This window comes from Lolium rigidum, chromosome 1, assembly GCF_022539505.1.
Source record: "Lolium rigidum isolate FL_2022 chromosome 1, APGP_CSIRO_Lrig_0.1, whole genome shotgun sequence".
NCBI lineage: Eukaryota > Viridiplantae > Streptophyta > Magnoliopsida > Poales > Poaceae > Lolium > Lolium rigidum.
The window spans coordinates 108,367,916-108,431,364 of NC_061508.1; the positions used below are offsets into that span (position 1 = coordinate 108,367,916).

A 63,449-nucleotide genomic window follows, 5' to 3' on the forward strand; every position below is an offset into this window, starting at 1 on the left:
TTCCACGAAGCTTCCAGAACACCGGAGAGAGACCAGAGGGGAGCCAGGGGGCCCCACACGCCAGGGCGGCGCGGCCAAGGGGTGGGGCGCGCCCCCCTATTGTGAGGGGGCCCCGTGGCCCTTCCAACTCCGCCTCTTCGCCTATTTAAGTCGTCCTGTCCTAAATCTTCGACACAGATTGACGAAACACCAGAAAACCTTCCAGAGTCGCCGCCATCGCGAAACTCCAATTCGGGGGACAGAAGTCTCTGTTCCGGCACCCCGCCGGGACGGGGAAGTGCCCCCGGAAGGCATCTCCACCGCCTTCTTCACCGCCATCGCTGTCTCCATGATGAGGAGGGAGTAATTCTCCCCCGAGGCTGAGGGCTCTACCGTAGCTATGTGGTTCATCTCTCTCTTTGTGATCTAGTTGAATATCATCTATGTGTTACTCTGGTGATGTTATTAAAGTAGTCTATTCCTCCTCCATGACGTAATGTTGACAGTGTGTGCATCATGAAGTACTTGGTGTAGGTTATGATTGTGAGCTCTTGTAGATTATGAAGTTAACTATTACTATGATGGTATTGATGTGATCTATTCCCCCTTTCATAGCTGATGTTGACAGTGTGCATGCTATGTTAGTACTCGGTATAATTGCGTTGGTCTATCATGCACTCTAAGGTTATTTAAATATGAACATCGAATGTTGTGGAGCTTGTTAACTCCGGCATTGAGGTGCTCTTGTAGCCCTACACAATTAATGGTGTTTGTCATCCAACAAGAGAGTGTAGAGTGGTTTTATTATGTGATCAATGTTGAGAGTGTCCACTAGTGAAAGTATGATCCCTAGGCCTTGTTTCCAAACATCGAATCTCCATTTATTTACTGTTTTGTTGCATGTTTACTCGCTGCCATATTTTATTCAGATTGCTATTACCACTCATATACATCCATATTACTTGTATTTCACTATCTCTTCGCCAAACTAGTGCACCTATACACACTACAACAAAACCCCTCCTACAGCAACGCAATTATCTGTATCTAAATGTTAATTTAGGCGTTGCTAGGGCATATACCAACGGATAAAAATGCGTTGCGTTTTTGGGTGTTGCAAGGGTATAAGGCAACGCCTATAGGTCCGTTGGTAACCAATGAGACAAGCGTTGCAAAGTAGCTACGGTGTATGAACAACAGTCGTACGCGTTGCTAGAGACATCTCACACATATGCGAATTTTGGTATATTGAAAAAATATTATTTTCTAGCTTAGATAGTTTGATCACTCTAAATGGTGGTAGGTTTATTTTTCTCGCAAGGGATCACAACTTATATAAGACAAAGAAAACACATGAAGGTATTGCACGACAAAGAATTAAATATTTATTATTGGAACCACCATCTCATACATAGAATTTTTCTGACAACTAGAAACTTTACAATCTTGCATCAAAATATGACATTCTACCAAGTCCATTATATTGTTTCTAATATTTTCCAAGAATGTTAAGAGCTGATATCCAAATATAGTAAGTCTTGCTGACATATGGGACCTTGTATGGCACCTGCACCTGCAAATACAAATTTTCGTTTTCAGTATAAAAAGCGGCAAAAAACAGTGTTACCTGTAGTAAATTCTACTAAGTAGTTGATTGAATAAATTTAGGTAAACTCACCTTGGATGGATAACAAAGTTAAGTAAGCATGCAAGATCGGTTTTGCTACCCTTTGCAATTGAAATAGCTCCAGACACGCACGTCATAGTGGTTACCACATAGATGGAAATACAGGATGAAATCTGGTTAAGAAATAACAACCATGGTATCTAAATGAACCCATCTAATAGAAAACAAAATATATTTTTAAACTGATCGACAGAGCATACATAATTTGGGATCTCGCCAGAAAGTCCTACCTTTTTTCTGTGCAGTATTTGGGGTAAACATACAGACATCTTTGCATGGCCACAAGCCCCTCACAGATGACCTTAGTATCTTTGCCTCCTCCCCGTAAGAAAAGGGAGTACTTGGGAATTAACTAAATCTATTAAAAATGAATTTAAAAACAGGTTTTCAATTTGATGATATTTTATATCCATCAGACATTCAGACTGCAAAGACTTTGAACAACAAGGACAGGCAGGTTATCGCCTAAATCATGCAGTGCCTTAAACTGACAGCCGTAGCTCCTACTAGCTACTGACCCTACTGTATAATATTACCTTAACCATCAGAACACACTGATTATTGAATGATCTCACGTTCCAAGGAACGAGAACGTATGGCCTGCAATACTTGTTTGGTTCGCCGTTGACAGCATGAGACATAACATGGGGATATCGCTGCAGCAATAATAACGATTACAACCTTAACTTTTTCAACCAAGACAAATTCTTGCACTAAAATCGGAGACCCTCCCAGCTCTGACGTGAATGAGTAACTCACCTGCAGTTACGGGAATAGAAGTCCTGAACCACTTCACCTCCACGTCGTCCCCATCCCGGAATTGTGTGCATGGACATTCATCCCCATCACGGAATTGTCGTACTGAGATTATTCCATGCGAGAGACTGATCTGGGAGATTTCGGCCTGATTTGCGTCCCCATCCCGTGGAGAGCCTGCACGCCGCCACCGCGGCAATAGGAGACCGAACAAGGTTCTCCGCCAACAGGACTTCCTTGCTGCAATCCGGCTACCACGGATCACCGGCGAGGGATGCATCGTGAATGGCTGTGAGGTGCCCAAGAGAATTAGAAGGAGGCGGCTAGGTTTCGGGAGACGAGGAGGAAACTACGAGGTTGCGGTCATGCTTTAATCCTGGGTTCATGGCCGGTGGCTTAAAGAACTAATAGATCGTGCTAAGTGGGCTGGGCTTTTAGGGTTTGTTTTCCACTGTTGCAATCCCTTAGGTGGACAACAAATGTGGCTGCAACACATACATCTGTATCTACGATAGAATTTTACAACGAATATTTGAAGGGTTGCCAAGTATGCGTTGCTTTAGATGGGTTATTCTTGTAGTGACATCTGACAAGTGTATTAGGTGTGTTGGGGACACAAGAGACTTCTTGTATCGTAATTGCAGGGTTGCTTGAGAGGAATATCTTTGACCTCTACCTCCCTGAGTTCGATAAACCTTGGGTGATTCACTTAAGGGAAACTTGATGCTGTTCTACAAACCTCTGGTCTTGGAGGCCCAACACTGTCTACAGGAATAGAAGCGTGCGTAGACATCAAGCTATTTTCTGGCGCCGTTGCCGGGGAGGTAAGGTAAAAGGTATTCACATCCTCCGACTATTAAGCTATTTCCTAGCACTGTTGCCGGTGTGTGAGTGCTCGAAGATATTTCCATTAGATACTGCAATTATATCTTTTTTGTTTCTTGTTTTCACTAGTTAGGCTTAATGGAAAACAACAACAAAATGAGAGATCTTTATGAACTTTATCTTGAATTAGGACATGATGTGTTTGAAGAGAGAATTAAAAAACCCATGGAACTTTATATGCATGCTAATGGGAATGTTATTAGTATGAATGCTTTGAACACCATTGTTGCTAATGCTATGGAAAATTCTAAGCTTGGGGAAGCTGATTTTGATGAGCATGATATTTTTAGTCCCCCGAGTTTTGAGGAGAAAATTTTCTTTGATGATACTTTACCTCCTATTTATGATGATTATAATGATAGTGGTATTTTGGTGCCACCTACTATGGAGGATAAAGTTTATTATGATTATACCATGCCTGCAATTTATGATGATTACAATGATGGTTATGGTAGTTTTACTCCCACTATTACTAATAAAATTGATTATGCTTATGTGGAGAGTAAAGATACTTTTATGCATGTGAATAAGAATGTTTTATGTGATACTTATATTGTTGAGTTTGTTCATGATGCCACTGAAAGTTATTATGAGAGAGAGAAACATGGTTATATGCATCTTAATAATATTAAGTTTCCCCTCTTTGTGTTGAGAATCTTGAAGTTTCGCTTGTATTGCCTTCCTATGCTTGTTGCATTATGCTTACATGACTTGTTTATTTACAAGATTCCTTTTCATAGGAAGTGGGTTAGGCTTAAATGTGTTTTGAATTTGCTTCTTGATGCTCTCTTTTGCTTCAACTCTTATTTCTTGCGCGAGCATCATTAAAATTACTGAGCCCATCTTAATGGCTATAAAGAAAGCACTTCTTGGGAGATAACCCATGTGTTTATTTTGCTACTGTTTTGTTGTGTCTTGGAAGTTGTTGCTACTGTAGCAACCTCTCCTTATCTTTACTTTATTGCATTGTTGTGCCAAGTAAAGTCTTTGCTAGTAGGGTTGATACTAGATTTGGATTACTGCGCAGAAACAGATTTCTTACTGTCACGAAATTGAGCAGCCCCGTCTGTAGGTAACTCAGAGAATTCTGCCAATTTACGTGCGTGATCCTCAGATATGTACGCAACTTTCATTCAATTTGAGCTTTTTCATATGAGCAAGTTAAGTGCCCCAGAAAAATTCATCTTTACGGACTGTTCTGTTTTGACAGATTCTGCCTTTTATTTCACATTGCCTCTTTTGCTATGTTGGATGGATTTCTTTGTTCCATTAACTTTCAGTAGCTTTGTGCAATATCCAGAAGTGTTAAGAATGATTGTGTTACCTCTGAACATGTGAATTTTTGATTATGCACTAACCCTCTAATGAGTTTGTTTTGAGTTTGGTGTGGAGGAAGTTTTCAAGGGTCAAGAGAGGAGGATGATATACTATGATCAAGAAGAGTGAAAAGTCTAAGCTTGGGGATGCCCCCGTGGTTCATCCCTTCATATTTCAAGAATACTCAAGCATCTAAGCTTGGGGATGCCCAAGGCATCCCCTTCTTCATCAACAACTTATCAGGTCACTTCTAGTGAAACTATATTTTTATTCCGTCACATTTTATGTACTTTACTTGGAGCGTCTATGTGCTTTTATTTTCATTTTGTTATCTTAGTTCTCTGAATAAATTCATGTTTGTGTGGGAGAGATACATGCTCCGCTCGTTCATATGAACACATGTGTTCTTAGCTTTACTTTTAATGTTCATGGCGAAGGCTGAAACTGCTTCGTTCATTGTTATATGGTTGGAAACAGAAAATGTTGCATGTGGTAATTGGTATAATGTCTTAAATAATTTGATACTTGGCAATTGTTGTGCTCATATAGATCATGTTTAAGCTCTTGCATCATGTACTTTGCACCTATTAATGAAGAACTACATAGAGCTTGTTAAAATTTGGTTTGCATGATTGGTCTCTCTAAGTCTAGATATTTTCTGGTTAAGGTGTTCGAACAACAAGGAAGACAGTGTAGAGTCTTATAATGCTTGCAATATGTTCTTATGTAAGTTTTGTTGTACCGGTTCATACTTGTGTTTGCTTCAAACAACCTTGCTAGCCAAAGCCTTGTACTGAGAGGAAATACTTCTCGTGCATCCAAAACCTTGAGCCAAAACCTATGCCATTTGTGTCCACCATACCTACCTACTACATGGTATTTCTCTGCCATTCCAAAGTAAATTACTTGAGTGCTACCTTCAAAATTTCATTCCTTGTCTTTGCAATACATAGCTCATGGGAAAATAGCCTTAAAAACTAATGTGGTATTGAATATGTTGCTATGTGTCTTATTTCTTATAAGTTGCTTGTTGAGCGGTAACCATGTTTCTAGGGACGCCATCAACTATTACACCTTTGTTTAATATCATGTGAGTTGATATGCATGTTCGTCTTGTCTGAAGTAAGGGAGATTTTCATGATCAAATGGTTTGAGTATGCATATTGTAAGAGAAGAACATTGGGCCTCTAACTAAAGCCATGAATCATGGTAGAAGTTTCAGTTTGGACACAAATCCTCAATCTCTTATGAGAATATTATTTGTTGTTAAATGCTTAAGCATTAAAAAGAGGAGTCCATTATCTGTTGTCTATGTTGTCCCGGTATGGGTGTCTAAGTTGAGAATGATCAAAAGCGAGAAATCCAATACGAACTTTCTCCTTAGACCCTTGTACAGGCGGCATAGAGGTACCCCTTTGTGACACTTGGTTGAAACATATGTTATGCAATGATAATCCATGTTAATCCAAGCTAATTAGGACAAGGTGCGGGCACTATTGGTATTCTATGCATGAGACTTGCAACTTATAAGATGTATTATGCATAACACATATTGATTATTACTACTGTTGACAAAATTGTTTCTATGTTTTCAAAATAAAAGCTCTAGCACAAAAATAGTAATCCATGCTTCCCTCTGCGAAGGGCCTATCTTTTACTTTATTGTTGAGTCAGTTTACCTATTCTCTCTATCTTAGAAGCAAACACTTGTGTCAACTCGTGTTCATTGATTCTTACATGTTTACCTATTGCACTTGTTATATTGCTTTATGTTGACAATTATCCATGAGATATACATGTTACAAGTTGAAAGCAATTGCTGAAACTTAATCATCCTTTGTGTTGCTTCAATGCCTTCTACTTTGAATCTATTGCTTTATGAGTTAACTCTTATGCAAGACTTATTGATGCTTGTCTTGAAAGTACTATTCATGAAAAGTCTTTGCTATATGATTCAGTTGTTTAATCATCATCTTTACCATTGCTTTGAATCACTTCATTCATCTCATATGCTTTACAATAGTATGGATCAAGATTATGTTGGTAGCATGTCACTTAAGAAATTATCCTTGTTATCGTTTACCTACTCGAGGGCGAGCAGGAACTAAGCTTGGGGATGCTTGATACGTCTCCAACGTATCTATAATTTCTTATGTTCCATGCTAGTTTTATGACAATACCTACATGTTTTGTTCACACTTTATATCATTTTGATGCATTTTCCGGAACTAACCTATTGACGAGATGCCGAAGTGCTAGTTCCTGTTTTCTGCTGTTTTTGGTTTCAGAAATCCTAGTAAGGAAATATTCTCGGAATCGGACGAAATCAACGCCCAGCATCTTATTTTTCCCGGAAGCTTCCAGAACACCGGAGGGAGACCAGAGGGGAGCCAGGGGGGCCACACGCCAGGGCGGCGCGGCCTGGACCCTGGGCGCGCCCCCTACTTCACCACCATCGCTGTGTCCATGATGAGGAGGGAGTAATTCTCCACCGAGGCTGAGGGCTCTACCGTAGCTATGTGGTTCATCTCTCTCTTTGTGATCTAGTTGAATATCATCTATGTGTTACTCTGGTGATGTTATTAAAGTAGTCTATTCCTCCTCCATGATGTAATGTTGACAGTGTGTGCATCATGAAGTACTTGGTGTAGGTTATGATTGTGATCTCTTGTAGATTATGAAGTTAACTATTACTCTGATGGTATTGATGTGATCTATTCCCCCTTTCATAGCTGATGTTGACAGTGTGCATGCTATGTTAGTACTCGGTATAATTGCGTTGGTCTATCATGCACTCTAAGGTTATTTAAATATGAACATCGAATGTTGTGGAGCTTGTTAACTCCGGCATTGAGGTGCTCTTGTAGCCCTACACAATTAATGGTGTTTGTCATCCAACAAGAGAGTGTAGAGTGGTTTTATTATGTGATCAATGTTGAGAGTGTCCACTAGTGAAAGTATGATCCCTAGGCCTTGTTTCCAAACATCGAATCTCCGTTTATTTACTCGTTCGTTGCATGTTTACTCGCGGCCATATTTTATTCAGATTGCTATTACCACTCATATACATCCATATTACTTGTATTTCACTATCTCTTCGCCGAACTAGTGCACCTATACATCTGACAAGTGTATTAGGTGTGTTGGGGACACAAGAGACTTCTTGTATCGTAATTGCAGGGGTTGCTTGAGAGGAATATCTTTGACCTCTACCTCCCTGAGTTCGATAAACCTTGGGTGATTCACTTAAGGGAAACTTGTTGCTGTTCTACAAACCTCTGCTCTTGGAGGCCCAACACTGTCTACAGGAATAGAAGCGTGCGTAGACATCAGTAATGCATAGATCTCGTTTGAGTAGACCGACCAGCTCCAGCTTGTGCATCACGCCGCAGCACTCATCATTTGCGTACAAGAATGGATCCTGATGGTGCACAAGAGAGCAGTTAGGCATGCTGCTTTTCCTCGTGTGACTTACGGACCTATGTTACAACGAGATGAGGAAAGGATTGCCAACCTAAACAACATCTACAACTGCAACGACATAGAGGCCATCCAGATGCTACGGATGAGAAGAGCCCCTTTCTATGCACTTGTGAAAACGTTCAGGGAAAGAGGACTCGCCGATCGATAGCATCCACACCTCTGTCGAAGAACAAGTCGCAATGTTTCTTCATGTCGCCGGTCATAACCAGAGGTTCAGAGACATCCATAACACATTCAGGCGATCCACGGAGACTATCTCTCGGTACTTCCAGCATGTGTTCTACGCAATTGGGGAGGTCAGAGGTGAAATGATCAAGCCAGCATCAATGAACACAACAACCAAGATCAAGAACAGCTACAGGTGGTTCCCCTATTTCAGGGTGAGTACAAAATCATGTTCCTTCTACCTATCAGATGTGTGCTACTATCAGAAACATGATTGTGTGCTAATCTTTTTACAGGATTGCATTGGGGCTATTGATGGTACTCATTTCACTGCAAAGGTACCGAGATCAATGTCTGCAGCATTCCACAGGAGGAAGCACTACACCAGCCAGAACGTTCTAGCAGCTGTGGATTTCGATATGAGGTTCACCTACGTGCTTGCTGGGTGGGAGGGTTTAGCTCATGATGCGAGCATCCTGGCCGACAGCTTATCAATGCATGATGGGTTGCAAATCCCTGACGGTAAGTTCTACCTTGGAGATGCTGGATATGCATGCCGACCTAGAATTCTACCTCCCTTCAGGAAAACAAGGTGCCACCTCAACGAGTTCTCTGCGAAGCACGGACCTCTGAATGCGCGAGAGTTGTTCAATCTCAGACACTCAAACCTTAGAGTCACCATTGAGAGGGTCTTTGCTGCATTGAAGAACAGGTTCAAGGTCCTTGACCAGAAACCGTTCCACACGTTTGACACTCGGGTAAAGCGGGTCCTTGCTTTCTGCATTCTTCACAACTGGATCCTAGGTTGGGCGAGGATGAGTTCTTCGAAGAGGTTGTCAGTTTTGATGAAGTAGAGACCGGCCATGGTGTGGAAGCAGGCGACAATAATGCCTGGAAGGTGAAGAGGCAAGAGTGGGCAGACGCAATGTGGGAAGCCAGAGGCAACACCACCATCTAAGAAGAAGTGAAGAAGTGAAGAAGAAGAAGTAAGAAGAAGAACCCCTATGATCCCCTGTTTCTCGAACCCTTTTCGATCCATGTATGTTGAACGGCCCCGTTATGATAAACTGCAATTCGTTGTAGCTAGGGAGCATCGTGTTATGAACTACCATTCGCAGTAGCTAGGGATGATTTCGTGAACTGATTGCAACAATCATGAACTGTGATTTATGTGTGATGGGAGGTGAGAGCATGGTAAAGCTACCGTCGTAGAGAAGAGGTAACCGTAGACATGTCTGGATGGTACCAAATAGGCCTAATATCATCTCCATCGAGATTTGGGCTTGGCTGCAGGCAAACAAACAGAAAGACATTTTTGGCCCAGCTGATGCAGCCCAACCTACCAAACAACAGGCCAATTTCGGCCCGTGGCTCGTTCTGGACGCGCAAGTGTGCTTGCATGGCTGCGCCAGTAAGCCACGAATCAGGCCCAGGCTACCAAACGTGCCCCAAGGTTATGTCACTGAAGGATCTTCGACAGTTTTGTTTCTTCTCTCAGTGCAATTTCTCATTGCTGTTGGCATGTTGCAATTTGCAAAATTAAGAACACATTGAGTGAACAAACCAGTCCGTCATCCATGCCATCAAATTGACAAATTACTAACTAGGATTTGGAGCATGAAAGATACGTAACTGGATTGGATGGGGAAATTGGGGAAGCGGGCAGGCTTGATTCGGTAACAAGTGGCTGGTCGTGGCGTCGGCTGCTTGACATTCGCCTGGCAGGTGACCTACGGGCGGCGCTGTGACTGCTCACTGTTGTGCCCCCGGCTCCGCCCTCCCCTGGTTCCTCCGGTAGGCCGATTCCTCCTTCCTAAATTCCTAAACTAGCGAGGACAAACTGTCCTCTAGCAGCGAAGGCACGGAGCTAAATTTTCTGGTGGCTGAGCATCCTGATACGCTAGTATTACAAATTGTATTGGCCAAAAAGCTGGGTGGGCCATGGTCCAGTTCGGCCCCTACTAAGCTCCACCAGTGATCTCTTGTATCTTGTACTACCGAGATGGAACAAATACAAAGAAGTACCTGGGGCGATCCAATCGTTTTGTTTCCCTGTGATGCGTACGTCTGATACGTAGTATTACAAATTGTATTGCCCAAAAAGCTGGGTGGGCCTGATACGTCTCAAACGTATCTATAATTTCTTATGTTCCATGCTTGTTTTATGACAATACCTACATGTTTTGTTCACACTTTATATCGTTTTGATGCATTTTTCGGAACTAACCTATTGACGAGATACCGAAGTGTCAGTTCCTGTTTTCTGCTGTTTTTGGTTTCAGAAATCCTAGTAAGGAAATATTCTCGGAATCGGACGAAATCAACGCCCAGCATCTTATTTTTCCCGGAAGCTTCCAGAACACCGGAGGGAGACCAGAGGGGATCCAGGGGCCCACACGCCAGGGCGGCGCGGCCTGGACCCTGGGCGCGCCCCCCTACTGTGTGGTGCCACCAGACCCCCTCCGACTCCGCCTCCTCGCCTATTTAAAGCTCCCTGACCTAAATCCTCGACACGGATTGACGAAACACCAGAAAATCTTCCAGAGCCGCCGCCATCGCGAAACTCCAATTCGGGGGACAGAAGTCTCTGTTCCGGCACGCCGCCGGGACGGGGAATTGCCCCCGGAAGCCATCTCCATCGACACCACCGCCATCTTCATCGCCGCTGCTGTCTCCCATGATGAGGAGGGAGTAGTTCTCCCCCGAGGCTGAGGGCTCTACCGTAGCTATGTGGTTCATCTCTCTCTTTGTGATCTAGTTGTGTTACTCTGGTGATGTTATTAAAGTAGTCTATTCCTCCTCCATGATGTAATGTTGACGAGTGTGTGCATCATGAAGTACTTGGTGTAGGTTATGATTGTGATCTCTTGTAGATTATGAAGTTAACTATTACTATGATGGTATTGATGTGATCTATTCCCCCTTTCATAGCTGATGTTGACAGTGTGCATGCTATGTTAGTACTCGGTATAATTGCGTTGGTCTATCATGCACTCTAAGGTTATTTAAATATGAACATCGAATGTTGTGGAGCTTGTTAACTCCGGCATTGAGGTGCTCTTGTAGCCCTACACAATTAATGGTGTTTGTCATCCAACAAGAGAGTGTAGAGTGGTTTTATTATGTGATCAATGTTGAGAGTGTCCACTAGTGAAAGTATGATCACTGGGCCTTGTTTCCAAACATCGAATCTCGCTTATTTACTGTTCTGTTGCATGTTTACTCGCTGCCATCTTTATTTCAGATTGCTATTACCACTCATATACATCCATACTACTTGTATTTCACTATCTCTTCGCCGAACTAGTGCACCTATACATCTGACAAGTGTATTAGGTGTGTTGGGGACACAAGAGACTTCTTGTATCGTGATTACAGGGTTGCCTGAGAGGGATATCTTTGACCTCTTCCTCCCTGAGTTCGATAAACCTTGGATGATCCACTTAAGGGAAACTTGCTACTGTTCTACAAACCTCTGCTCTTGGAGTCTCAACACTGTCTACAAGAATAGAAGCACACGTAGGCATCAAGCACTTTTCTGGCGCCGTTGCCGGGGAGGAAAGGTAAAAGGCACTCACACTCCGGTCCCAGGTAACTAAGTTATTTTCTGTTGCCGTTGTAAGTGCTTGAAGCTATTTCCTTTAGATCCTGCAATTGCATCTTTTTGTCTCTTGTTTTACACTAGTAAGGCTTAATGGAAGACAACAACAAAATGAGAGATCTTTATGAACTTTATCTTGAATTAGGACATGATGTGTTTGAAGAGAAAATTTAAAAACCCATGGAACTTATGCATGCTAATGGGAATGTTATTAGTATGAATGCTTTGAACACCATTGTTGCTAATGCTATGGAAGAATTTAAGCTTGGGGAGGTCGGTTTTGATGAAAATGATCTCTTTAGTCCTCCGGGTATTGAGGAGAAAGTTTATGTTGATTATGATATGCCTCCTATTTATGATGATTATAATGATAGCGGTCTTTTGGTGCCGCCTACTATGGAGAGTAAATCTTATTATGATTATACTATGCCTCCTACACTTGATGAGAATAATAATGATAGCTACTTTGTTGAATTTGCTCCCACTACAACTAATAAAATTGATTATGCTTATGAGGAGAGTAATAATTTTATGCATATAGCTCATGACAAGAATGTTTCATTTGATTGTTATATTGTTGAGTTTGTTCATGATGCCTCTGAAAGTTATTATGAGAGAGGGAAACATGGTTATATGCATCTTAATAATATTAAGTTTCCCCTCTTTATGTTGAGAATTTTGAAGTTACTCGTGTTTTATCTTCCTATGCTTGCCACTTTGCTCCTCATGAATTTATTTGTGTACAAGATTCCTTTTCATAGGAAGTGAGTTAGACTTAAATGTGTTTTGAATTTTCTTATTGATGCCCTCTTTTGCTTCAACTCTTATTTCTTGGGAGTGCATCATTGAAATTACTGAGCCCATCTTAATGGCTATAAAGAAAGCACTTCTTGGGAGATAACCCATGTGTTTATTTTACTACAACAATTTTTGTTTTATATTTGAGTCTTGGAAGTTGTTACTACTGTAGCAACCTCTCCTTATCTTTACTTTATTGCATTGTTGTGCCAAGTAAAGTCTTTGATAGTAGAGTTGATACTAGATTTGGATTACTGCGCAGAAACAGATTTCTATCTGTCACGAATTTGGGCAGGGTTCTCTGTAGGTAACTCAAAAAAATCTGCCAATTTACGTGCGTGATCCTCAGATATGTACGCAACTTTCATTCAGTTTGAGCATTTTCATCTGAGCAAGTCCAGTGCCTCTAAAAAATTCGTCTTTACGGACTGTTCTGTTTTGACAGATTCTGCCTTTTATTTCGCATTGCCTCTTTTGCTGTGTTGGATGGATTTCTTTGTTCCATTGACTTCCAGTAGCTTTGGGTAATGTCCAGAAGTGTTAATAATGATTGTGTCACCTCTGAATATGTGAATTTTTAATTATGCACTAACCCTCTAATGAGTAGTTTCGAGTTTGGTGTGGAGGAAGTTTTCAAGGGTCAAGAGAGGAGGATGATATACTATGATCAAGAAGAGTGAAGAGTCTAAGCTTGGGGATGCCCCCGTGGTTCATCCCTGCATATTTCAAGAAGACTCGAGCATCTAAGCTTGGGGATGCCCAAGGCATCCCCTTCTTCATCGACAACTTATCAGGTTTCTTCTCTTGAAACTATATTTTTATTCGATCACATCTTATGTACTTTACTTGGAGCGTCTGTGTGCTTTTATTTTTGTTTTGTTATTTTCATTCTCTGAATAAATACATGCTTGTGTGGGAGAGAGACACGCTCCGCTCGTTCATATGAACACATGTGTTCTTAGCTTTACTTTTAATGGTCATGGCGAAGGTTGAGACTGCTTCGTTCATTGTTATATGGTTGGAAACAGAAAATGCCGCATGTGGTAATTGGTATAATGTCTTGAATAATTTGATACTTGGCAATTGTTGTGCTCATATAGATCATGTTTAAGCTCTTGCATCATGTACTTTGTACCTATTAATGAAGAACTACATAGAGCTTGTTAAAATTTGGTTTGCATGATTGGTCTCTCTAAGTCTAGATATTTTATGGTTAAGGTGTTTGAACAACAAGGAAGACAATGTAAAGTCTTATAATGTTTACAATATGTTCATATGTGAGTCTTGCTGCACCGTTTATACTTGAGTTTGCTTCAAACAACCTTGCTAGCCTAGCCTTGTATTGAGAGGGATTCTTCTCGTGCATCCAAATCCTTGGGCCAAAAACTATGCCATTTGTGTCCACCATACCTACCTACTACATGGTATTTTTCCGCCATTCCAAAGTAAATTGCTTGAGTGCTATCTTTAAACAATTCAAAAGTTATTACCTCTTATTTGTGTCAATGTTTTATAGCTCATGAGGAAGTATGTGGTGTTTATCTTTCAATCTTGTTGGGCAACTTTCACCAATGGACTAGTGGCTTCATCCGCTTATCCAATAATTTTGCAAAAAGAGCTGGCAATGGAGTCCCAGCCCCGAATTAATTAACTTTCATAAAGTTACAAATAGACACTCCTCCATGGTATGTGATTGTTGGTCGGCACCCGAGGATTCGGTTAGCCATGGCTTGAGAAAGAAAAGGTGGGGAGGAGTGTCATCTAAATAAAACTAAAATAAAAAGGCACTCCTTCATGGTATGAGATTGTTGGCAGGCACCCGAGGATTCGGTTAGCCATGGTTTGTGAAAGCAAGGTTGGAAGGAGTGCCACCAGAAAATAAAATCTCATGGGAGCCGCTCTTTGAAAGTCTGTCTGGCAAGGGGGTTAGAGTGCCCACTACCATTCGTTGACAACAACAAACACCTCTCAAAACTCTACTTTTTATGCTCTCTTTATGTTTCCAAAATAAAAGCTCTAGCACAAATATAGCAATCAATGCTTCCCTCTGCGAAGAGCCTTTCTTTTACTTTATGTTGAGTCAGTTTACCTACTTCTTTCCATCTTAGAAGCAAACACTTGTATCATGTGTGCATTGATTCTTACATATTTACCTATTGCACTTGTTATATTGCCTTATGTTGACAACTATCCATGAGATATACATGTTACAAGTTGAAAGCAATTGCTGAAACTTATATCTTCCTTTGTGTTGCTTCAATGATTTCTACTAAGAATTTATTGCTTATGAGTTAACTGTTATGCAAATCTTATTGACACTAGTAGGAAAAGCCTCATCAGTGGCGCACCAAAAATGGATTCTGTGGCGCATGGGAGGTGCGCCACAGAAACGTCGCCACAAAAATAAGGTTTCTGTGGCGCACCTGCCCATGCGCCACAGAATTAAGGTTTCTTGGCGCACCGGTTCTTAGGTGCGCCACGGAAAAGCGTGCGCCACGGAATTGGTTTTTAGTGCGCCACAGAATTTGCTTGTATTATACACGATTTTGTGCTGCTCGCTATACACATGCGGTTTATAGACGAGCAATACGGATACACGAGTTATATATAGCAACATTCGAGATATAATATAAATATCATGTACATTGCACAGATATAACATAGACATCATCATCACATTACTTAGAGCCCGATCGAATACATATATAGTGGCAATTAAGTGTCAAATGTTTTGCATACAACTCTTAATTCATACAAATTTCACAATTTCGAGATACAAAGTAGTCTTCATCCGGTTCCTCCTTTGCTCCCTCATCTCTACCCACCAGGCTCGCTTGCATCGGGGTCTTCATATCCAGTTCCTACTATGATGAAAATGGAAGAAAGTGAGACCAACAAGTCCGATGCACAAGAGAAATGGAATAAATGCCTCATACATTGTTGGTCAACACAAATATTAACATTTAGGGATGGCGTAAGTGAGACCAAGTCCGATGCACAAGAGATTGATATTTGTGCTATCTTACCGGGCTCACTTACGCCACCCCCAAGTGTACGGGGACCAAACATTTTAATCATCGGCATTTTGAAAATCTCAAAGCAAATGGAATGACAAAATGGAATAAGTGCCTCATACATTATTGGTCAACACAAATACTATGGTCGAAACCATAGTTGCAGTATACACCGCAAGTATACTTTGCGTGAAGGGTCCCCTTTCCCCGGCCGCCGTTCCGTGAACGGGTCCTTAACGACACAACAACGCTGATCCGCCTCTCCGGCGCGGAACCACGGCAGTCCCAGCCGCCTCCCTTGTGGCCGCGTCTCCTGCGCTCTTACGCATGGCCGGACCACGATTGGACTCACCGGGGAATAATGATAATCGCCATCAACACTATCGCCGGACTCCACGGGAGCATAGCGGCTTGCGGCGGATGCCACTTTTCTTCCCTCGCCGTGCAGTGAACGAGTCTTTGATGCAAAGACCTTGCTGGCCTGCCCAGAGGCCGGCACAGTCTTTGCATCAAGAACTCGTTCACTGGACGGCGAGAGAAGAAAAGCGGCATCTGCTGCAAAGTACTCTACACCTGTGGACTCTGACGATAGTGGTGATGACGATTATCAGTATTTCCCCGGTGAGTCCAATCGTGGTCCGGCCATGGAGAAAAGCGCAGAGCCCGGTAGACACGGCCACAAGGGAGACGGCTGGGACTGGCGTGGTTCTGCGCCGAAGAGACATGTCGGCGTTGTTGTCTCGTCAAGGACTCGTTCAACGAACGGCGGCCGGGGAAAGGGGGGCCCGTCTACAAAGTATATTGCGGCGTATAGGTGACCAAACATTCTAATCATCGGCACTAAAATGGAAGAAAGAGCCAAGTGGTATCTCAACTAGATATCATATGCCTCATACTTTGTTGGTCGAAAGAAATATTAACATTCGGGGATGGGGTCGGCGAGGCCGGGTAGGATGCACAAGAGATTGATATTTGTGCCATCGCACCGGGCTCGATGGCCCCACCCTAGAGTGTACAAGTGACCAAACAATTTAATCATCGGCACTAGAATGGAAGAAAGGCCAATGCAATTAAGAAGTAGCTAGTATGAACTAAATGGAATGCCTCATACTTTGTTGGTCGAAACAAATATGAACATCCCGAGATGGCGTTAGTGAGGCCAGGTAGGATGCACAAGAGATTGATATTTGTGCCATCACACCAGGCTCACTAGCGACACCCGGAGTGTACGAGTGATCAACCAACCATCTAATCATCGACAAGTACAAAAACACCACCAAACCGAGCAACCATGGTGACATAAGTCAAGATGCTCAAACACACATAGCATGCATGGAGCGAGATGCTCCAAAGGGATTATTCATCACTTGGTATAGACCAAGTGATGCCGGCAAAAGAGAGGCCAATCAAGAACCAAGTAAATCCAGTAAGTGATAGATATGCCTAAACAAGCAACAACACATAGCATATCCCAGCTAACCGGATGAGACAAGTCTTGGTAGCCAACTTAATCACCTAGCACCACCTAGCCTTTTAAAACCATCGAAACAGTCCTTTTTCTTCAAAGGATACCACGGTGGCATTCATTTACATGATCCCCTACTGTGGATATCTCTATTTTCATCAAAGCCAACAAGAAATAGAAATTTATCATTACTCGAGTTGAGTTCAAAACAAAGCTCAGGGTACCATAAGGGATTATTCATCACTTGGTAGTAACCAAGTGATGCCGGCAAGAGAGAGGCCAAGCCCGAGCTAGTCAATCCGAGTAGAGATGGATATGCATAAGTAAGCAAGAACACATAGCCTATCCAAGTTAACCGGATAAAACCAACCTTGACGACCAACTTAATAACCTAGCATCACCTAGTCTTTTAAACCATCGAAACTTCCCATTTTCTTCAAAGGATACCACAGTGGCATTCATTTACATGATCCCCTACTGTGGATATCTCTATTTTAGCATACCATAAGCTCACAAGAATCCATCAAGTAAATATGTACGAGACATAGCAACAGCCATGTCAAACACAAGCACATAGGGTGGAATAACAATGTTTGGTCATCATTTAATCATAGACCAAGTGAAGCCTGGTACAAATGGCAAGGACCAGGAATTTGACCAACTCAAGTCACCATGGTTATGCCAACCAATTGAATAGTAGCATCTTCCAAATGGAACTAGGAAGGAAACCATCCCGGATGATTTACCAAGCCGGCAGTTCATGACCGCAAAGGCCAATTCAACCACCAAACCATCCAAACCACCAAGCCTACACACTTATCATTACCCAACAGGATTCAAAATGAAGCTAGGGTCCCCAACAATAGTTGGCATCCATCTAGCTTAAGTAAATACAGTAATAGAATCATTACTGCAAAGTAGTTCATCTCAATTATCTACATTAACAAGATAAAGTTTCACGAGATAAATGAATTAGTCAACTCGCTAGGCAACAGGGATGCTTGGCAAGCATCATGCATCCATTCATATGCTTTTCAAAGCATAAGCAACCACCAAGTACATGGTGAGAAGCTATACAAATCAAGCAACAACACGAGTATATCAAGCAACATGCATAGATAGAGAAAGTAGTAAGTAATTATCAACCAATTGGTGATCAAATGATCACTAGAGCTTGCAAACACAAGCCATAGGGGCAGCGGAGGAGGAATTAAGAGGGAGAGGAGGGGAGGGGAGAGAGAGCACCGATGCCAGGGGTGGAGGACGAGCTTGAAGATGACGGCAGGGGTGGAGGAGGAGGAGGAGGCGGCGGATCCTCCACCTTGCCGCGACGGCGGCCCCCTCGCGGCGGCCCCTCCTCGCCGTAGGGGCAGCTTGTGCTGCTGGTGGCGGGGATGGGAGGACCGCGGTGGCATGCGCCCCTCGCGGAGGAAGGCGGCGGCGACGGCGGCGGCGACGACCATGGAGGATCCAGGCGACCACGGAGGAAGGCGGCGGCGGCGGATCCAGGCGACCACGGAGGAGAGGGGAGAGGGAGAGGGGAGGAATCCTCCGGGCGACCACGGAGGAAGGCGGCGGCGGCAGATCCGAGCGACCACGGAGGAGAGGGGAGAGGGGAGAGGGGAGGGGCTCGGGAGGGGAGAGGTGAACAGGCGGGGGAGAGGGCACGGGCGAGATGATATAAGTCCCTTAATTCTGTGGCGCACCGGAGAAGGTGCGCCACAGAATCAACTACTTCTGTGGCGCACCAAAGCCAGTGCGCCACGGAAAAGTTATTTCTGTGGCGCAGCACGACATGTGCGCCATAGAAATACCTACGAGTAATAAATGGTGGTGGCAGGATGTGGGCCCCACATAGTTTCTGTGGCGCACTACCCAAGCGTGCGCCACAAAATTAAGCTATTTCTGTGGCGCACCCGGAATGGTGCGCCACAAAATAGTATTCTGTGGCGCATTTTTAGTGGTGCGCCACAGAAATAAGCTCCGCCTATAAGGGTTTTCCTACTAGTGTGATGCTTGTCTTGAAAGTACTATTCATGAAAAGTCTTTGCTATATGATTCAGTTGTTTACTCATTGTCTTCATCATTGCTTTGAATCGCTGCATTCATCTCATATGCTTTACAATAATGTTGATCAAGATTATGTTGGTAGCATGTCACTTAAGAAATTATCATTGTTATCATTTACCTACTCGAGGGCGAGTAGGAACTAAGCTTGGGGATGCTTGATACGTCTCAAACGTATCTATAATTTCTTATGTTCCATGCTTGTTTTATGACAATACCTACATGTTTTGTTCACACTTTATATCGTTTTGATGCATTTTCCGGAACTAACCTATTGACGAGATGCCGAAGTGCCAGTTCCTGTTTTCTGCTGTTTTTGTTTCAGAAATCCTAGTAAGGAAATATTCTCGGAATCGGACGAAATCAACGCCCAGCATCTTATTTTTCCCGGAAGCTTCCAGAACACCGGAGGGAGACCAGAGGGGAGCCAGGGGGCCCACACGCCAGGGCGGCGCGGCCTGGACCATGGGCGCGCCCCCCTACTGTGTGGTGCCACCAGACCCCCTCCGACTCCGCCTCTTCGCCTATTTAAAGCTCCCTGACCTAAATCCTCGACACGGATTGACGAAACACCAGAAAACCTTCCAGAGCCGCCGCCATCGCGAAACTCCAATTCGGGGGACAGAAGTCTCTGTTCCAGCACGCCGCCGGGACGGGGAATTGCCCCCGGAAGCCATCTCCATCGACACCACCGCCATCTTCATCGCCGCTGCTGTCTCCCATGATGAGGAGGGAGTAGTTCTCCCCCGAGGCTGAGGGCTCTACCGTAGCTATGTGGTTCATCTCTCTCTTTGTGATCTAGTTGTGTTACTCTGGTGATGTTATTAAAGTAGTCTATTCCTCCTCCATTATGTAATGTTGACAGTGTGTGCATCATGAAGTACTTGGTGTAGGTTATGATTGTGATCTCTTGTAGATTATGAAGTTAACTATTACTATGATGGTATTGATGTGATCTATTCCCCCTTTCATAGCTGATGTTGACAGGTGTGCATGCTATGTTAGTACTCGGTATAATTGCGTTGGTCTATCATGCACTCTAAGGTTATTTAAATATGAACATCGAATGTTGTGGAGCTTGTTAACTCCGGCATTGAGGTGCTCTTGTAGCCCTACACAATTAATGGTGTTTGTCATCCAACAAGAGAGTGTAGAGTGGTTTTATTATGTGATCAATGTTGAGAGTGTCCACTAGTGAAAGTATGATCCCTGGGCCTTGTTTCCAAACATCGAATCTCCACTTATTTACTGTTCTGTTGCATGTTTACTCGCTGCCATCTTTAATTCAGATTGCTATTACCACTCATATACATCCATACTACTTGTATTTCACTATCTCTTCGCCGAACTAGTGCACCTATACATCTGACAAGTGTATTAGGTGTGTTGGGGACACAAGAGACTTCTTGTATCATGATTGCAGGGTTGCTTGAGAGGGATATCTTTGACCTCTTCCTCCCTGAGTTCGATAAACCTTGGGTGATCCACTTAAGGGAAACTTGCTACTGTTCTACAAACCTCTACTCTTGGAGGCCCAACACTGTCTACAAGAATAGAAGCACACGTAGGCATCAGGGCCATGGTCCAGTTCGGCCCCTACTAAGCTCCACCAGTGACCCCTTGTATCTTTTTTTTTGAAGTTTAAACAAGGACTTCCATTAAAATGGCCAAGCTAAATCTCTGGCCAGAACAGTAGCGATACAACTGGGTGCATGATCATCCCAGTAAGAGTCCAGGGACTCAAAAATTGCTCCCAGCTTTGCAAGCTCATGGGCAGCATTGTTACAATAACGATGACAGAAAGAGAAGTCAAAAGATTCAATGTTCAGGTTGCACAGGCTTCTAGTCTCCTTGATCACCACTCCTACGCTTGATATGTCATAAGTCTTGCTCTTGAGGGCTTGCACCAGGTTGGAGGCGTCCGACTCGAAGATGATTCGATTCAGGCCCGGCCCAAGGGGGGGGCGGGAGGGGCGGCCGCCCTGGGCCCAAGAAAAATTGGGGCCCTCTAGATGTACAATTATACTACTAGGCCCATTGATTGTTGGTTCTTAGGCAGGGTTGGAAAGCTCAACTGGGCTTTTCCTTTTCACGAACGGGGAGACGATCGATCGACGCATCGAGCGTCCGGCCGTGGCACCAATACGTTTACGTATTAAACTTGTTATCGGTTCGACTTGATGCTATTTTACCGGCCCCGACGCTCTGTTTTCCCTGACTGTTCGTCTGTTCGTGAACTTCCCGAGTTTCGCCTCGCGCCCTCGCCTGGTTCGCTTCGCTCGCTTGGCCGGCCGCTTCCGATTAATTCGCCTGAAGAAATCAGCCACATCAGCTGCAGGCGACCCAATCCTGAGAGAATAAATCACAATCGGTATAGTCTGCTGATCTCTGAATTTTGATGTTCTCCTATACGTAGTCTAGTCTATATGGCAGAGAGGATCTATTCACAAATTTTTGAAAAGCAACACGAGCACATCGAGAAATCCAGATCAGTTGGCGCTAGTTCTTGCGGCCGATCAAAATAATGTTGATCCAGAAAATGAGGTCCCTCAAGACAACATTAATATCGACGCGGATGATAACAATGCGAGTGATCATGAGGAACCGGTTAGTGTGGATATTTATGACCCGGCAAATTGGACTAGTCTTGATAACAAAGCAAGGGACACATTAGTGGAGAAGGGGCCTATCAGGGAAGAAAATATTACTTTTCAACGAGATGAAAATTCAAGACATTTTTCGTATGCACATTACTCAAGAACTATGAACAATGGAGAGGTACGTGATCGAAAATGGTTAGTTTATTCAAGAAGCGTTCACAAAGTGTTTTGTTTTTCCTGTAAGTTGTTCAATCCTATCAACTGCAAGAGTTCTTTGGGACGTGGTGGGTTTAGCGATTGGAAGCATGTCACTGAGAGACTCAAAGAACATGAAGGTAGTGTTGAGCATATTACCAGCATGCTCTCTTGGAAGGAACTGAGAACTAGACTGAACAAACATGAGACAATTGATAAGGAGTTGCAGCATGAGATCATAAAGGAGAAGGAGCGCATAAGGCAAGTTTTACTAAGAATAGTTGCTGTTGTGAAGTTTCTTGGTAAACGTAATTTGGCTTTTAGAGGATCCAGTGAGCAGCTTTACAATGATCACAATGGTAACTTCTTAGCTTGTGTTGAGATGATTGCAGAATTTGACATGGTAATGCAGGACCATCTTAGACGGTTTCAACACAAAGAGATTCATCGTCATTATCTCAGTCATAAAATTCAGAATGAGTTGATTTCTCTTATGGCTTCTAGCATTACACACACTATTCTAAAGGTAGTTAAAGAGGCAAAATATTTCTCGGTTATTCTTGATTGTACCCCAGATGTTAGTCACCAAGAGCAAATGAGTTTGTTGGTTCGATGTGTTGATATGTCGGATGCCCAAATAAAAATTGAGGAGTACTTTCTTGGTTTTTTGGTGGTGAATGACACTTCTGGTGAAGGGCTTTTCAATGTGTTGGTTGAATCCATCAAAGCACATGGTCTTCTTATTGATGACATCAGAGGTCAAGGTTATGATAATGGCTCCAATATGAAAGGTAAACACAAGGGAGTGCAAACAAGGTTGCTTAAAGTAAATCCAAGGGCATTGTATATGCCATGTGCTTGCCATAGTCTTAATCTCACTCTCTGTGATATGGCTAAATCTTGTGGTAAAGCTATTTCTTTCTTTGGAATTGTGCAACGGATCTATGTTTTATTTTCTGGGTCTACAAAAAGATGGAAAGTTTTGCTTGACCACGTGGAAGGTTTAACTGTGAAGTCTTTGTCCAATACTCGTTGGGAGAGTCGAATCAAGAGTGTCCAAGCAATAAGATTTCAAGCTCCTCAGCTAAGGTCAGCTCTTCTTGAGTTAAGTGAAGATGGTGATACAGAAGCCAAGGATAGGAGTGATGCAAAAAAATTATTTGAGGTCCTTGGTAGCTTTGAATTTATATTTGGTATGGTTATTTGGCATGAAATTTTATTCAAGGTAAACACAGTGAGCAAGAAGTTGCAGTCACCATCCATGGGCCTTGAATCTACAATACTGCAAATAGAAGGTATACGCACTTTCTTTGACAACTACAGAAATGATGGGTTTGCTTCTAGTCTGAATATTGCCAAGGAAATTGCATCTGAATTAGGTGTAGAGCCATCATTTCCAGTAAAGCGTCGTGTTTCTAGGACAAAGCAATTTGATGAAGCAGAATGTGAGGAAGTAATCTTGCAAGCCGAGGAGGATTTTAAAGTTAACTACTTCTTGGTCATGGTTGATATGGCAATCACATCATTGAAGAATAGATTCGAAGAACTCAAATCATTCAAAAATATATTTGGGTTTCTAATGAGTTCAACAGATTTGAAGGCATTGGATGGTTCTCAGCTAAAAGATCGATGCACTACATTTGCAGAAACTTTCACTCGACGTCGTTCAGGTGATCAGGCCCCTACATGCGATATTGAGTTAAATGATCTAATTTCTGAGTTAAGTGTTATACAGTTGACGTTGCCAAATAGAAGAATGTCTGCTATGGAGATTTTTGAGTTTGTTAGAGAAGCGGATTGTTATCCTAATACGTCTATTGCTTACCGGATATTATTCACTATGCCCGTGACCGTTGCATCGGCTGAGAGAAGCTTTTCAAAGTTGAAACTATTGAAGAATTATTTGAGATCTACAATGTCCCAGGAGAGGTTAAATGGTTTGGCGACTCTATGCATCGAGAAGGGATTATTGGACGAGATTGATATTGATTCCATCGTCACTGACTTCGCGTCCAGGAATGTAGCGAGAAAGTTTTAGGGTAAGATGTATACATTATTATTATTATATGAATAACATTGCTATCAGTACATTTTAAAAAAATACTAGGGGCCCTAAAATATAGTTTCGCCCCAGGCCCTCGAAAGCTCAGGGCCGGCCCTGATTCGATTGGCGCCAATCTTGTTCGCACCCCTGGTTGCAGCAATGCACGCTACATCCTCGGACTGCAAAGCACTTCCCAGGTGATTGGACTTTCCCGCACCGGCAGCAATGAATTTACCGTCATGGTCACGGATGATAAAGCCCCACCCACCAGCTCCGACATTGGCATGGAAAGAGCCGTCGAAGTTGATCTTCACATGATTATCTGGAGGTTTTTCCCACTTGTGGACGTCGGGAGGTTTTGGCGGCTTCTCCTTCCTCTTGAGAGAGAGGAACTCGACCAGCAGCTTCTCAACTTTGGAACAAACCACCTTAGGATCCACGATGCTCTCCCCCGCATTGACCTTATTGCGGACATTCCACCATTCCCATAGGAAGGTGACCACCCCTTGTATCTTGTACTACCGAGACGGAACAAATACAAAGAAGTACATGGGGCGATCCAATCGTTTTGTTTCCCTATGATGCGTACGTGAGAGCTAGACTAGGAACGCAATCTAGAAGCTAGCTGCTACGTGCAAGTGTTTCGGTACAGATCAATAGATCTAGCAAAATTCATTAAGGTGCTTGGTACTTGACTTGTACGTGTGTGTTGCTTGGCGAGAAAGCACTTCACCGGAACATCCAGGTGAGCCTGCGTGTGTGTACGCGTATGGCCGGAAAGTACTCGGCAAGTTGACGCGGCATGTTGACCAATTCCAACAGTTTGCTATAAGCAAGATATCACGGTATTTATGGCGAACCAATAACCAACATGTATATATAATACTAGTTATTAGCTAGTATAAAAATGTACTTCTTTATTAATACTTGACTCATATTTGGCTAATGTGCTGTTGCCACCCGGTGGCTATACCACCCTCTAGATAGCCGCTCGATTCAGCATCTAGATTTGTTCTTGAAAGAATAGTCAAAGAATAGTCTACTGGCTCACACATCCTAATTAGCTTAGAGCATCTTCAAAATACCTGTTATAGGTGCAGGATATGTCAGTGTAAAATTAATGGGCGAACAGGCGGAGAGGCAGGGTAAGGTAGTGTTCAAAGCATGAATAGTGTAGTCAAGTTATCTCATCTGACACAACTCTATCGTTGTTGTCGTCACGCAATAAATTTGCATGCAACCAACATGTGGTGCTGCTATGCAGAATACAAACTAATACTACTCCCTCCGTCTCAGTTATTAATCTTCCACGTATCCCTAAGTCGTCAATTTAATCTATATAATTTAAATTATATAACATAAAAATTATATCATTAGAAAACAGAATATCTAAACTTTCTAATGATATAATTTTTTATAACATATAACTAATGCTAATTTAATCAAATTTACAACCTAGGGGTACGCGCAACTGTAAAAGAGGGAGTACTAGTTGTGTGGCACTAATGGGACTCCATCTCTAGCTAGGAGCGGTCTGTTCTATTAGGATCATTTATGCAGGTTTTAGGGTTTTTCTTGTCATATTATATCGTGCGTTGGGTCTGTACTTATTGTAATTTATGTACTGATTAACAATCAGCTAAATTGTCCCTTTGTTATATAGCGATGCACATTGGGCTCTTACATTTTCTTAGCTTGGTAAAATATAAAAGAAAATGATAGAAAATTTAAAAAAATCTTTTGAGATTCATGTATGTTACGCAATCTATTATTAGAGGAAATTAATAAATTTAAATTTTAACTTCTTTTTGCAAAATAAGTTTAGAAAAAAGGTAAAACGGCTTTTCTAGTTGCATACGACGTCGAAAAAACGTAATACATCAAGATCGTGGGAAGAAGTTACATTCGAACTCCCTAGAGTTTACTCGGTTAGCCAATTTTTAGATTCTCAAAATTCCAAATGAAAATATGAAAGTAGAAATATTTTATTTTTGCTGGAAATTCAGGATTTCATATTTTGTATATTTTAAGTTAATAATTTCCAACTACTGTTTTGGGATTCAAATTTTGAGATTTTGAGATTTTCAAATTTTCAGGTTTGGCAAAAAAAATCAAAAATAACTAAAAAATAATACAAATTAAAAAAGTTAATGTTTATTTATTTACTCAAGATTATTATTACATCATTACTTTTGTTTATTAAAAGAATTATTTGGAATTCAAATAATAAAGAAATGTGACATCGACCAACATGTTAATGGGATTGATATGATACTAGTGTCACATACATGCGCGCGAAGCACTTGGAAGCGGGACGGGAAGAACTCGGAAGTTAAACGTGCTTGTGCTGGAGTAGTGAGAGGATGGGTGACCGAGCGTGAAGTTTGACCATGATTAAGTAATTTGAGTAGGGATTAAGTGTAGTTAGAGACTAAACTTGTCAAATAACTTAAATACCAGAAATTCTGAAGAAAAAAATAGAAAAAAGGGAGTAAAAAATAATTAGAAAAAAGGATAAAAAAATTAAAAAATATCCTTTAGTCCCATTTGGTGTTACAAACCGGGCTAAAGGTCATTCGCCCCCAGCGCACTCCGCAACGCCCACGTGAAGAGCCGTTTGTCCCGGCTGGTAACCGGACGGGGACTAAAGGGTTTGCCTTTAGTCCTACCAGGCTAGTCCCGATAAAGCCCCTTACGGGGAAGGACAGAAAGGTCTATCTCCAGTAGTGTGAACTAATCAGAAAGACTGACAAATCTCAACTTAACTCGACGGGAAAGACTGACAAATCCACACTCCTCATATTTTACGCTCACAAAGTGTCAAAAAGCACATGCTAGAGCTGACTCTTAGCATAAAAATCAATTACATTCTCTCTTCCTTTTTCTTTCATCCAACTAAACATAAATATAATGTTTAAAATTTTATAGCTGCAGTTTTAGATCTTATTAAACTTGCTCTAATGACTTAAGATAATGATGAATGATGATCAACAAGCTATGTTGACCATTTCAAACCGCTTTGCACGTCTCCCCACCACGCATCCGTGAGATCCTTCCAGTAGTATGAACGTGGGAGCCACTGCTTGCTATTTCCCACCTTGGGAAAGACGCCCTTGCCCATGCCCACGTAGGTTGAGTTGAGGGGCACAAAAGGCATCTCGGACATGGTGCTCTTTTCCGACTCGCTCAGTTGAGGCACTATGTGTGCAAAGCCGTCACGCGTGACACTGTTGAGAAGGCGGCAGACGAGTTGGGCGGTGGCGTCGACGCTGAGCGTCCAGCTCGCGTCGAAGTAGCCCATGGAATAAAAGAGGTTGGGAAGGTTCTCGAGCATGCACCCCTTCCACGAGTAGCAGTCGGGCAAGCGGACGGGCCTGCCGTCGAGAGAGACGTCGATGCCCCCCGCGAGCCGGACCTTCAACCCCGTGGCGGTGACGATGATGTCTGGATGCAGTTCCCGGCCAGACTCGAGCCTGATGGTGTCCTCGGTGACTTGCTCAATGACGCCCGTCTCCACGCTGGCTTTGCCGGCGCGCAGGCACCGGAAGAAGTCGCCGCCCGGGCAGACACACATGCGCTGCTCCCAGGGGTTGTACCGCGGGGTGAAGTGAGGCCTCATCCCGGTGCCGCTCGGCAGCTCGCGGGACGTCCGCCAGAGGATGACGGCGCGGGAAAGCCGCGGGAACCACCGGCATAGCGTTGCGAGAAGAAACATCGCTAGGATCCACCTGAAACGAATCAGCCGCCTGGCCAGCGCGACGGGGAGCAAGAGCCGGGTTGCATTGTCAAGAGGGTCATTTTCGGGCAGGGCGAGGATGTAGGTGGGCGACCGCTGCAGCATGGTCGTGTGCGCGGCCTTGTCGGCCATGCTGGGGAGCAGTGTGACAGCGGTGGCGCCGGACCCGATGACGACGACGTTCTTGCCGGTGTAGTCTAGGTCCCGGGGCCAGAACTGGGGGTGGACGACGGCGCCCCGAAACGTATCTATTCCGGGGATACGGGCCTCGAGCGGCTCGTCGTAGTCGAAGTATCCCGTGCCGAGCAGCACGAACCGGGCGTGCATGGAGATGGTGTCGTTATCGGCACCTCCGACCGTCACGTTGAGCATCCAGGTGGAGGACGCGGAGGACCAGTCCATGCTGTCGACCCGATGGTTGAACATGATATTGTTGTCGATGCCCGCCTCGGCGGCAGACGCCTCCAGGTATTTGAGGACGAGCGGGCCGCGGGCGATGGGCTGCTTCTCCTCCCACGGCCGCCAGGAGAAGCCGAAGGTGTAGAGGTCGGAATCGGAGCGGATGCCCGGGTACTGAAACAGGCTCCACGTCCCGCCCACCTGGTGCCGCCCCTCGAGGATGCAGTAGCTCAGCTCCGGGTTGCGCTCCTGCAGCCTGAACGCGAAATTGATGCCGGAGATGCCCGCGCCGACGATCACCACATCATAGTCCGCATTCTGCCGTCGGGTAGCCATGCTATTGCTTGTTTAATGGGTTCGTTCGTCGACACCCGTTTGGCTTGGAAAACTGGAAGTACGCCCGAGCTCCTTTTATGCATTCCCAATCAAGCCACCCGTCTCCATATCTAACGTCATAAATCCTGCCGTATAATTCATGTAAACTCAACGAGCAATACAGAACTTGTCACCCCAACCACCGGTGTCAGTAGGAGTGCTCGCCCGTGCAGTTAGAGGTTGAGAAACCCATCTTGTACCACATGGGGCAGTTAAGAGTTAAGAAAATCTGGGTCGTCGTGTGATTCCTGCTGTCACATGAGTGGCAGCAGCTGATGTCTTCTCGATAGTACGTTCTCAGCTTATTTTGAGCTCTCGCTCCCAATGAACCCACTTCAATTCGTATTGGTCACGCCGAGCTCGGCGCAACAACGCCGCGGCACCGCACCAGCCACCAGATCACGATGCCGCCGCCACAAGGGAAGGAGAACTGCCGCCCAGGGGGATTGCCTCGCCACATGCCATCCCCGCCCGGACTTTGCCTGGCGGAGACCTTTGGAACCTGCGAGGAGATGGGGGTGGAGGAGATCTCTGTGCGCCGGCATGGTCGCCCCGCCAAATCGCCCATGCTTGAATTTTAAGTATTAGTATTGCTAATTTTAAGTCCATTGAGAATTAACAAAATCTGGATCGTCATGTGATTCCTGTTGTCACATGAGTGGCTTATTTTTCTTGAAATGGGGCTGTGCTTCCCATTTTGGAGAAAAAAAAAAGAGTGGCAAGGCAACTGATGTTTTCTTGATTGCACGTACTCAGCCTATTGCGAGCTCGCTCCCAACGACCCACTTCAATTGGTATATACTACCCGTACATCGTTTTGCAGAGTATTTTACAAAATCATCCATGGTTCATTAATTGCTACTGCATGCTTTCAACATCACCGATTTCGTGTCCTGATAAACCGATCACCGCAGCATGGGGGTTTTCCATGTAGTACGAACTAGTACATACATCATGATCATGACAAACTAACCACCCCTCCTCCTTTGGCCATTCTCAGGTTCCTGCCGTAGAAGCAGAATCTCGGCATTGACTTTATTTCGTACTTGATGAACCTAGCGTGCTTTGCCGTGCCATCCTCTGCCAATAGCGTTTAGATTTTACGGCGTGACTTCTATTTTGCTGCTTTTTTGTTGAAAACAGACTCGTATACGCATTGTATACGGGTACCTGCCATATTGTACATTGTATGTTGGTCTATATATATACGAGAGAGGTGGAGGCATTGACCCCACGAAACCCTAAACCGAACATGGTATCAGAGCCACACCCGCACAGCCGCCGCCATCCACGAGATCGATCTTCGCGCCGCCTCCGTCGCCCCTCTCATGGCGATGACGACCACCTCTGCCCAGTCCTCAACCCTCCTCGGGCCCATCGTCGCTCCTTCGACTGCTGCTGCTCTGGTTGCGGTCACCCCGATCGCGGTTCGGCTTGATCGGGGCAATTTTGCTCTCTAGCGGGCGCTCTCCCTCACCAACCTCTCTGGTGCTTCCCTCCATGGGTTCCTCGACGGTACAGCCACCGCTCTGGCCCATACCATCACCGATGGAACGGGCGATGCTGCCCGGTCTGTGCCCAACCCTGCGTACGCTACGTGGTGGACACAGGACCATAAGGTCCAAGGCGTGCTCCTCTCCTCCATGTCGGAGGAGATCGCGAGCCAACTCCTCGGCTGCTCGACAACCGCTGCGGTGTGGACATCGATCCATGCCATGTTCTCGGCCCAGAGCCGCGCTGGCGTGCGCCATCTCCGCCGCCAGATCCAGGCGCTGGGGAAAGGTGACATGACTGCCAGCGATTACATGCACAAGGTGAAGGCTATGGCCGACGCCATGACCGCCGCTGGATCTCCGCTTCGCGATGACGAGATCATCGACTACATGCTCACCGGCCTGGGTTCCTCCTTCAACCCAATTGCGGCGTCGCTCAATGTCGTCACCACCTCGGTGACCGCCTCCAGCTTCTACTCCATGGCGTTGAACTTTGAAGCGCTGCAGCTCTCGCAGTAGGCCGAGAACGAGGAGTGGACCTCGTCGGCCAACACCATGATGCGGTCTCACGCTCCGAGCCGCCTGTATGTGCAAGACACTGGCCGTCCTTCTGGAGGCCGCCCTTCTGGTGGATACCCGCAGCAACAACAGCAGGGTCAGGGCGGTCAAGATCGTCGTCGTCCCAATGACGGCGGCAGAGGAGGCTACACCGGCAACAACGACAACAGTGGGCGCCGTCGCTGGCGCCCTATGTGCCAAATCTTCAAGAACTGGGGCCATGAGGCCCCGGACTGCCGCCAGCGCTTTGACCAGAACTACTACTTCGGAAATCCTCGCTCCGGCAACTCGGCGTCAACTGATACGTCTCAAACGTATCTATAATTTCTTATGTTCCATGCTAGTTATATGACAATACTCACATGTTTTATAAACACTTTATATCATTCTGATGCATTTTCCGGCACTAACCTATTAACAAGATGCCGAAGTGCCAGTTCCTGTTTTCTGCTGTTTTTGGTTTCAGAAATCCTACACAGGAAATATTCTCGGAATTGGACGAAACAAAAGCCCAGGGTCTTATTTTCCACGGAGCCTTCCAGAAGTCCGAAGAGGAAACGAAGAAGAGCCGAGGTGGCCCCACACCACCTGGCGGCGCGGCCAGGAAGGGGGGCGCGCTGCCCTAGGGTGTGGGCCCCTCGAGCCTCTCCCGACTCTGCCCCTTCGCCTATATAATCTCTCCGTCGCGAAAACCCTATCACCGAGAGCCACGATACGAGAAAACATACTGTGACGCCGCCGCCGCCAATCCCATCTCGGGGGATTCAGGAGATCGCCTCCGGCACCCTGCCGGAGAGGGGAATCATCACCGGAGGGCTCTACATCACCATGCCCGCCTCCGGACTAATGCGTGAGTAGTTCATCCTTGGACTATGGGTCCATAGCAGTAGCTAGATGGTTGTCTTCTCCTCTTGTGCTATCATGTTTATATCTTGTGAGCTCCCTATCATGATCAAGATCATCTATTTATAATGCTACATGTTGCATTTGTTGGGATCCGATGAATATTGAATACTATGTCAAGTTGATTATCAATCTATCATATATGTGTTGTTTATGTTCTTGCATGCTCTCCGTTGCTAGTAGAGGCTCTGGCCAAGTTGATACTTGTGACTCCAAGAGGGAGTATTTATGCTCGATAGTGGTTTCATGCCTCCATTGAATCCAGGACGATGACGAGAAAGTTCTAAGGTTGTGGATGTGCTGTTGCCACTAGGGATAAAACATCGATGCTTTGTCTAAGGATATTTGTGTTGATTACATTACGCGCAATACTTAATGCAATTGTCTGTTGTTTGCAACTTAATACTGGAAGGGGTGCGGATGCTAACCCGAAGGTGAACTTTTTAGGCATAGATGCATGCTGGATAGCGGTCTATGTTCTTTTTCGTAATGCCCTAATTAAATCCCATAGTAGTCATCATGATATATGTATGTGCATCTCTATTTGTCAAGTGCCCAACTGTAATTTGTTCACCCAACATGCTATCCTATATAACTAAATAGTTCATCCCCACTAACCTATTTCTCTCAACATGCAGCTATACCACCTCAGCGGGCCCACCAATCATCCAACCATGCATGCAAAGTGGGGCTGACCAGTCCATGCGGTGATGCTTTCTCATCAACAATCTCCTCATCCCATTCCCATGCATGCAGACGTACGTGCAGCTGCCCAATTTGTGTTGATGTCTTCCCGGCTTCTACTTCAGATTAATTAGTTTATTGGAAGCCAAACCATTGCTATTCTTGATTGACAGTCTCCACCTCCACGTCTTCTCCCATCCAGTCCCTTCCCCTCCCCTCCCCTCCCCTTCCCCCTATTTCTAGCCCCTCTGATTCATCTCCTTCGTCATGCATTATCTCCATGTTTCCAGCTTGCTCCCTGCCCTGAGGTTGCTCTCGCCTACTGTCACCAGTTAGCATCCACGGGACTGTGCAACGTCATCATCATTGTCTGCCGTCGTTCTGGATCGAAGCCATGTCCGGAATGTGGGGAAGGCTGTTCTCACTATCCTCCGCCTGTGGCCACGATGCAAGGTAGAGTTCATCATCTAAATGGACTAATACACCGACCAGCAACTTGGTCGCTATTGTCTGCAAGAACGAAGGTACCGCTATTTTCTGCCAGAACGGAGGCATGTGTTTTTGTCTACAAGGTTTTCTCTGCAGGTGCAGGCGTTTGGTTTAAAATCTCTCTCTCTCTCTCTCTCTCTCTCTCTCTCTCTCTCTCATGGTTTGATCATGAATTTCAGCTAAGCTGAACAGTTTTTGCATGCAGTATCTTCTCCATTTAGATGCCTATGTTCTGCAAATTATTGATGTGAGTTTCACCGTCTCTGAAATTTATGACGTGGGAAAATAGTTGTTGGTGCCTGGAAGGTTAACTACTCCATCCATGGATATAATTATGAAATCACAAGATATCACTTTGTTTATACCTATGGTGTTTAACATTAATTACTGAAGCCTCACTATAAATTTTCATCTCTTGCAAACCATAAGCATTTGTATTCTATCCTTTTCATAGCCGGCAATTGTTGGTTTAAATCACAATCTTCTAATTATGTCTGTGAGTGTGTGGATTACCAAGTTCTATATGTCATCAATATGCTCTATTAGGAATTGCTTGCACCTTGGTTTATCTGCATGGAGGCGATGGAGTCCTCAAGCTGTCATCGACCAAGCGACGTGAACAATATATATCTGCTACATATGTAGTTCTACACGGTTGTTGCAAGAGGTGCCCCTAGCTAAAGCCATCCCTCACTATCGTGCGCTGTGATTATCTACCAATTATCTCAAAGTTTATTTTGCTCACTATCCTTTGGTCTCATTCAGTGTAGTGGATATGATATGACCGAAGTGAGACATTTTAATTGCTATGGAGTACGTCATAATTTTCTGCAGCCATTTCAATCTGCTTCAGGCCTAGCTACCTTCCTGTCCTTCGTGCAGGCGTGCAGCTCGAGGAATTCCCGTGTGAACAAACATGCCACGCGGGTGCAGCTTCCCGAGAGAGATAAAGTGGAGAAACATGGAATCTAGCTTTGCTAATTTCAGCGTTTCTACTGCAGTCCTTTAATAAGAAGTATAACCACATGTCAACTTGCTAGTGGTAATGATGGCCGAATAAAGAAATTACTCTTCCATTGAAACTTCCTCCGTGTACTAATTTACCTTGTGCTGTTAAGGAGTGAAAATATGTACATCCCTCTCACATGCTTTCTACTGGTTGTATTTTCATATATTGCTACACGCTTAATGAGTATATCTCTCTTCTAGGAATAAAAACAGTGATGCTAACCCAAACCAAATTCAAGGCCTCACCTCTTTGGCTTAAGCATGCATTTCCACACAGTTAATCGTCTTTCTATATGTGTATACAGAGTATGATTTAGCATGTCAATATACCCGAGAAATGTCTGAAGAAGTTTTGTGCTTTCAACATAGTTTGTTGATTCATGTTTACAGTGTATGTTCTAATTATGGCTTATCCATTATATACGCACTTTTTCATGTTGGCTAAATTTTCCCGCAGCAAAGCGCGGGGTATCATCTAGTTTATCTTATTGGAGAGACACCACTAGTGAATTGTGGACCCCGGTCCATTCCTTTACATCTGAAATACAATCTACTGCAATCTCTGTTCTCAGTTGTTCTTTGCAAACAAACATCATTCTCCACGCCATACGTTTAATCATTTGTTTTCAGCAAGCCGGTGAGATTGACAACCTCACTGTTAAGTTGGGGCAAAGTATTGTGATTGTGTTGTGCAGGTTCCACGTTGGCGCCGGAATCCCTGGTGTTGCGCCGCACTACACTCCTTCACCAACAACCTTCACGTGGCCTTCATCTCCTACTGGTTCGATAACCTTGGTTTCTTACTGAGGGAAACTTGCTGCTGTACGCATCACACCTTCCTCTTGGGGTTCCCAACGGACGTGTGCTTCACGCGCCATCATCAACCTCCTCCAACACCGACTCAGGGCGTTGGGTCATGGACTCTGGAGCGACCGATCATCTAACTAGCGACCTCGAGCGTCTCCACGTTCGTGCTCCCTATGGTGGCAAGGATCAAGTGCAAGTAGCAAATGGTCCAGGTTTGTCTATTTCGCACATTGGACACTCTACTGTAGATGGTTCTTCTCTTCGCTTGAATAATATCATGCATGTTCCCCATATTAGTCAGCATCTCTTCTCGGTTTATCGCCTTGTCTCGGATAATAACATCTTTATTGAGTTTCATCATTATTTTTTCCTTGGTAAGGACAAAGCCACGAGGAGAATTATTCTTCATGGTAGAAGCCAGGGTGGCCTCTACCCTCTTCCGCTCTGCCGAGCTCAGTCATCTTCGGCTCAGTCATCTGCCGACTCTCAAGCTTCACGCGGCGGACGCGCTCCTCCCGGCGGGCTGCCTCGTACTCGCGCACTTGGCGGACGGCATCCGCCTCCTCCCGGGGGAAGCGAGCACGGGACTCCGCCGCGGAGATGGCCTTCGTCTGCGCGAGCACGGCGTCCTCCTCGTCGGAGCCGTGGACGTAGTCGCCCGCCGAGAAGGTGGGCGACCGCGTGGGGACGAGCTCGTCGTCATCGGAGCTGTCGGCGATGGGGAGCCGCCAGACGAGGACCCCTCGCCGGCGTTGGTGTACCTCGCCAGCTTCCCTGGGGGCGTGAGCCCCCAGTTCGTCCACCGGCAGGCGCTGCGCTTGCGCGTGCCCTCCGACCTGTTCCACTTCAGTTGTTATGCGTCGGTGCGGCCTGCTCGATTGCTCGCCGGAATACGGGGGAGGCGGTGGTGGAGGGAGTGGAAGCGACGGAGAGGAGTAGGGTTTGAAAACCGAACTCCCTTCCGCGGCCCCTTTTAATACGGGGCGGCCGCGTAGTTTCTCGGGGGCCCGAACTCGTTATACGGACTAGGCCGTGAGTTCGGGCTTTGTTCTGGCCCAGTTTCAACCTGAACCCGTATAACCGTCGGAATTTTTCACTTTGCTTTCGGGCTCTAGTAGAGATACTTTAAGATGTTTCGGCGAAACCGGAATGAAACCGACCGGAAGTTTTTGGAGCCGCACGCGGTACTACCGGAACTTCTGCCGGAAATCATTTTTTGTGGAATTCTTTGGGCAATTGGGCTGGTCCTGCGCGTGGTTGGGCGTGCGCGCGATGCTTAGGCAGACGTTCTGGGGAGGGGTGAGCGCAGTTGAGCGGAGGCCTGGGCGAGCTGGTGGGTGGCGTGCTCGCGCGGAGGCAGAGCCGCAGAGGGCAGCTTGGGCCGGGCGGAGCTTGGCGCTGGAGTCGAGGCTTGCGGCGCGAGCTCAGTTTTTTTTTCGAAATGGGGGAAATATCGCCCCAGCTTCTGCATCCACGGCTTTTTATTAGTAGATTATTCACGAATTTTACAAGAAACAATACAAAAGATATAACTCGAAGCAACCTTACTATACCTACAGTGGGATGAAGAGGGTGACAATACACCAACTCACATCATCCAAAACTAAATGCCTTCCCAAACCGCCCAATAGCAGGTGAGAAACACATCCAGTCAAGCAGACTCTCAGCGCACGTCCACACACACGCCACAGGAGTTGCTCCCACCGTCTTCCTCGACTCCATCTTCAAGAGAGATCATCGCATTAACCTTGCAAGACCTGCCGTCGATGCCACCATGACGCCAGACGGCTCCACCCTCCTCGCACGTATACATCATCCCGCATCCGTCGTCGATACCTGCACGGCACCATGCCACCGAGACTCAACGCCAACAAAGTGGTAGATGAACACCACTCCACCGAAAACCGCCAACATCCAGCAAGTCTGCTCCAAAAACGATGCCCCAAGCGGTAGAACGACGCGGAGGCGCGCCGCCATCGTCGAGATCCGGGAGACCCGGACCTAGGGTTTCCCCCGGAGCAGCACGAGTGAGAAACCGCAGACTGCGTCGACGATGCCTTCAAGAAGGTAGCGGTGCGACACATCGCCATCGTCCGCCAATCGAGGTCGGAACACGGTTTTCACCGGCAGTCGCGCATCCCCAACTCGCCGAGTGTAGTGCCAAGACGGGCAAAGATGACGCCTTCGACAAGGTAACGACGTCGACCGACGTCGCCATCATCCACCAAGACCGAGGTCAAGGCTCAGTTTTCACCGGCCGCCATGACACCCCGGACTAGATCACCATCGCCAGGAGACCTGTGCGAGATCCCATGATAACCCACACGGGACTACCGGCCACGGCCGACCACCTCCGGCGAAGAAGAAGGCCGCCTCCACCGTCGAACCCGAGGCTGCTGCCCCGGGCGTCCTCGTACCGCGGGAGAATCCCAAGGTCGCCCTCGCCGCCGGCGAAGCGAAGGGGATGGCGCCATCCCACCACCAGCCGCCACCGGTGTGCCGCCGCCGGGAGGCATGGGAGGCCGCAGCACAGAGGCCACCATCGCCCCTCCATCCTCCGACCGCCGCTGCCCCGCCATCACACGGGAGGCCGGAAGTCCACCGCCCCCCCCCCCCCCATCGGGAGGCAGGAAGCCGCCGTCGCTGCATCGAGAGGAGGACCCAGCCGCCGTCCCCGCCGCGCCATGAGGGAAGCCCACCGCCGCCGCCACGCCCCGCGGCCTTTGCCCGGCGGCGCCGCCGGCGGCGGCGGCGGGAGGAGCTAGGGTTTCTGGGGTGCGGGACGGGACGGTGGGATACGGGACAGGTGACCAGGGGAGAGGGGGTGGTGCGGATGGGACCAGCCGGACATGCGGGGCTCGGCCAGGGGCAGGCACGGGTCTGCGCGCGCGTGCGACGCGAGCTCGCGGCGTGGGCGGTGGTGTGAGGAGCAGCGGCGAGCTGCGTAGCTGCGCGTGGGGTGGGCTTGGCGGCGGGAGCTCGCAGCTCGTGCGGGCGCAGGATGGGGCGGGAGCGGCACGGTGGTGTTTGTGCTGCGCGCGTGGGAAGAGAGAGGAGCAGATGCAGAGCGCTGCGTGCTGGTGCAAGGCGAGGTGGGCTGGCTGCCGAAGGTCAACGCCCGGGTCGGGTCGAGCGGATGCACAGGAGTTCGTCTTCAAGAACGGCACAAGAACAGGAACTAGAAAGAGGCTCGAATTCCTTCAATTTTGGCAAGAATTACACGGAATTAGAGCACCAAAATTTGTGGAAGTGTAGATCAGCAGTAGAGACAATAGACCCGTGGATCAAAACCACAAAAAAAGGCAGAAAATTCAGAGATCAAATTTCGAGCTATTTCTGGGTATTTCTTTCAGAAAAAAATTTGGGCCAAAATTGGTGGAGGGGGGGTCAAATCTGTGGCAACCTAGAGGTCTCATATCATATGATGAGGTTTTAAGCATCGATTTGTGGCCCGATCTCACGAATTGACCAAGAATAAGAGGGGGAGGATGAACACCATGAACACGAAGACCACAGCGAAGAACACGATGAAGACACGCAACGCAATTCCGCTTTACTCCCGATAGTCTGAACCACTATCCCGATAAAATCTCTCGAGGAAAAGACGCGAGGTTGAATCCCGAGAGAAAAATCGGTATACGATCTATAGAGTAACACGTGTGAGAGACCGCTGGTAAATCACATGTGCGACAGATAAATCTTATAAGGAGTGTCTTGATACAACTCTAAGGCTGGTCATAGTGGGGAGTAACTTAGACTAGTAACATATGCCATGTTACTAGTATAGTTTACTACCTTCATAGTGGGTAATAGTATTAATCATTCATTGTGTCATTTATTGTGTTGTAGATTCATTTTGCCTTGGGGTGTGTGATGTTATGGTAACATAGCTAGTTACCATCTTACTCTCTTTCTTCATTTATTGGCATGCCATGTCACCAAAATGTCTTGAGATGTGTGATGTTAGTAGCTATGTTACTCCCACTATAAGCAGTCTAAGATTGATGTCTAAAAGAGGAGGGGTTTGCCCTAATCCACTAAGGATGATGGAGGCATAAACCAAGTTCTATCTCAAGTTATGACCTAGGGTTCTTAGGTGGGGAGGGGGAACTATATATAGGGAGCCACTAAGTAGGGTAGTTTAGGTACAAGACAAATGGAAAATGCAGCACTCCTCGTAGCATTCTGGCGGTAAGACCGGCGGTGCCGGGCTAGGCGTCGGTCTGGTTCAGCGAGCATTTCGGCGCGCCGGTTCGTATGCCGGACAGGTTCGGTGTGGGGGTCGGCGGTGCCGATTTCACCAGGTCTTTTTTATGTCTCCTCTTCCATGCTTTCGTGACGTTGAACTTGAGCGTAGTTCTTGATGACGATCATGATGCGGCTAAGACCGAAGATCAGGCTGCATCAGATAGCCTCAATGCTCATATACATTTTGTCACGGAAAGTTTGAATAGCATATGTTATCAAGAAGTGACAAATCCTTCGAGTGCATACTGAGAAAATGCATATGTAATGAACTTTTGGAACACCTTCGAAAAAATTTAAACTGATAAGCTGTCACAACTCACAGGAGCAACTTAGCTACAGATGGCACTTTCAACTATTCACGTAAACCAAGTTGGAGGAGAATTACAAGTGCACAATGAAATCATCTCTTCAGCTGTACAGAGAGCAACATTGGCATATAGCTGCAAGCAAAATTCTAAATATTCACTAATTCACATATTACATCGACTTGATAAAGACCAAACAAGGACCCTCTTGCTTTGATAGGTTTCAAGCGTGCATATATTTGATCAAGGGTTAATTGGATCTATCCTACTCCAATTTTCACCAATTGGAGAAATACCATTACAAAAACTAGACTTAAACATATGTCACTCTAACTTTTCAATACCTCTACACGTGCCATTTTCTCCAATACAAACATGTATACGGTCAATATACACACGTGTAAATGTTTATGAGAACAATTTTTTTTACTTCTTCCGATCAAATCCCCCACAACCTAGCTGGCCCGCTCGCACAACTCATCCCGCCGCCTAATTTCTCCAACTACACAGGCAACGAACCCTAACTACCGGCGGCGGCCGGACGAAGGCGAGCGACGGCGGTTGCTAGCGGAGGCGAGCCACGTCGGTGCGAACCTCGACGGAGTTGTGTTGGGCACCGCCGCTGTTGCTTCCAGATGCTGTTGTGGAGGTATTGAAAAGCGTGCATATATTTGATCAAGGGTTAATTGGATCTATCCTACTCCAATTTTCACCAATTGGAGAAATACCATTACAAAAACTAGACTTAAACATATGTCACTCTAACTTTTCAATACCTCTACACGTGCCATTTTCTCCAATACAAACATGTATACGGTCAATATACACACGTGTAAATGTTTATGAGAACATTTTTTTTACTTCTCCCGATCAAATCCCCCACAACCTAGCTGGCCCGCTCGCACAACTCATCCGGCCGGCTAATTTCTCCAACTACACAGGCAACGAACCCTAACTACCGGCGGCGGCAGGACGAAGGCGAGCGACGGCGGTTGCTAGCGGAGGCGAGCCACGTCGGTGCGAACCTCGACGGAGTTGTGTTGGGTGCCGCCGCTGTTGCGTCCAGATGCTGTTGTGGAGGGCCGCCGCTGCTTGAGGTGTCGCCGGACGACGGCGAGCGACGGTGGTTGCTGGCGAAGGCGAGCCACGGCGGTTGTCTGGTGGCCGCCCCCCCCCCCCCCCCCCCCCCGACGGAGTTGTGTTAGGCGCCTCCCGCCTTTGCTTCCAGATGTTGTGGTGATCCGCCTCGGCTTGAGGTGTGCGTCGCCGCGGCATCGAGGCCAAAGGAGAGGGCGCATCGGCAGGATAAAATCGTACCCGGAGTGCCTTTCCACGGTGTTGCCAACCCTGGAGTCACCATAGGAAATGCTGCCCAATTTTTGCTCAATTTGATGTTAAAGTTTGAACAGAACTTTGCATCTCAGTTTAAGGGCCCAAATCTGCCCAGAAATAGCTGAAAATTAGACAGTAGACTCATATTGGTGTTTTCAATTTACTGTAAATTTTTCAGGTTTTTCTGAGACGTTCAAAATTTTGACCAAAATTTGATAAGTTTCTAGACAGACATTAAAATGTCGTTTTAGAGGTCCAAATCTGCCCAGAAATGGCTAAAGTTTGAACAGTAGACTCATCTCACGGTTTTGATTTTCTATAATTTTTTAGATTTTCATGAGAAGTTCAAATGTTGGCCAAATTTAATTTTTTTGAATTTTTTGGTGCCCAGAATGTCAAATATGCTCCCAAAACTTGAAAACGAGGGTATTATGGTAAATATTGATGTACACAGTGAAATAAATGTATTTTTTGAACCGTTATTCTTTTCAAGTGCACAAAATGGCATACATAGAGGTATTGAAGAGTTAGAGTGGCATATATCCATGTCCAGTTTTTGTAATGGCATTTCTCCAAGTGGTGAAAATTGGAGTGGTATTTTTTTATAGATAAAAGGCATATATTAATATCAAATGATACTAATTACATCCAATCTCTTCAATAACGCCCCACCCTAGTGCTTAGTGGCAGTACGGATGCACACACAAAAAATTTGACCAGAGCCAAATATTCTCTTTGCCGCCTCCTCCTCCTAACCTAGCATACAAATAGTAGGAGTAAGAGCATCTCCAACCGCGTCCCCCAAATCGTCCTTCAAAGGACGTTGGATCGAGTGTTTGGGGGATACGTTTTGTTCGTGCCGTATTTGGGGGACGTCGCTCCCCAGCCGCGTCCCCCAAAAACGCAATCCAAATAAATAAAAGTGTACAAAAATAAAAGCTTTCATTCAAATTTGATTATATATTACAAGTTTGAATGAAAACGGCTAGATTTTATCTAACCCTAGCATATTGGCCGCCCATCGGTGCGTTCGACGGCCCCGCCCCATCGTCGCCTCCCCTCCGCCGCAGCTCCTGCTCCGCGCTCCGCCTCTCCCTGTGTAGGGTAGAGGCCAGACGCCGCTGCTCCAATAGCGCGTCCTCGCCTGCCCTCCCCTGCCGCGCCGCCTGGAGGGAGAGCTCGACGGCGGGGCGAATCTGCGTGTCTTCGCGGGCACGGGTGTCGTCCTGGAGCTTCTTCTCCGACTCGAAGGACTCGACGAGCGCTCGTTGCTGATCCGCCACCTCGTCTGGGTGTGGCCCGTCGTCGTCGTCCTCCTCCTCCTCCTTCTCCGCCTCGTCCTCCTCCTCCGCCTCATCCTCCTCCTCCTACTCCATTTGCGCCGCCAACGCGTCGGCCTCCGCCGCCAACGCATCCGCCCACGCCCCCCAGGCTGCCTCCATTGCCGGCAGCGCCAACTCCTGCTGCTGACGCTCCTCCGCCGCCTGCCACTTCTGACGCTCCACCGCCTCCCGCCGCTGCTGCTCAATCGCCTCCATCCATTCACGGTGTTGTAGATGTCGCTCCATGTGCAAGCGATGATGCTCTGCACGCCACCGCTCGGCCATTTCCTCCGTCCGGCGCCGCCGCGTCTCTTCCGCCGTGGCGGCGTTGAACACCGCTATGGTGTCCGCCAGCGCCGCCTCCTCCCACGCCTCGTTCTTCGCAGCTTCTGGGTCGATGTTGAACTGCGGTGCTTCAGGTGGTGGAGGTGGTGGTGGAGGGAACTGGCCGGCGCCGGGGCGGTTCATCATTGTGTAGTGGTGTTTATGCGATGAGGGTTGTGCTTGCGGCGGAGAAAGGGTGCCAGTGGCTGTGGTGGCTACCATTAAGAGGGGGCGACCTTTTATAGACGCCGACGTCGCCAGAAGAGGCGGGAAGATAGCGCGGGAAGAGGCTAGAAGCGGCGGGAAGAAAGCGCGGGAACGCGCGGTGGCGTGCGCACCCCAGCGACGTGTGGAGGCCGCGCAGCGCCGACGAGACGTCTCGCCTGCCCCTCCGTCGCCATTAAGGTAAAGCTGCGACGCTTCGTTCGTGAGTCGCTGACGCGCCAGGCCCGCGTATACTCGCCTCACATTTCGTTGTGTCCGGCGTGCTCGGAGCGTTCTGTGTAGCGGGGACAGGATCGGGGCGCCGGACACCATATTGAGCCGCGTCGGATGGAGAGAGCTTTTAGACGCGCGGCTGGGAACAGAGTGTTGACCATGAACGGAGTGGGGTAAGCAGAGTGGTGGAGAGATTGAATGAGGCGAGGCGCTGTGCCGATATCTAGGTTGACAGGTCGTGCGACGCAGTTGACGGCCGAGACCTACTCCAACGGCGCCGGCGAGCACGGATCAGGAACGCACGGAGTTGATGGCGGCGAGGCAGCACACGTGACCGAGATGGCAGCTGCAGACCGGACGGCTCATGGAGATAGAACGGCGGTGAGTACCAGGGCCAGGCGAGTTCTGCGCGGATGGCGTTCGGATTAGCGAATTCACGAATGGAGGGAGAAGAATGCGGTGGGCAAATTGTGTTCCGGTGAGGACTGAGGGGGATAATAGGGCAGCGACCCCTCCCCAAGAAACGGTTGCACACACGGCCATCACGAATCCAGCACACACAACAAACACAAGCTAAATCTCCAGACAACTCGCTCCAATCTCATCGGCCACTAACGTGAGGAAAAATCATTGAGAAGACAACTGGGGAATCGTACCAGCAAGAAGCAGACGCCACCGAGAAAACGGGCGGCCACCACGACACAACCCATCGGCCACTAGAGGAAAAATCACTGAGAAGGCAAGAGGGGAATCGTACCAGCAAGAAGAAGCAGACGCCATGGAGAAGACGGACGGCCACCACAACACAACCCACACGCACCGCCGCAGCTCATCCGCCACCGCAGCACCACCCAAACCCGCACGCACTGCCACAGGTCGACGAAGAGGAAGAACAAATCGCACTCGGCGAATTGACCTGCCACCACACCAAAAGAAGAAGGAAGAAAGACCGCGGTCCCGGTCGAGAGAATTCCACCGACCCCGCGAGGCCTCTCCTCGCTCACACATCACGCACAATAGGATCTTGAAGGACCTTGTGAAGCTACAAAGTTGAGCCATTCGAATTCGTGTATCTATTTGGGTAGTGCTCTTCCTTCCTTTCTAGCAACCGACTGCCTCCAAACTGTCATGGAGGAAGAGCTGCAGTGCAGCACTGAAACTAGATCAGAGCATCTCCAGCCGCGTCCCCCAAACCGTCCCCCAAACCGCGCCGGATCGAGCGTTTGGGGGACGTGTTTTGTTCGTGCCGCGTTTGGGGGACGTCGCTCCCCAGCCGCGTCCCCCAAACGCCGCCCCCAAACATTTAAAATAATTTTTCTAGCATTTTTATTTCAATTTCCACAAACTAATACATAATTTGGAACGTGGTTTACACGAAAACACAGTTTGGAAGATGGTTTTCCACAAACTAATACATAGTTTGAACCATGGTGGACACAAATATAAAATATTGCAAAGAAACTAAACCTAACTAGGCCGTGCATCGAAGGTTTCGTGTGTTCGCTGCTAAGAAAGAACACTCGAGGGCACACCCGATCACCTAAGCTGGAAAATCCAGCGGGAGGATGGTGCCCTTGTTGGTTCTACCGATGAGGCGAACAGGCAGAAACCTCCGTGCACGTATTCGCTGCGAAGAAACAACACTCATTCGGTCGTCCTCCTCGTCGGTGCTGTCGTCGTCCCTGTCGACGTGGTAGTTCCGGAGGCGGCGCCTCTCGTCGAAGACCTTGACGCTCATGTCCCTGTTGCCGAAGTAGGAGAACACGAGGATGAAGCCGGCTTGGAGGGCGTGGTGGCGCGCGAACTTCTCCCGGCCGATGTTGAAGTACATCTTGCCGCGCGCGTCGTAGATCGCCTTGACGATCCACCGGCGGTAGCCGCACGAATGCTCCCGCAGATGCATCGTGCGCGGGCGTACGCCGCCGACGTACTCGGCGAAGGAGTCCGGCAGCCTCGCGGATGCCGCGCGGGTCGCCCTTGAGGACGTGGACGAACTCGAACAGGGACGTCCGGCTCCACGTCCATCTCCGACGATGATGAAGGCGGCGGCGTGGAAGGCGACGGCGAGCGTTCAGCGCGCGCCGCGGCCACGACCACGACCACGGCCGCGGCCGCGAGGTCCGCCTCCGCCTCTACCAGACATAGCGTCGAGTCTTGTTGAGAGATGGTGGCGGCTAGGGTTTGGGAGAGAGGCGCTAGGGTTTGTGTGTGGAGAGGGACGATGAGAGGCGCCCCTTTTATAGGCCGGAGGGAGGCGGAGGAGCGGTGGCGCTCATTAACGCCGGCACGCGAGCTAGGCGCGACGGGACGCGTCGGCCGCGCCCTCTGCGGGAAGCTGCACCGTCGCTGCGCGCGCCAATAACTTCCGTCGCGAGGTAGGCGACGGTTAGGTTTAAATTAATTGTGCCGGCCGACGGGTCGGCCCCGCCACTCCCGCCTCGCTTTCGTTGTGTCCGGCGTCCCCGGTGCGTCCCCCGTGGGACGGGGACGGGCTCGGGGCGCCGGACACCGAATGGGGGCGCGCCGGACGAAAAAGGGCTTTGGGGGACGCGGCTGGAACGCTTTTTTTGTCCGGTGCGCCCCAAATCGCTTTGGGGGACGGTTTGGGGGACGCGACTGGAGATGCTCTCAGTTGCAGATAACCAAGGAACTGATTAGCACCTGCAAGGCTGGATGAACTTATTCATTTTGCTGAAGAGACAGATTTATGTATTAGCAGCTGTTTGATAGTTCAGCTTCAACTTCTATTGTCAAATGTCAACTTAATCCTATTTTGAATCCTAAATTTGCACTATCTTTTATCATTTGCAATGCATCAACAATGTCTTGAAGCAGAATTTCACATATCTTGAAGCATTATTGTTTGTAGATCAAATGCAGGCGACTCAGGAACTGATTAGCATCTGTAAGAACTTAAACTTCTATTGCCATCTACCAAGTTAATCATATTTTGAATCCTAAATTTGCACCACCTGTTGGGATAGAGTTATCTCATGAAAACTTGATCTCTGTGTTATCATTCATTTCAAATGATATCAAGCTTTTGGCTGCTGGAACAATCCAACGGAGGACCTACTTTCCTATTTCCCAAGTACTGCTAAGGCAGGTACGAAATGACCACACATCAAAAACCTCAGTTCAGAGCTCTGAGATTGACAACATCGCAACAAAGATGCACAATGCAACATTACTCAACTGCAAATTGACAAGCGATATGGCTCAAGCGTCCTCGCAAGCAATTTCATACTTCCTCTGCATCTATTTTACTAGTTTGCTAAAGCAGCTTACATTGTGGAACAGAATGATAGAACATTTCACAAGACAAACAACCAAGGAGCATTCCAGGCATTGCTGTGCGGCTGAGCCCGATATCACAAAAGTGGCAACAGGCAGACCAATCATAAACTCAACAGACAGTGCATACAAGAAATAAGCTGAAAATGAGCCTTTTGTAATGTGGCAAAAAGTATATTCCTCAGTGTTGTGATTTAATTATCCACCGCTGACATGTCTAATTGCTTAGTGTCCAAAAGTTTCAAGAGTGAACAAGAGAAGCCTTGCTATTTCATCAAGACACCGGCTTGTATCTTCAGATCTCCTGGACTGACAAACCTGTATCAATGGAAACTCGTCAAACATAGAATCTATGGTGGTACCTAGCAGAGCAAATGAGGGTGAACAAAGCTAACATAAAAATAAACAGCTAAAATAGGCAAGACATCTGAAAGAAACAACAAAAGATGCAGAGCCAACTCAACTGCTAGACAAATAGGCTTTGCCTCAAATGTCACATCCCTCGGATCTCATAGCTATTGGCCATCACGGATGAACTTAAAAGTAAACTAGTTTTAACCACAAGCCACAAGTCAAAAGAAATAATGACTAGAATGGCTTGAAGCTAAAACTATTACAGCATTCATCTCTGGTAGTATTTTTTTCTTCATAGGGACACTGCTACTTGAGCTAGTTACTACAAACACAACTACGCAGACAGGACGATAGCACAATCAGCTGAACAGTAGAAACTAGGAGAACAAAGGATTCTGTAATCAGATTTGGTGTCCCTCGGATCTCATAGCTAATATGGCCATCATCGACAATTCTAAAACATGGTTTTAGCCCCAAGCCATCGACTCAGCGGAACTGTATGACAGATGGCTTGGAGCTAAAACCAGTCACCAATCATCTTTGGACCTGATTTTTATCTTCACTGGGACATCGACTACAGAAGCACAATGTCGACTTCGCATAACAACAGCAAGAACATAAATTCCAAGCAAAGTTTATCCCACATTAGGCCATAAGTAAACCATGTCTGGCTGAATTAGCTCTACATGCTAACCTGGTGGCAGAGACTGCTTCAGCTTGTTCGCCTTCTCGGTGTCGAAGACGCAGAGGGTGTACAGGTACCTCGAGCAGCGGACCTTGAACTTGACAGCGTCTTTGCTCCTCTTGATCCTCACGGACCGGGCGTCCTTCCTCCTCGCGGTGAGAAGGAAGTCCTTGATCTCATGGATCTGCTTCGGCTAGAGACACAAGAGACCAAATGGTTTAGGCTAGAGACAAGATAAAACTGATGCCAAAATTAGCAGACACCAGTGCAAAATAATCATGGCTAATAGGTCACACAGTGAACAAGATTGCAGCGTTTGAAATCACGCTCCAGAATAGAAATTATATCCACAAGAGTAATCGGGCAAGGCAGACCAACCATCTTCCTCCTGGCGTTGGGATTCGCCGGTGTCTTCTCGCGGCGGCGGCTTCCGAAAATCCAACGGGAGGAAGAAACTGCGGCGGGAGGGGGGAGAAGCTTTATAGCGCTCGTAGAGAAAACCCTAGGAGAGGAGAGAGCAACTCCGAAAATGCGGATGTGCTCTCGCTCGCTGCAGGTGGGCCAGATCCTGGGAGTAGGGCTACATATGGCAGGAAAATTTAGTTGTATGTGGGCTTTAACGAACGGGCTTCTTTATTCGGCCCAGAAACTTTATTTATGCGGAAATTTTTCCCTATAGTTTAGGAGGAACGTCACGATGCAGAAGGTAGAGCAAAAGATGACGACTTTGAAGTTTTTTTTTTCGAGAAATCCATCGATCTATTAATAATCATCAACAGTAGTATAAATAATCCAAAAAGTAAAAAAAGTTACAAATTGACACTCGGGCCACCTAGCGATGACTACAAACACTAGCACGAGCCGAATACGCTCCGCTGTCCTCGCCCCTCCATCGCTGGAGTCAGTCAAAGCTTGTCGTAGTAGAGCTTGTTGTAGTAGACAGACGGGAAGTTGTCGTGCTAAGGTCCAAAAAAATCTGCGCACCAGAGCAACAACCATCGCCAATGATGACAACCGTAGATCGGAAGAGACTGACATGAAACCACACCAACAAACACGAAAACCGACCGGATCCCAGGAGATCCGACGGGCACACAACTCCACCGGAGCAAGGATAGGGCGGGGAGGACCTTATTCTAACTTCAGGATGTAGTCGCTGCCTCACCATTCCAAAAAAGAGACTAAAAAGCAAACTAAATTAATAACGAAAACCCTCCGCCGGCGAGGGACCATGGTCCGCCACACCTGCAAGGCCCCAAGGCCACCGAGTCGAAGTTCTTTGATGTATCTTATCAAAGATCTTTCTCGAGTGTGTCTTTATGTTCTTTGATCCAATATAGTTTGATTTGTTCATCAGTAAATCTTGATTGTTTGTTAAAGAACTTGGACAGTAGGTTGAGTCATGGACGAGGCGATTTTGCAAGAGCTGGGAGCATATGCTTTTGATATTTTTAATGATTTCTAAACGCAGTTTTAAATGTGAAAAAGTTTGAATGAAAAAATAACGCATACATGTCAACATTCTATGTGCTCATAAAATCGTTTCGTCAAAAACCAACAATTTTGTGTCATGTGTAAAAATGTCAAAATTTGATGCTTAGAAAGAGCTTTCACAGTACATTTCTTTATCCTTGTTACATTTGTTACATAGAACACAAAAAATATCAATTTTCCACGAAACTTGCGTGCGCACATATAATATCGACGTATAGATGACAAATTTTAGTTCAGAATTCTTTTAACATTTTGAAATGTTTTTCTAGATAGCATGAGCATATGGTTCAAAAGTGCATTTCCGCTTGAGTCACCTACTATTGTGGTGCAATGGTGCAGAACACTCTAAAATCGTCAAGAAATTTGAAAATGGCCTTGTAACAATTATGAGTATTTCATTAATATTTTTCATGTCAAAAATATTCATATTCAAAGTTGTTACATAATTCGGAGAACGAAAAGGTCAAATCTTAACTTGAATAGTAGTTACTTCAGAATGGTTCACGAATTTGGCCATTGACACCATCAATGTTGAATTTATTCTCTTTCTTTCTTAACCTTTGTTACATGTAGAGCGTTACTGGCCCGACCTTGCTCATATCTAAAATTTAGCCAACAGTAGTGTTTAGGGGCACACCGTTGGCGTGTTCTTACTTTTTCGAAAAACACCGTTGCAGCATCCTTGCCTGTTGAATTTTAAATACCTCCTATTTGCACGTTTTAACATGAATATTCTTATATGATATCCTTTTTATCTAGATTACTAAATTCAGCGAAAACTCTGCTAGATTTTACCACTTCTAAGGGCATGTACAATGGAATGACATCAGTCTTCCCTTATAACAGTCACATAGAATTTTTGCTGAGTTTGAGGAGAGAGAATAGAGAAAAAATGTTGCCTTCCCTTCGCTAAGGGATGCCCTTATAAAATAAGAGAAGACCAGTTTTACCATTGTCTCACATGTCTTCCCTTAGCAACAATTTTCTTGCAAAATTAATTGATTCTCAGTAATTATAAGGGATGACAACAAGAGATAATGCATTGTACACATTATAGCTATTGCCTTCTCTAGATGATGTGGAGGGCTAAGGAAAGATAAGACTTCTCTACCATTGTACATGCCCTAAGATTTTGGGAGTGGCCCGTCATCGTGTTCCCGATTGTCACGCGCAGGTGGCCTGCCATCTTGTGGCTTCTCTCATGTCGCTTTTGCAACCCGAACTTCGTTTGCCCCTGCTGAAATTAACTTGTTGGTGTGAAGCGGTGCAACTGGGTCTAGGTTAGGGTAGACAAACCGGTTTGGGTGTGAAGAAATTTGTGTGATCACATCACTTGGTCGGTGTCATGGGGACTTAATCTCGAGATTTGTAAGATCAAAGATTTCGAATGTTGACTTCTTTCTGAGAATGTTGCCTTTATCAGACCCTGAAACGTGTTATCTGGTACGGAAAAAGTTGTGCCAGAGAAGATACTGATCATAAACTAGATATTTAAATTCATGCGATTTCAGTAAGTTCATCATCATTTCATGGCATGACACATCCGATAGTTTACTTTAAAAAAAACATAATCTGAATCCAGATACTTAGCTAGATTCAAATGCTAACCTCGCCCTACATGTAAAAGGCGTGGACCAGCTGGTTATCACTTCTCCAAAACGTGGAGGCGCCGTCCGGTCGAGTGCGCTTAATGGACCGGTGGAGGCGCCGGTTTCGGTTAAACCGGCAGTCCGGTCCGGTTTTAAAACTATGCATGCACACGAACTGCGACGCCGCGCCGCCGCGCACGCCGCCGCCCGTGCCCCCGCCCACGCACTAAGAGCATCTCCAACAGACGCGCTAAAAGGCCCGCGCGGTAAAAAAACCGCCGGTTTGCCGCGCGCGGGCGCTGCCGCGCGCGTCCAGCAGAGGCGGGAAAAAGGCGCGCGCGCTAAAAAATTTGCCGCCCGCGCGCTTTCGCGCTATCCGCGCGGGGAAAGTTGCCGCGTGCGATGGCGCGCGCGGTATAAACACGCCACGCGCGGCGCGGGCAAGCTGTCACTTCCTCCACGCGTCTCTCTCCCTCCTCGTCTCTCTCCCTCCCGCGCCGCTCCACCTCCGGCCGCTCCGCCTCCTCCCGCGCCGGCTCCACCTCCGTCCGCGAGATGCCTCCGCGCCGCCGCCCTCCTCCGGCTACCACGGCGTCCGGGCGCGGCCGAGCGGCCGGTTCGACGCGGAAATCCGCTCCGGCGAGGAGCGGATCCGCCTCGGCACCTTCGACACCGCGCACGAGGCGGCGCGGGCGTACGACGCCGTCGCGTGGCGGCTCGGCCGCTCACGTCGGTCGATGAACTTCGACGATGTCTTCACGCGCGAGCAGGGCGGAGATGCCGGCGCCGCCGTCGCCGATGATCACGCGCGAGCAGCGGCGCCGCCATCGGGGCCGGAGCAGCGCCTCCTCATCGCCGAGCGCGACGAGGCGCTGCGCGTCCGAATGGGCGCGGCGCTTCCCCGAGGACGTCGCCGCCACGGAGGCCTTCTACGCGCGAGGGAGGAGGACAAGGCGGCGATGAAAGCGAAGAAGAAGGCGAGCCGCGAGAAGCGCCGCGCCGAGTCCCCGGCGAGGAAGAAGGCGAGGACCGACGCGGCGGCGAGGAGGAAGGAGGAAAGGAAGAACGCCGCAGGGCCGTCGACCGTCGTCCTCTCGTCCTCCTCCGACTTCCAGTACACGACGACGTCGACGCCGGTGTCGGACACGACACTGAGCAGCTCCGACTTCGACTGGGAGTCCGACAACCAGTCCGAGTAGTAGTTTTATTTAGTATTTTCGTTTAAATGTCGCATTGTATCGTCGCACTTTAAATATATTCGTATTTTCGATCAAATTTCATAGTTTGTTTGATGAATTTTCAAAAAAAACGGTCGAATTAGCAGTTTGTGACGCGCGCGCTGTGCAAAATAGCGCCTCTAGCGGAGGTGCGTTTTTCGCACACCAACGCGCGCTGCAAAATACAGCCTCCGCCGGGGGCAAATTCGCTATGCCGCGCGCGAGCGGTATACAGCGCGCCCAATCGCCGGTATAGCGCGAGATTTTACAGCGCCTGTTGGAGATGCTCTAACCGCCACGCACGTCGCCACCCGGCAGCCTCAGCCCGCGCACACTGCCGCCCGCGCCGGATCGAGATCAGGTGACATGCACCTTTTGCATGTCACCGTGTGACATGCGGCCTAAATCCAAATTTAAACATTGCGAAAAAATTTGAAAAAAATCATGCATGTTCACAGCACATATTAAGATAACCCCTAAAAATTTCAGATCAAAATTCGAAACATACATCGAGAAACAAAAAAGAGAAACTCAGGTGTGAATAGTGTACAGAGAACTCAGATTTGAATTCGGGAACTATTCATGACAGATTTCTCTTTTTTGTTTCTCGATGTGTGTTTCGAATTTTGTTCTGAAATTTTTAGGGGTCATTTTAATATGTGCTGTGAACATGCATGATTTTTTTCAAATTTTTTCGCAATATTTAAATTTAGATTTAGGCCGCATGTCACACGGTGACATGCATATCCGCCCGCGCCATGCTTCTCCAAGGTCCAGCTCGACTGAGTCTTCCTCAAGTCCCAGATCGACAACACCCTCCTTCAATCCTCGTGAAGGCCCAGATCGACCGCGTCCTTCTCCAATCCTTCAAGGTGTCTGCTTATTTTCAGATTCTCCAATCCGTGCTTAAGATTTCTCTTGTGGAAATTTGATTAGTACAGAGTTGTAGTCATCTAGCTATAATTACCACCATGCTACTGTCAGCGAAGATCGCCGTGCTTTTGGACTTCTCTTGTTCAAATTTGATTCGTACTAGTGGTTGGGGCGCCCCCTGGGGCGCCTCCTCACTGGTGTTGTGCGCTCCAATCACAGCATGATAACAAAAAATATGTCATGCACCGGTACAAAGCCTTTTTCGGCAACCAACACTACTCAGTGCTCTCAATTTGATACAATGTATAATATATAGAAGGACCAATCACAAATGAGCCACAAGTCCTCATTTCGATTCTAGCCTTAAAACTTCTGGATTTGATATAAGGTATTCATATACAAAATCTATACAGATTAGAATTCCAAAATAAAAAGAAGACTACCCGAAGACAAGGTTCTTCTAGGTATCAATTCAAGAAGGGAACAAAATGAGAACATTAACTACATGCAAAAATGATAGTAAAAGTACACTTCAGCATCTGGCAACATGGTCAAGTGGCTAGCAGTTCACATGTAGTGCAGAAACTGGGAAAGAACAAAATCACAACTTGTAAATATATGTAAAAGAGTGAAAGCAAAGAAGTTGAAATCATGAACTTGGAAGAGAAAAACCTTATCTTATTCTTTCAATACAGCTGATATGCGGATGTGCCAAAATTTGATCTGTTTATAAATTTTGAAGTTTCCTTATAAATGTAAGGTTCTAGCACATCATGTGCCTTTAGAAAAAATCTGGTAGCCCAAAAATGATTCTCAATTTCTATAGACATGATTGAGCAGTATTGACCAAAAATAATCTACCAAATGCTCTCTCCATATATCAACATACAATACAATAAGATGGAACACTCCAATTAATAGTCTCCATTTAAGATCAAAGCTATTGCTTGAAACATGTACAGAGGACAAGTCAATAGAAAAGTTAAACTTCAAAACAAACTTAAACCGTGCAGAATGAACTTTTCATTCAGACTCAAGTTTGGTTTTGAGTCTTGCGCTTCAGCTTTCCTCAGAGAAGAATATTCCTCTTATATGAGGCATATCATCATTGTGTTGGGACACTGATCTAGCACTAACTCACTAATTAAGTAACACTATAAGCACATGAACCTCAAAAGTTACTGCCTATTACATTTTAGAAAAAAAGTCACAAACTACTTCCTAAGAAATAAATCATGTGTCGTTGATTAGAACTGTTAATAGCTTTCTTCAATGTTACAAACAATGTGTTGAAATTTTTTCTCACAATAGCCACAGCAGAAGATAAAGATAAAATAATATAGATTCATACACCTGGGTAATGGACTGTTTGATCTGAGCATAGGACCTGTCATGCCAGCAGCGCCTTGAGCAAGCTACAAGCAAAACACATCTACACTAAATTGTTGGTTGAAGAATTTGTAGCACACCTAAGACAGAAAAAAAGGAAGTAAATATATATAAGCAGGACATTTTTAAGATGCATGTGTTCAAACCATAAAAAATGGCGAGCTATAGCAGCAAAAATGCTATCAATCAACAATCATATCATTCAAATATAATCCCACTATCATATGTTTCAAGTCTTTTAACAACAGTGTAGACGATCAAACAGAGTTCAAGTGCACATGCAGAATCAAGACTATAGCATAAATGTATTACTAAGTATATCATGAGGAGATTTAATGCTATAAGATCAAATTTGTATGCCAAGTAAAACTCATTTACCTACTTACAGTTGCAAAATAGTTCCTTTAACAATTTGAAGGAAACTTGTTGCAAAATAGTTTCTTTAACAATTTTAAGATAAATGCCATTTATCTTAAACACACAATAGAGATAAATGGCATGGACAACGCAGGTCATGGTACATTTATTTATTCTTGCTATGAATGGAAAGACTTGTCAAAGAAAAAAGTCGTGGTTGTATACACGTCATTAGGTACATACCCACATGCGACAACAATAAATTCACACTTCCAAGTCTAGTGATCATCCCTAAAACCTGGAACAGTGGGACACCATAGAACAGCAAGTTTCCTTTCTTCTATGAGTTCCACTGAACTCAAGAGATCTGAAACCTGAACAAAAAATCTTGTTTTATTCTATAAATAGAACAATGAAACAGAAAATCAATATTGCTCTCTGCACCATCTCTTAAAGATCCAAGAATATATCGGGGGTCTCACCTGGATGGAGGGTCATGTATGAGGTACATGCCGAAGGGCCACGTGAGCATAACAGGATCACCAAAACAATAAAGCAACCACGTGGCAGAAGTAATTAAATTCTCAAAAAGTGGAAGACTGGTATTTTAAAAATTTACCATACTGCATAAAAAGAAGTTTACCTTCCTGAGAAGGTCCAAAATATCAGGGAAGTACATAGAATGCTGTCTGACTTCTGTATACATAAAGAAGCAATGTTCTGAGGTCCCCAACACCAAAGCTTGCGATTTCTGTACGGTTGCCTCCACTGAAAATGCATGACAAAATAGTAAGATAATCATTCAGAGACACAACACTCCATGTCTCTATAGAAAGTATAGATTTACAAGAGTTATCCTTGATACTTCAAACTGGAAAACAAATCTCACATTTCCTATCATCTAAAACTGAAATGAATAAATACTTGCACACCTCACTTCAAAATTTATTGTGCATTTGATGGATAAAATGAATTAATAATGGGTCTGGCCATTTATACAAGTTCATAAATGGATCATTAACTCAAAACAACGCGGTATACAATAAATCAATGATGAAGTGTTAGTAGCAGAAGAACCGGGGCTACCTAGCAGACCAAAATTACTGAATGGGAACATGCACGCGCATGCACACATAAGAAACTACATAGAGCTAACTGGGGAGACTATGCCAGGAAAATTGGTTCAAACAAACTGAGTTATTTCCTCAAATGAAGTTCACTTTCAATCTTTCACATAATAATTAATACCCATTCACGGAATAATTCCAAATATGTTGGGAAAAATCCAACTTTTTACCCATGAACTACTGAAAAGTTCACTTTCAACCTTGACTATTAAACCTGATGTTTTTTACCTTGAATGAACAATCCATTTACTTTACCCCACTGGCCCAAACTCAAGCAGTTTTGAGATGGCTTGGACTACACGTAGAAGGCTGGTACTGTCGCTTATACACTCGCAGCCTTGTCATGCCAGCAGATTAAGTAAAAAGATTAGTAAAGTCATAACGTTTGAGAAAACCTTTAGCTTCTCAGGAAATTCGAAAAAGGAAACATGAAGTTTTCCAAGATGTGAGTACAATTAAAAGATATTAATTACTATAAGAACAAACCAATTGCTAGTTAAATATTCCATGTTGTGATGGTTTCTTCGAAAAATCTTATACCCCGCCACTAAGATCACACAAAGATTTGAATAGTGTGATTGCATTTGCCTGACCTTTAGCAAGTCAAGTCTGAGGTTTAGTCCACTGGGAGAATACTTTCCGTTGACATTTGAAATGCATACAGCTAATGTATCAATACCAGTTTCATGAATAAATTTATCAGCCTAAAAGTAGGTACCATACAAGTTCCGAATTCATACACGAATATAACAATAGAAGGCCACATAGTTGAAATCCGTCGGGGAAGAGAAAAGTACCTGAGCAATTAAATCTTGCTTCATATTCTTCAGCAGTCAGGCCATCTTCGTATCAGTTTCATGATCCTCGAGTCAAAGGCTCCCTGCTGATTGGTGGAGGCTTCATTCACTTCCAACATTCTTTCTCCTATTAGAAACGAGTTTCAGATATCAGATATGGTGAAGGGAATTCGAATAGGTGCTAACATAGTAAATTAATTATGCGATGAAACAAAATAGACATATAGATATATCACATAGCGATGAAAGAGATCTTTTCCCATCAATTATGAAAAAAACTTGGTAGGCTAACAATAAAATCATACTTCCATGTGCAAATAAATACAATTTATTGATTATTATGTTGCGTACACTTGAGGAGCTGGAGAATGGAAAGTGAACCTTTAATGCATTGGAAAAAATAGAAGCTGATGTCTAATGTATCCTATAAACTAACTTGGGGATTCAATTCCTAGAGAAAATAAAAAGTCATCCTAGAAATGAAGAAGTACATTAGTTAATAATCGTTTATCAGGGAAAATAGCTGAAGGAGTGGTATATGAAACATATACAATGAACAATGCACAAAGTCTAAAGCTCCCATTTATTTCCTTCTAGCATTTCTATCGATAATGGAATTAACTTTTAACTGAAACTTTCAACTTGTTCTCTCCTCACAGCAAGAATGATATGCTAATTGCCATAGGACAAGGACTAAACTAACATCTATAACGTGCAACTTCATTAGTTTCGTGAAGTTGAGCAACAATCAGAAATTTACAATACTCTTCAGTTTCTGGATATAACAGTTATTATAAATGAAACTATAGGGATCTTGGATATCTTGATGCTGCCAATAAGATCAACAGCTCCACCTCTATCACCAGCAGACATACTCTTAACTTCGTTCATGATGAGTACATGCTACAGCTTAGGCTTCTTTGTGCTGTGACATTGTTCCACACTTTATTATAATAGAAAAAATTAAAAAGGGTAAAAAGCTCATGATATGTTCTATAGTACAGACTGGTTGCCACTATAATTCATAGTAGCATTGCTGATAATTCATAGGTACCAAGATCTCTGCCATTTGGCTTCCCCCTGCAAGAACACACAGTCATTTATTTCAATCATTAGTATAACTTAACTTGAACAAATAATCCACCTAATGAATCTAAGAGAGGTCTATATAAAAATAGAACGTAATCACCTTTGGACCTGATCTAGTGAAGAGAAGGAAACACATTGGCCTGCAACATGCCGAGCCCTTGAGCCTTTTACTGAATCAAATTACCAAACATGAAATCTTCAGTATATGTATGATCACAGACTACATATATTAATTAAAAAAGTAGGCCAAAGATCCAATTTATTTTGTACCTAGTTGATGAAATCGTGGCCTTCATCTGTGGATGTTTGACGAAGAAGGCAAACACGGGGCGCCGCCACAGCCTCCTCTTCCTCCTACCTCACCCTGTCTTCTTCCCCACTCCATCTCCATCTGTCTCCTCGGATTCCTCCTGTTCTCAGCTCCAAGGCTATGTGCTCATCAACATTCGTATCAGATTACAAACTAAAAATGAGGGGCTAGTGGGGTTGAAGCGGAGGCGGTAGGCTAGGGCATGGCGGCAGCTCTAGGTCACAGACTACATATATTAATTAAAAAAGTAGGCCAAAGATCCAATTTATTTTGTACCTAGTTGATGAAATCGTGGCCTTCATCTGTGGATGTTTGACGAAGAAGGCAAACACGGGGCGCCGCCACAGCCTCCTCTTCCTCCTACCTCACCCTGTCTTCTTCCCCACTCCATCTCCATCTGTCTCCTCGGATTCCTCCTGTTCTCAGCTCCAAGGCTATGTGCTCATCAACATTCGTATCAGATTACAAACTAAAAATGAGGGGCTAGTGGGGTTGAAGCGGAGGCGGTAGGCTAGGGCATGGCGGCAGCTCTAGGTCACAGACTACATATATTAATTAAAAAAGTAGGCCAAAGATCCAATTTATTTTGTACCTAGTTGATGAAATCGTGGCCTTCATCTGTGGATGTTTGACGAAGAAGGCAAACACGGGGCGCCGCCACAGCCTCCTCTTCCTCCTACCTCACCCTGTCTTCTTCCCCACTCCATCTCCATCTGTCTCCTCGGATTCCTCCTGTTCTCAGCTCCAAGGCTATGTGCTCATCAACATTCGTATCAGATTACAAACTAAAAATGAGGGGCTAGTGGGGTTGAAGCGGAGGCGGTAGGCTAGGGCATGGCGGCAGCTCTAGGTCACGTCCTTCGCCTCCACTTTGAAGTGTTTATCCGGTGTACTAATCCACAGACAAAAGGGATTAGGAGAGAGGGGAATGACCTGGACGTCCTGCTCCTCACCTCCTGGATGGCCGGCTGTGGCCGGATCTGGAGGTGGCTAGAACCTGTGGGTTAGGAGGACGAGAGGAAGGGGAATAGGGAGGCGGCGCGGTTCGCGTGGGTAGGGCTGGCCTCTTTTTCTCCTCGCGGGGACCTTTTTCTTCTCGCCAGGAGACAAATCGAGCAGCGAACCCACGCGCGTAACGCGCTACCGTGGATAGCCCCAGAGCACGCCCCACCCACACGCACTTGCTTATTCTCAATTAGAATTGGAGGACTCTCACGCTACTTTGATTTACAAATGTCTTTAGCAACAAATTAATTGATGATTTCAGCACTAACTTTCTCCGGACATAGCTTGTCTATCATTTTACCGCTATTGATTGCATTCAGCCCATACATCCAACACCATTGCCTGGGCACGGCATGCCATCATGATCATCATCGTGGCACGTTGGTGTTTAACTCATATGTGTTGCGCTAAATTGTCGAGATAAATATGAATGCATGAAAATTAAGCATACACAGGTGAAAAAATTATTCCACCGCGGGAGAACAACAGAAAAACTGCCTGCTTGGGATCAAGTTCGAGTCTTCTGGTTTCTGGTTTAATTCGCAAAAAAAAATCTTCAGGTTTAAAATTTCACCAATATCTCTGTTGCTGAAGTGGTATTAGGCCTCCACCTCATCTTTGATTGTGAATATAAGTACATAACTTTTTAGATGGAAGGCTCGATGTGATCCCGGCTTTAAATTAACGAAGTCATCAACTGGCTAGGATTTACACCAAGAGTTACAACACACACGCGCCAAGCGCACAACCCAAACCACAACAAAAAGACAACACATAAAAGCAAGCCGAAGCGTCATTTGATCCATGAAGAGGGAGCATTGTCTTCTGTTGCACCGGAGCGATCACAACCATTTCCACGCTAACAAACCTCCACCGCACCAAGACTGCAACTAAAGGGGGAACTCAACGAAGGGTCGGCCACCTAGTAGGGCTTGAGGAACCAAAGGAGGGAGGGTCTTGCGGCGACGCCTCCAAGAAGGTGAATGGCACAATAATGCGTCATCGTTGTCGGCAGAGAAGGACCTGCAAAGTTTTCACCCAGACCCGAGAACCACCACCCATGGAGCTCGGGCTAGGTCCAGACCAAACACACAACATCATCCCCTGGCATTGGGATAGACACACCGGCAAGAGCTACAACCAGACGCCGACCTAGCAAAGCCCCCCAAGGCGCTAGGAAGGAAATCAGCTACCGCAGCAAACCGTGTAAAAGCATCCAAGCCGATGTTGCGGGAGGGCTGCGACACCAGCGAGAGGTCACACGGACACTACTAGAGAAGCTTAAACGAAGCGAGGCCTCCAAGAGGAGCAGATTGAGGTGGAAGGATGGAGTCCATCATTTTGGACAGGAGGGCCATCATTGGGACACCTTCAACAAGGGAACAACACCCGCAGGTGACGCTGTCGCCGGCACAGGTCAGAGCCATGCGCTGCTTTCGCCCAGGTCCAAACCTAGAGAGAAATTCCGGACACCATCGCGAGGACGTAGAGCGAACAAGGCAGAGATCACCGCCGCGCCTTCAACCTAAGTCGCACTATGAGCTAGCCCCAACTCGACTCATATGCAGGAAACACGTGCTGGCTGGCAGAGGTTTCGGCCAGACCCAGATCTAGACGTCCAAGACCCTAGATTGGCGGCACCACGAAGTCCACCATCCCCAGCGTGCGAGCACACCTGCACAAGCACGGCCAAATTGGTCGGAGGGAGAACATACCGTAGCCGCCGGAGTAGCTGCAGTACTGAGCCGGCCCAAGGACCTCGTCCCAGATAGCTAGCAAGGACGTTGCCCCAGCGACTCCAGAACGGCGGGACGTCACCCCAACGATGCCCCACGTCGGAAGCTCAACCGAGCTCCGACAAGCCCGAGCGGGCAGATCGCCAAAACCAACGCCGCCGGTCCAGTCCGAGCACGACACCGGCTGCGACGGATGGTGGCCGAGGTCTCTGCGTGCAGCACACCAACAGAGAACAACCCAACACGGCCGGGCCCACCAGGCCCAGATCTAGGCCCGCGGGCCCAGGTCGGCCGCTGCCACCAGGGGACGTAGGAGCGTTGGCTGACGAGGCGCTGGGCACCACCGCCGCGACCGCTCGCCTCGCCGCCATCCACGGCGGGATCCGCGCCGGCCTGGGCCAGAGCCGGCGCCCTCCAATGCCGCCTAGTCGAGTCCGCCCCGTCGGGCCTCCCAAGCGCACGGGAGAGAAGGAAAACCTCCATCGCCAGCACCGCCCGGGCTTTGCCCGGCGATGACTGCGGGGGAAGGGGGGAGGGTGGGGAGGACGGGAGCGCCCCGATCGCCCACGAGGGAGGCGACGGGAGCGGGTTGTCTTTTACTTGATGGGAAGAAAGAGATACATGAGCAAGTACGCTCATCCAGTTTACCATCTCAGTTGAGATGCATATGCTCTGGTTGATGCAATGTCCACCTAGATAGGTAACCCTCAAGTGATGCCCTACCTCGTCCAGTTTACCATATCAGTTGAGATGCATATGCTTTGGTTGATGCAAGGTCCGTCCACCTAGACAGGTACTCCTCGTGATGCCTTTCTATTCTTGCTCATGGCTGCAGTTTTGATTCCCATTTTGTTATTGATGGTTGTTCTTTTGGTTATCATAGGAACATTGTCCCTAGATGCATCGTTAGTTGACGTGCTGATGTTTTTTTTCCGTCGTCTCTTCTCCAGTGATCTCCATCTCCGGTCATGGTTGACCACCACGAGCTACTAGACATCAGAGAAGCTTCTCCCTTTTCATCCATGACCCCCGGCATATCTGGCCGCCATCGACCTCCTCCACTAGCCGGACACCAATCCATCCTTCATGTTGCTTCAGCATAATCCGTGTTTGGAGAACTCTCAAAAAGTGAAAATGAAAGGTCCAATATGTTCTCGTTCTTCGGTTGTACATCTTTGGTTTTGATACCTATACTTGCACGTACACTTTTGTTCAGTAAATTAGATGAAAATGTAACAGTAGGTGCATGTGTTACATTTTCATCTAATTTACGCAATTGTATGAAATGTGCATGTGTTACATTTTCATCTAATTTACGCAATTGTATGAAATGTGCATGTGTACATGCTTGATTACTAGTAGAGGTAGGGTGTGAGTGGGTGCTTTAGTGGCGGAGCTTGGGCCAAAATTTGGAACGAGATCCTCTGACATACCCTCTCGGTATCATTTCAAAAAAAAAGACATACCCTCTCGGTACTGCAGAGGGACATGGATCACTCCGGTTCGCTCGTTAAGCATCGTACGGTAGCCTCTGGAAACACAACGATGAGGTAAGAAATGCAGCGACATTGTTGGCCCATGGCCCAGTTTAACGAAGCGGAGATGGAAATCAGGTCTTCCCTCATAAAAAAGGCGCCAGAAGGTCAAACAGGCGCAAGAACCAGGCGCAATGAAACGGCGACGAAAAAAAGAGCGCAAGAACATGGGGCGATCGCGCGGCTCTGCTCCTTAGTGCGCTGCTTTTCTCATCAATCTGAGGTAAATCTCACGATGTTGGCTCTCGCTGTTTCTCTCTATGGACTGGAAAACGAAATACTAGAAGAATTTATCCTGATGGATGCAATCAGTGTGAAGAATATGAAAGCCAGCGAAACAAACTTAAAATTGCTCATAATCTGTGTACAATTTTAACTTAGGACCAAAATAAAAGTTGTAATACATGGTCATACCTTCCCAATCGATACCTTATTTTCACGATTTCGATTAGCAGAGAAATAGTTTAAGCCCAAGCAAGATTATGTTCAGTTCGTAAAGATCGCTAGATCGTCTAGGGTAGATCATGGCCAGGTAGGAGAGGGGTACATTTAGTTTACCTTCTCCCTTGGAGGAGGAATCCGTCGAAGTCAACATGGTGGCGATGGCGACGGCGTGAGGTCTAGTGAGAGCGGTGGCGGCGGAGCTTCCCGTCGGCACTGTGCGAACCCTAATCGGTGGGTGTTTTGGTGGGGCGAGTGGCAGCTCAAGGCAACCTCGTGATGCGTGTCATAGGCCCCCACCACTTTATATATAGCACATGCGACAGGGGCCCACCGACCAGTGAATGGTTGGGCGCCCCCGATCAAGGCAGGCGCGGTCAAAGGACACGTCGAGCCGTTGGGCTCGTACGTGGTGGAGATCAACCCAACATTCTCCCCTTTGATCTCAACTTTACTTTTAACTTTATACTTTCATTTTATTTGTTTCATTTTGGATCAGTTCATAGGGCATGTTCATCGTCACAGCTCTATTGCCGATAGAATCAGACAACCACAATACACTTCTCTGTTTTGGAACAAATTCTTTTACTTTTGGGCCTCTTATGATTCAGGATAGGTAAGATTTTCCCTTAAACCCATGCCGGCTACGTGTTCCTTGAACACGCTGGGTGGTAAGTGATACGTCTCAAACGTATCTATAATTTCTTATGTTCCATGCTAGTTTTATGACAATACCTACATATTTTGTTCACACTTTATGTCATTATTATGCGTTTTCCGGAACTAACCTATTGACGAGATGCCGAAGTGCCAGTTCCTGTTTTCTGCTGTTTTTGGTTTCAGAAATCCTAGTAAGGAAATATTCTCGGAATCGGACGAAATCAACGCCCAGCATCTTAGAATTCCACAAAGCTTCCAGAACACCGGAGAGCCACCAGAGGAGAGCCACAGGGGGGCCACACGCCAGGGCGGCGCGGCCTGGACCCTGGGCGCGCCAGCCTATGGGGGGGCCACCCCCTGGCTCCTCCGACTCCGCCTCTTCGCCTATTTAAAGCTCCCTGACCTAAATCTTCGATACGAAAAAGCCACGGTACGAGAAACCTTCCAGAGCCGCCTGACAAAGTATTAACTTGTCAATGCCTACGGATTGTAGACTAGGGTTTAGTTGGATGTAGAGGGCAAGTAGATCTCGAAGGTTTCAGCCGAAAAGTACTCGACGAATATGAAAGCTAGGGTTTTAGAAACAATGATTCGATGATCTTCGCGTCCCTCGACTCCCCTTATATAGGAGGCGGAGCCGAGGGATTCGTGCTCGTACAAGTTACAAAGTCCGGGAAGGTTTCTAACTCATCCCGTAAGATTACAAATAAGACTTTCTATTACAACTCTAGCTTTCCTTAATAATATCTTGGGCTTCCGAATCTTCTTATTCTTCGGGTAATGGGCCTTCAGTAAACCCCGGGTACTATCTTCGGCAGGCCCATTAGGGATGCCTACGTCAGTAGCCCCCGAGATTTTGCTTGAATCGTATAGTCAGGGAAAATCTCCACTGTTTATTTTTTACTTGACAACTTAAACTTTTCTATATTTCTTCATATAAATTTCTATATTGTACAGGGATAATGGTAGTTGGGGCTAGTTCATCTGACGGATCAGGTACTAGTTAACTGCTCTAGTGGC

General features: G+C 46.2%; 2 protein-coding genes and 1 long non-coding RNA gene across 4 annotated transcripts; all 3 read right to left on the reverse strand.

Annotated features, from left to right (window-relative positions):
* Window positions 1-27,024: 27,024 nt before the first annotated feature.
* On the reverse strand, window positions 27,025-28,527 carry LOC124682533 (FAD-containing monooxygenase EthA-like). The gene has a single exon (XM_047217195.1). It carries the CDS (start codon window positions 28,525-28,527, stop codon window positions 27,052-27,054), a length of 1,476 nt encoding a protein of 491 aa, XP_047073151.1. The 3' UTR covers window positions 27,025-27,051.
* A 17,330-nt stretch (window positions 28,528-45,857) lies between these two features.
* LOC124679414 (60S ribosomal protein L38) lies at window positions 45,858-47,352 on the reverse strand. The gene is made up of 3 exons (XM_047215176.1): window positions 47,189-47,352; window positions 46,820-47,003; window positions 45,858-46,089 (listed from the first exon to the last, which is right to left on the reverse strand). Exons 1-3 carry the CDS (start codon window positions 47,189-47,191, stop codon window positions 46,067-46,069), a joined length of 210 nt encoding a protein of 69 aa, XP_047071132.1. The 5' UTR covers window positions 47,192-47,352; the 3' UTR covers window positions 45,858-46,066.
* Window positions 47,353-54,445: 7,093 nt separating this feature from the next.
* On the reverse strand, window positions 54,446-58,119 carry LOC124648171. Of its 2 annotated transcripts, XR_006986438.1 has the most exons (6): window positions 57,986-58,119; window positions 57,645-57,802; window positions 56,843-56,912; window positions 56,508-56,733; window positions 55,654-55,780; window positions 54,446-54,497 (listed from the first exon to the last, which is right to left on the reverse strand). It is a non-coding gene; the product is annotated as an uncharacterized LOC124648171 (long non-coding RNA). The 2 variants fall into 2 exon arrangements; XR_006986437.1 differs by lacking the exon at window positions 57,986-58,119 and having other exon boundaries at window positions 57,645-57,936.
* Between the last annotated feature and the right edge of the window lie 5,330 nt (window positions 58,120-63,449).

What these genes read in the sequence shown, in the direction of transcription:
- LOC124679414 (XM_047215176.1), bottom strand. An exon ending in GAAGCAGTCTCTGCCACCAG is followed by an intron (nt 46,090 to 46,819) that starts GTTAGCATGTAG and finishes CCATTGATACAG; the next exon opens with GTTTGTCAGTCCAGGAGATC.
- LOC124682533 (XM_047217195.1), bottom strand. Translation starts at nt 28,527, where the DNA reads ATGGCTACCCGACGGCAGAATGCGGACTATGATGTGGTGATCGTCGGC.